At 40.6% G+C, this 72,089-nt stretch overlaps 2 long non-coding RNA genes and 8 other non-coding genes across 10 annotated transcripts; 1 reads left to right on the forward strand and 9 right to left on the reverse strand.

The window, feature by feature from the left end:
- Positions 1-1,979: 1,979 nt before the first annotated feature.
- On the reverse strand, positions 1,980-2,053 carry TRNAS-ACU (transfer RNA serine (anticodon ACU)). The gene has a single exon. It is a non-coding gene; the product is annotated as a tRNA-Ser (tRNA).
- A 5,761-nt stretch (positions 2,054-7,814) lies between these two features.
- On the reverse strand, positions 7,815-7,888 carry TRNAS-ACU (transfer RNA serine (anticodon ACU)). Its single transcript has one exon. It is a non-coding gene; the product is annotated as a tRNA-Ser (tRNA).
- A 5,737-nt stretch (positions 7,889-13,625) lies between these two features.
- TRNAS-ACU (transfer RNA serine (anticodon ACU)) lies at positions 13,626-13,699 on the reverse strand. Its single transcript has one exon. It is a non-coding gene; the product is annotated as a tRNA-Ser (tRNA).
- Positions 13,700-18,267: 4,568 nt separating this feature from the next.
- TRNAS-ACU (transfer RNA serine (anticodon ACU)) lies at positions 18,268-18,341 on the reverse strand. The gene has a single exon. It is a non-coding gene; the product is annotated as a tRNA-Ser (tRNA).
- A 2,265-nt stretch (positions 18,342-20,606) lies between these two features.
- On the reverse strand, positions 20,607-20,680 carry TRNAS-ACU (transfer RNA serine (anticodon ACU)). The gene has a single exon. It is a non-coding gene; the product is annotated as a tRNA-Ser (tRNA).
- Positions 20,681-27,726: 7,046 nt separating this feature from the next.
- On the reverse strand, positions 27,727-28,779 carry LOC135028490 (uncharacterized). The gene is made up of 3 exons (XR_010224792.1): positions 28,717-28,779; positions 28,429-28,641; positions 27,727-27,810 (listed from the first exon to the last, which is right to left on the reverse strand). It is a non-coding gene; the product is annotated as an uncharacterized LOC135028490 (long non-coding RNA).
- A 3,096-nt stretch (positions 28,780-31,875) lies between these two features.
- On the reverse strand, positions 31,876-31,949 carry TRNAS-ACU (transfer RNA serine (anticodon ACU)). The gene has a single exon. It is a non-coding gene; the product is annotated as a tRNA-Ser (tRNA).
- A 1,096-nt stretch (positions 31,950-33,045) lies between these two features.
- Positions 33,046-33,119, reverse strand: TRNAS-ACU (transfer RNA serine (anticodon ACU)). Its single transcript has one exon. It is a non-coding gene; the product is annotated as a tRNA-Ser (tRNA).
- Positions 33,120-40,165: 7,046 nt separating this feature from the next.
- LOC135028489 (uncharacterized) lies at positions 40,166-41,218 on the reverse strand. Its single transcript, XR_010224791.1, has 3 exons — positions 41,156-41,218; positions 40,868-41,080; positions 40,166-40,249 (listed from the first exon to the last, which is right to left on the reverse strand). It is a non-coding gene; the product is annotated as an uncharacterized LOC135028489 (long non-coding RNA).
- Positions 41,219-57,210: 15,992 nt separating this feature from the next.
- LOC135028502 (U1 spliceosomal RNA) lies at positions 57,211-57,377 on the forward strand. The gene has a single exon (XR_010224804.1). It is a non-coding gene; the product is annotated as a U1 spliceosomal RNA (small nuclear RNA).
- Positions 57,378-72,089: the final 14,712 nt, after the last annotated feature.

Raw genomic sequence — 72,089 nt, forward strand, 5'->3', positions numbered from 1 at the left:
TAATCAAAACTGGGATTGATATTTTTGCTCTTTTATTTTTACTTAAAGTACAATAACTTTTACCATTTTAATTTGTTTTAATAGTATATTGACAGTATAGTTTTCTTTAAAAAATCCACTTAATTTTCTTTACCCTATTATTAAAAGGGTAATTGACAAAAACAAACTACATTGTCACCAGAAGAGCAATACAAAATGTTCAAGTGATATATTAAAATCATCTTTCCAGCTTGAATTTCAATGATGCATTGGGGCAACGATTTTGTGAGAAACATCTTCACCCTTAAATAAAGATTTTCTTAATTCCTTACCTGTGTGCTAATTAGATATCACCTTGTTTTCACATTAAACAGACTTCTACATGAGAAAGCAGCAAGGATGCAGTGGCGTTAATGTTTCCTGGTGTCAACCTGTATTATTTCAGTAGACATTGAAATGAGGATGCATCTTGCTGCCTTTCCAATGAAGCAAGTTTAATTTAGTAATAGGTGAAAAACCATCCCTACAAAGGTGTTAATCAGAGACTTGGCTTTGTGGACACTTTTCAGAGAACAAATTTGTTAGCATAAAAATAAAGCCAGAAAATGAAGAGCTGTTTAATCACTCAATTGGATTTTTTTTGCCAGCATATTTCTTTTTCTCTACAACCCACTGCTAAATTGTGCTTCCTAGCTGTTTTTATAAAATCAATGAATCAAATCTAACTCTGATTACATCAGAGAAGGCCAGGTACCCTACACCATAACAGGGGGTTTGAAATTTTGACTTGTCTACTTAAAGATCACCAAAATCTGATAACAAGGTCAATTACGTCCCTGGGTTGGATTGAACCACCAACCTTTTGGTTAGTAGCCGGACACACTAACCGATTGCGCCACAGAGACACTTTGCAAAAGGTACTTACTGACAAAGGCTAATAAGCATACATCTAGAACGTTTCCTAGAAAAACTTTAAAAAGTCAATAATCTGGAGAGTTTTTGTAAGATGTTTCTTCCATCAACCAACGAAGAAACACATTGGTACTTTCCCATGATGACTGAGTGCTTCAGGATCTCTTGCACTTACATGTGCAGCAGAGTACTGCAATGGAAGCATGCTGGGCCCATAACCCAGAGGTAGGCACATTGAAACTATCCTTTGCTATATGCTTTTTTTTTTGTTAATTTAAGTAATCAAAACTGGGATTGATATTTTTGCTCTTTTATTTTTTCTTAAAGTACAATAACTTTTACCATTTTAATTTGTTTTAATAGTATATTGACAGTATAGTTTTCTTTAAAAAATCCACTTAATTTTCTTTACCCTATTATTAAAAGGGTAATTGACAAAAACAAACTACATTGTCACCAGAAGAGCAATACAAAATGTACAAGTGATATATTAAAATCATCTTTCCAGCTTGAATTTCAATGATGCATTGGGGCAACGATTTTGTGAGAAACATCTTCACCCTTAAATAAAGATTTTCTTAATTCCTTACCTGTGTGCTAATTAGATATCACCTTGTTTTCACATTAAACAGACTTCTACATGAGAAAGCAGCAAGGATGCAGTGGCGTTAATGTTTCCTGGTGTCAACCTGTATTATTTCAGTAGACATTGAAATGAGGATGCATCTTGCTGCCTTTCCAATGAAGCAAGTTTAATTTAGTAATAGGTGAAAAACCATCCCTACAAAGGTGTTAATCAGAGACTTGGCTTTGTGGACACTTTTCAGAGAACAAATTTGTTAGCATAAAAATAAAGCCAGAAATGAAGAGCTGTTTAATCACTCAATTGGATTTTTTTTGCCAGCATATTTCTTTTTCTCTGCAACCCACTGCTAAATTGTGCTTCCTAGCTGTTTTTATAAAATCAATGAATCAAATCTAACTCTGATTACATCAGAGAAGGCCAGGTACCCTACACCATAACAGGGGGTTTGAAATTTTGACTTGTCTACTTAAAGATCACCAAAATCTGATAACAAGGTCAGTTACGTCCCTGGGTGGGATTGAACCACCAACCTTTTGGTTAGTAGCCAGACACACTAACCGATTGCGCCACAGAGACACTTTGCAAAAACTACATTCTGACAAAGGCTAATAAGCATACATCTAGAACGTTTCCTAGAAAAACTTTAAAAAGTCAATAATCTGGAGAGTTTTTGTAAGATGTTTCTTCCATCAACCAACGAAGAAACACATTGGTACTTTCCCATGATGACTGAGTGCTTCAGGATCACTTGCACTTACATGTGCAGCAGAGTACTGCAATGGAAGCATGCTGGGCCCATAACCCAGAGGTAGGCAGATTGAAACTATCCTTTGCTATATGCATTTTTTTTTGTTAATTTAAGTAATCAAAACTGGGATTGATATTTTTGCTCTTTTATTTTTACTTGAAGTACAATAACTTTTACCATTTTAATTTGTTTGAATAGTATATTGACAGTATAGTTTTCTTTAAAAAATCCACTTAATTTTCTTTACCCTATTATTAAAAGGGTAATTGACAAAAACAAACTACATTGTCACCAGAAGAGCAATACAAAATGTACAAGTGATATATTAAAATCATCTTTCCAGCTTGAATTTCAATGATGCATTGGGGCAACGATTTTGTGAGAAACATCTTCACCCTTAAATAAAGATTTTCTTAATTCCTTACCTGTGTGCTAATTAGATATCACCTTGTTTTCACATTAAACAGACTTCTACATGAGAAAGCAGCAAGGATGCAGTGGCGTTAATGTTTCCTGGTGTCAACCTGTATTATTTCAGTAGACATTGAAATGAGGATGCATCTTGCTGCCTTTCCAATGAAGCAAGTTTAATTTAGTAATAGGTGAAAAACCATCCCTACAAAGGTGTTAATCAGAGACTTGGCTTTGTGGACACTTTTCAGAGAACAAATTTGTTAGCATAAAAATAAAGCCAGAAAATGAAGAGCTGTTTAATCACTCAATTGGATTTTTTTGCCAGCATATTTCTTTTTCTCTGCAACCCACTGCTAAATTGTGCTTTCTAGCTGTTTTTATAAAATCAATGAATCAAATCTAATTACATCAGAGAAGGCCAGGTACCCTACACCATAACAGGGGGTTTGAAATTTTGACTTGTCTACTTAAAGATCACCAAAACCTGATAACAAGGTCAATTACGTCCCTGGTTGGGATTGAACCACCAACCTTTTGGTTAGTAGCCGGACACACTAGCTGATTGCGCTACAGAGACACTTTGCAAAAAGTACATACTGACAAAGGCTAATAAGCATACATCTAGAACGTTTCCTAGAAAAACTTTAAAAAGTCAATAATCTGGAGAGTTTTTGTAAGATGTTTCTTCCATCAACCAACGAAGAAACACATTGGTACTTTCCCATGATGAGTGAGTGCTTCAGGATCTCTTGCACTTACATGTGCAGCAGAGTACTGCAATGGAAGCATGCTGGGCCCATAACCCAGAGGTAGGCAGATTGAAACTATCCTTTGCTATATGCATTTTTTTTTGTTAATTTAAGTAATCAAAACTGGGATTGATATTTTTGCTCTTTTATTTTTACTTAAAGTACAATAACTTTTACCATTTTAATTTGTTTTAATAGTATATTGACAGTATTGTTTTCTTTCAAAAATCCACTTAATTTTCTTTACCCTATTATTAAAATGGTAATTGACAAAAACAAACTACATTGCCACCAGAAGAGCAATACAAAATGTACAAGTGATATATTAAAATCATCTTTCCAGCTTGAATTTCAATGATGCATTGGGGCAACGATTTTGTGAGAAACATCTTCACCCTTAAATAAAGATTTTCTTAATTCCTTACCTGTGTGCTAATTAGATATCACCTTGTTTTCACATTAAACAGACTTCCACATGAGAAAGCAGCAAGGATACAGTGGCGTTAATGTTTCCTGGTGTCAACCTGTATTATTTCAGTAGACATTGAATTAAGGATGCATCTTGCTGCCTTTCCAATGAAGCAAGTTTAATTTAGTAATAGGTGAAAAACCATCCCTACAAAGGTGTTAATCAGAGACTTGGCTTTGTGGACACTTTTCAAAGAACAAATTTGTTAGCATAAAAATAAAGCCAGAAAATGAAGAGCTGTTTAATCACTCAATTGGATTTTTTTTGCCAGCATATTTCTTTTTCTCTGCAACCCACTGCTACATTGTGCTTCCTAGCTGTTTTTATAAAATCACTGAATCAAATCTAACTCTGATTACATCAGAGAAGGCCAGGTACCCTACACCATAACAGGGGGTTTGAAATTTTGACTTGTCTACTTAAAGATCACCAAAATCTGATAACAAGGTCAATTACGTCCCTGGGTGGGATTGAACCACCAACCTTTTGGTTAGTAGCCAGACACACTAACCGATTGCGCCACAGAGTCACTTTGTAAAAAGTACATACTGACAAAGGCTAATAAGCATACATCTAGAACGTTTCCTAGAAAAACTTTAAAAAGTCAATAATCTGGAGAGTTTTTGTAAGATGTTTCTTCCATCAACCAACGAAGAAACACATTGGTACTTTCCCATGATGACTGAGTGCTTCAGGATCTCTTGCACTTACATGTGCAGCAGAGTACTGCAATGGAAGCATGCTGGGCCCATAACCCAGAGGTAGGCAGATTGAAACTATCCTTTGCTATATGCATTTTTTTTTGTTAATTTAAGTAATCAAAACTGGGATTGATATTTTTGCTCTTTTATTTTTACTTGAAGTACAATAACTTTTACCATTTTAATTTGTTTGAATAGTATATTGACAGTATAGTTTTCTTTAAAAAATCCACTTAATTTTCTTTACCCTATTATTAAAAGGGTAATTGACAAAAACAAACTACATTGTCACCAGAAGAGCAATACAAAATGTACAAGTGATATATTAAAATCATCTTTCCAGCTTGAATTTCAATGATGCATTGGGGCAACGATTTTGTGAGAAACATCTTCACCCTTAAATAAAGATTTTCTTAATTCCTTACCTGTGTGCTAATTAGATATCACCTTGTTTTCACATTAAACAAACTTCCACATGAGAAAGCAGCAAGGATGCAGTGGCGTTAATGTTTCCTGGTGTCAACCTGTATTATTTCAGTAGAAATTGAAATGAGGATGCATCTTGCTGCCTTTCCAATGAAGCAAGTTTAATTTAGTAATAGGTGAAAAACCATCCCTACAAAGGTGTTAATCAGAGACTTGGCTTTGTGGACACTTTTCAGAGAACAAATTTGTTAGTATAAAAATAAAGCCAGAAAATGAAGAGCTGTTTAATCACTCAATTGGATTTTTTTTGCCAGCATATTTCTTTGTCTCTGCAACCCACTGCTAAATTGTGCTTCCTATCTGTTTTTATAAAATCACTGAATCAAATCTAACTCTGATTACATCAGAGAAGGCCAGGTACCCTACACCATAACAGGGGGTTTGAAATTTTGACTTGTCTACTTAAAGATCACCAAAATCTGATAACAAGGTCAATTACGTCCCTGGGTGGGATTGAACCACCAACCTTTTGTTAGTAGCCAGACACACTAACCGATTGCGCCACAGAGACACTTTGTTAAAAGTACTTACTGACAAAGGCTAATAAGCATACATCTAGAACGTTTCCTAGAAAAACTTTAAAAAGTCAATAATCTGGAGAGTTTTTGTAAGATGTTTCTTCCATCAACCAACGAAGAAACACATTGGTACTTTCCCATGATGACTGAGTGCTTCAGGATCTCTTGCACTTACATGTGCAGCAGAGTACTGCAATGGAAGCATGCTGGGCCCATAACCCCGAGGTAGGCAGATTGAAACTATCCTTTGCTATATGCATTTTTTTTGTTAATTTAAGTAATTAAAACTGGGATTGATATTTTTGCTCTTTTATTTTTACTTGAAGTACAATAACTTTTACCATTTTAATTTGTTTGAATAGTATATTGACAGTATAGTTTTCTTTAAAAAATCCACTTAATTTTCTTTACCCTATTATTAAAAGGGTAATTGACAAAAACAAACTACATTGTCACCAGAAGAGCAATACAAAATGTACAAGTGATATATTAAAATCATCTTTCCAGCTTGAATTTCAATGATGCATTGGGGCAACGATTTTGTGAGAAACATCTTTACCCTTAAATAAAGGTTTTCTTAATTCCTTACCTGTGTGCTAATTAGATATCACCTTGTTTTCACATTAAACAAACTTCCACATGTGAAAGCAGCAAGGATGCAGTGGCGTTAATGTTTCCTGGTGTCAACCTGTATTATTTCAGTAGAAATTGAAATGAGGATGCATCTTGCTGCCTTTCCAATGAAGCAAGTTTAATTTAGTAATAGGTGAAAAACCATCCCTACAAAGGTGTTAATCAGAGACTTGGCTTTGTGGACACTTTTCAGAGAACAAATTTGTTAGCATAAAAATAAAGCCAGAAAATGAAGAGCTGTTTAATCACTCAATTGGATTTTTTTTGCCAGCATATTTCTTTTTCTCTGCAACCCACTGCTAAATAGTGCTTCCTAGCTGTTTTTATAAAATCACTGAATCAAATCTAACTCTGATTACATCAGAGAAGGCCAGGTACCCTACACCATAACAGGGGGTTTGAAATTTTGACTTGTCTACTTAAAGATCACCAAAATCTGATAACAAGGTCAATTACATGCCTGGGTGGGATTGAACCACCAACCTTTTGGTTAATAGCCGTGCACACTAACTGATTGCGCCACAAAGACACTTTGCAAAAGTACATACTGACAAAGGCTAATAAGCATTCATCTAAAACGTTTCCTAGAAAAACTTTAAAAAGTCAATAATCTGGAGAGTTTTTGTAAAATGTTTCTTCCATCAACCAACGAAGAAACACATTGGTACTTTCCCATGATGAGTGAGTGCTTCAGGATCTCTTGCACTTACATGTGCAGCAGAGTACAGCAATGGAAGCATGCTGGGCCCAAAACCCAGCGGTAGGCAGATTGAAACTATCCTTTGCTATATGCATTTTTTTTTGTTCATTTAAGTAATCAAAACTGAGATTGATATTTTTGCTCTTTTATTTTTACTTAAAGTACAATAACTTTTACCATTTTAATTTGTTTTAATAGTATATTGACAGTATTGTTTTCTTTCAAAAATCCACTTCATTTTCTTTACCCTATTATTAAAATGGTAATTGACAAAAACAAACTACATTGTCACCAGAAGAGCAATACAAAATGTACAAGTGATATATTAAAATCATCTTTCCAGCTTGAATTTCAATGATGCATTGGGGCAACGATTTTGTGAGCAACATCTTCACCCTTAAATAAAGATTTTCTTAATTCCTTACCTGTGTGCTAATTAGATATCACCTTGTTTTCACATTAAACAGACTTCCACATGAGAAAGCAGCAAGGATACAGTGGCGTTAATGTTTCCTGGTGTCAACCTGTATTATTTCAGTAGACATTGAATTGAGGATGCATCTTGCTGCCTTTCCAATGAAGCAAGTTTAATTTAGTAATAGGTGAAAAACCATCCCTACAAAGGTGTTAATCAGAGACTTGGCTTTGTGGACACTTTTCAAAGAACAAATTTGTTAGCATAAAAATAAAGCCAGAAAATGAAGAGCTGTTTAATCACTCAATTGGATTTTTTTTTGCCAGCATATTTCTTTTTCTCTGCAACCCACTGCTAAATTGTGCTTCCTAGCTGTTTTTATAAAATCACTGAGTCAAATCTAACTACATCAGAGAAGGCCAGGTACCCTACACCATAACAGGGGGTTTGAAATTTTGACTTGTCTACTTAAAGATCACCAAAATCTGATAACAAGGTCAATTACGTCCCTGGGTGGGATTGAACCACCAACTTTTTGGTTAGTAGCCAAACACACTAACCTATTGCGCCACAGAGACACTTTGTAAAAAGTACATACTGACAAAGGCTAATAAGCATACATCTAGAACGTTTCCTAGAAAAACTTTAAAAAGTCAATAATCTGGAGAGTTTTTGTAAGATGTTTCTTCCATCAACCAACGAAGAAACACATTGGTACTTTCCCATGATGACTGAGTGCTTCAGGATCTCTTGCACTTACATGTGCAGCAGAGTACTGCAATGGAAGCATGCTGGGCCCATAACCCAGAGGTAGGCAGATTGAAACTATCCTTTGCTATATGCATTTTTTTTTGTTAATTTAAGTAATCAAAACTGGGATTGATATTTTTGCTCTTTTATTTTTACTTAAAGTACAATAACTTTTACCATTTTAATTTGTTTTAATAGTATATTGACAGTATAGTTTTCTTTAAAAAATCCACTTAATTTTCTTTACCCTATTATTAAAAGGGTAATTGACAAAAACAAACTACATTGTCACCAGAAGAGCAATACAAAATGTTCAAGTGATATATTAAAATCATCTTTCCAGCTTGAATTTCAATGATGCATTGGGGCAACGATTTTGTGAGAAACATCTTCACCCTTAAATAAAGATTTTCTTAATTCCTTACCTGTGTGCTAATTAGATATCACCTTGTTTTCACATTAAACAGACTTCTACATGAGAAAGCAGCAAGGATGCAGTGGCGTTAATGTTTCCTGGTGTCAACCTGTATTATTTCAGTAGACATTGAAATGAGGATGCATCTTGCTGCCTTTCCAATGAAGCAAGTTTAATTTAGTAATAGGTGAAAAACCATCCCTACAAAGGTGTTAATCAGAGACTTGGCTTTGTGGACACTTTTCAGAGAACAAATTTGTTAGCATAAAAATAAAGCCAGAAAATGAAGAGCTGTTTAATCACTCAATTGGATTTTTTTTGCCAGCATATTTCTTTTTCTCTACAACCCACTGCTAAATTGTGCTTCCTAGCTGTTTTTATAAAATCAATGAATCAAATCTAACTCTGATTACATCAGAGAAGGCCAGGTACCCTACACCATAACAGGGGGTTTGAAATTTTGACTTGTCTACTTAAAGATCACCAAAATCTGATAACAAGGTCAATTACGTCCCTGGGTTGGATTGAACCACCAACCTTTTGGTTAGTAGCCGGACACACTAACCGATTGCGCCACAGAGACACTTTGCAAAAGGTACTTACTGACAAAGGCTAATAAGCATACATCTAGAACGTTTCCTAGAAAAACTTTAAAAAGTCAATAATCTGGAGAGTTTTTGTAAGATGTTTCTTCCATCAACCAACGAAGAAACACATTGGTACTTTCCCATGATGACTGAGTGCTTCAGGATCTCTTGCACTTACATGTGCAGCAGAGTACTGCAATGGAAGCATGCTGGGCCCATAACCCAGAGGTAGGCAGATTGAAACTATCCTTTGCTATATGCATTTTTTTTTGTTAATTTAAGTAATCAAAACTGGGATTGATATTTTTGCTCTTTTATTTTTTCTTAAAGTACAATAACTTTTACCATTTTAATTTGTTTTAATAGTATATTGACAGTATAGTTTTCTTTAAAAAATCCACTTAATTTTCTTTACCCTATTATTAAAAGGGTAATTGACAAAAACAAACTACATTGTCACCAGAGGAGCAATACAAAATGTACAAATGATATATTAAAATCATCTTTCCAGCTTGAATTTCAATGATGCATTGGGGCAACGATTTTGTGAGAAACATCTTCACCCTTAAATAAAGATTTTCTTAATTCCTTACCTGTGTGCTAATTAGATATCACCTTGTTTTCACATTAAACAGACTTCTACATGAGAAAGCAGCAAGGATGCAGTGGCGTTAATGTTTCCTGGTGTCAACCTGTATTATTTCAGTAGACATTGAAATGAGGATGCATCTTGCTGCCTTTCCAATGAAGCAAGTTTAATTTAGTAATAGGTGAAAAACCATCCCTACAAAGGTGTTAATCAGAGACTTGGCTTTGTGGACACTTTTCAGAGAACAAATTTGTTAGCATAAAAATAAAGCCAGAAATGAAGAGCTGTTTAATCACTCAATTGGATTTTTTTTGCCAGCATATTTCTTTTTCTCTGCAACCCACTGCTAAATTGTGCTTCCTAGCTGTTTTTATAAAATCAATGAATCAAATCTAACTCTGATTACATCAGAGAAGGCCAGGTACCCTACACCATAACAGGGGGTTTGAAATTTTGACTTGTCTACTTAAAGATCACCAAAATCTGATAACAAGGTCAGTTACGTCCCTGGGTGGGATTGAACCACCAACCTTTTGGTTAGTAGCCGGACACACTAACCGATTGCGCCACAGAGACACTTTGCAAAAAGTACATTCTGACAAAGGCTAATAAGCATACATCTAGAACGTTTCCTAGAAAAACTTTAAAAAGTCAATAATCTGGAGAGTTTTTGTAAGATGTTTCTTCCATCAACCAACGAAGAAACACATTGGTACTTTCCCATGATGACTGAGTGCTTCAGGATCTCTTGCACTTACATGTGCAGCAGAGTACTGCAATGGAAGCATGCTGGGCCCATAACCCAGAGGTAGGCAGATTGAAACTATCCTTTGCTATATGCATTTTTTTTGTTAATTTAAGTAATCAAAACTGGGATTGATATTTTTGCTCTTTCATTTTTACTTAAAGTACAATAACTTTTACCATTTTAATTTGTTTTAATAGTATATTGACAGTATAGTTTTCTTTAACAAATCCACTTAATTTTCTTTACCCTATTATTAAAAGGGTAATTGACAAAAACAAACTACATTGTCACCAGAAGAGCAATACAAAATGTACAAGTGATATATTAAAATCATCTTTCCAGCTTGAATTTCAATGATGCATTGGGGCAACGATTTTGTGAGAAACATCTTCACCCTTAAATAAAGATTTTCTTAATTCCTTACCTGTGTGCTAATTAGATATCACCTTGTTTTCACATTAAACAGACTTCTACATGAGAAAGCAGCAAGGATGCAGTGGCGTTAATGTTTCCTGGTGTCAACCTGTATTATTTCAGTAGACATTGAAATGAGGATGCATCTTGCTGCCTTTCCAATGAAGCAAGTTTAATTTAGTAATAGGTGAAAAACCATCCCTACAAAGGTGTTAATCAGAGACTTGGCTTTGTGGACACTTTTCAGAGAACAAATTTGTTAGCATAAAAATAAAGCCAGAAAATGAAGAGCTGTTTAATCACTCAATTGGATTTTTTTTGCCAGCATATTTCTTTTTCTCTGCAACCCACTGCTAAATTGTGATTCCTAGCTGTTTTTATAAAATCAATGAATCAAATCTAACTCTGATTACATCAGAGAAGGCCAGGTACCCTACACCATAACAGGGGGTTTGAAATTTTGACTTGTCTACTTAAAGATCACCAAAATCTGATAACAAGGTCAATTACGTCCCTGGGTGGGATTGAACCACCAACCTTTTGGTTAGTAGCCGGACACACTAACCGATTGCGCCACAGAGACACTTTGCAAAAAGTACATACTGACAAAGGCTAATAAGCATACATCTAGAACGTTTCCTAGAAAAACTTTAAAAAGTCAATAATCTGGAGAGTTTTTGTAAGATGTTTCTTCCATCAACCAACGAAGAAACACATTGGTACTTTCCCATGATGAGTGAGTGCTTCAGGATCTCTTGCACTTACATGTGCAGCAGAGTACTGCAATGGAAGCATGCTGGGCCCATAACCCAGAGGTAGGCAGATTAAAACTATCCTCTGCTATATGCATTTTTTTTGTTAATTAAAGTAATCCAAAACTGGGATTGATATTTTTGCTCTTTTATTTTTCATTAAAGTACAATAACTTTTACCATTTTAATTTGTTTTAATAGTATATTGAAAGTATTTTTTTCTTTTAAAAATCCACTTAATTTTCTTTACCCTATTATTAAAATGGTAATTGACAAAAACAAACTACATTGTCACCAGAAGAGCAATACAAAATGTACAAGTGATATATTAAAATCATCTTTCCAGCTTGAATTTCAATGATGCATTGGGGCAACGATTTTGTGAGAAACATTTTCACCCTTAAATAAAGATTTTCTTAATTCCTTACCTGTGTGCTAATTAGATATCACCTTGTTTTCACATTAAACAGACTTCCACATGAGAAAGCAGCAAGGATGCAGTGGCGTTAATGTTTCCTGGTGTCAACCTGTATTATTTCAGTAGACATTGAAATGAGGATGCATCTTGCTGCCTTTCCAATGAAGCAAGTTTAATTTAGTAATAGGTGAAAAACCATCCTTACAAAGGTGTTCATCAGAGACTTGGCTTTGTGGACACTTTTCAGAGAACAAATTTGTTAGCATAAAAATAAAGCCAGAAAATGAAGAGCTGTTTAATCACTCAATTGGATTTTTTTGCCAGCATATTTCTTTTTCTCTGCAACCCACTGCTAAATTGTGCTTCCTAGCTGTTTTTATAAAATCACTGAATCAAATCTAACTCTGATTACATCAGAGAAGGCCAGGTACCCTACACCATAAGAGGGGGTTTGATATTTTGACTTGTCTACTTAAAGATCACCAAAATCTGATAACAAAGTCAATTACGTCCCTGGGTGGGATTGAACCACCAACCTTTTGGTTAATAGCCATACACACTAACTGATTGCGCCACAGAGACACTTTGCAAAAGTGCATACTGACAAAGGCTAATAAGCATTCATCTAAAACGTTTCCTAGAAAAACTTTAAAAAGTCAATAATCTGGAGAGTTTTTGTAAAATGTTTCTTCCATCAACCAACGAAGAAACACATTGGTACTTTCCCATGATGAGTGAGTGCTTCAGGATCTCTTGCACTTACATGTGCAGCAGAGTACTGCAATGGAAGCATGCTGGGCCCATAACCCAGAGGTAGGCAGATTGAAACTGTCCTTTGCTATATGCATTTTTTTTGTTAATTTAAGTAATCAAAACTGGGATTGATATTTTTGCTCTTTTATTTTTACTTGAAGTACAATAACTTTTACCATTTTAATTTGTTTAAATCCACTTAATTTTCTTTACCCTATTATTAAAAGGGTAATTGACAAAAACAAACTACATTGTCACCAGAAGAGCAATACAAAATGTACAAGTGATATATTAAAATCATCTTTCCAGCTTGAATTTCAATGATGCATTGGGGCAACGATTTTGTGAGAAACATCTTCACCCTTAAATAAAGATTTTCTTAATTCCTTACCTGTGTGCTAATTAGATATCACCTTGTTTTCACATTAAACAGACTTCCACATGAGAAAGCAGCAAGGATGCAGTGGCGTTAATGTTTCCTGGTGTCAACCCGTATTATTTCAGTAGACATTGAAATGAGGATGCATCTTGCTGCCTTTCCAATGAAGCAAATTTAATTTAGTAATAGGTGAAAAACCATCCCTACAAAGGTGTTAATCAGAGACTTGGCTTTGTGGACACTTTTCAGAGAACAAATTTGTTAGCATAAAAATAAAGCCAGAAAATGAAGAGCTGTTTAATCACTCAATTGGATTTTTTTGCCAGCATATTTCTTTTTCTCTGCAACCCACTGCTAAATTGTGCTTCCTAGCTGTTTTTATAAAATCACTGAATCAAATCTAACTCTGATTACATCAGAGAAGGCCAGGTACCCTACACCATAAGAGGGGGTTTGAAATTTTGACTTGTCTACTTAAAGATCACCAAAATCTGATAACAAGGTCAATTATGTCCCTGGGTGGGATTGAACCACCAACCTTTTGGTTAGTAGCCGGACACACTAACCGATTGCGCCACAGAGACACTTCACAAAAAGTACCTACTGACAAAGGCTAATAAGCATACATCTAGAACGTTCCCTAGAAAAACTTTAAAAAGTCAATAATCTGGAGAGTTTTTGTAAAATGTTTCTTCCATCAACCAACGAAGAAACACATTGGTACTTTCCCATGATGAGTGAGTGCTTCAGGATCTCTTGCACTTACATGTGCAGCAGAGTACTGCAATGGAAGCATGCTGGGCCCATAACCCAGAGGTAGGCAGATTGAAACTGTCCTTTGCTATATGCATTTTTTTTGTTAATTTAAGTAATCAAAACTGGGATTGATATTTTTGCTCTTTTATTTTTACTTGAAGTACAATAACTTTTACCATTTTAATTTGTTTAAATCCACTTAATTTTCTTTACCCTATTATTAAAAGGGTAATTGACAAAAACAAACTACATTGTCACCAGAAGAGCAATACAAAATGTACAAGTGATATATTAAAATCATCTTTCCAGCTTGAATTTCAATGATGCATTGGGGCAACGATTTTGTGAGAAACATCTTCACCCTTAAATAAAGATTTTCTTAAATCCTTACCTGTGTGCTAATTAGATATCACCTTGTTTTCACATTAAACAGACTTCCACATGAGAAAGCAGCAAGGATGCAGTGGCGTTAATGTTTCCTGGTGTCAACCCGTATTATTTCAGTAGACATTGAAATGAGGATGCATCTTGCTGCCTTTCCAATTAAGCAAATTTAATTTAGTAATAGGTGAAAAACCATCCCTACAAAGGTGTTAATCAGAGACTTGGCTTTGTGGACACTTTTCAGAGAACAAATTTGTTAGCATAAAAATAAAGCCAGAAAATGAAGAGCTGTTTAATCACTCAATTGGATTTTTTTGCCAGCATATTTCTTTTTCTCTGCAACCCACTGCTAAATTGTGCTTCCTAGCTGTTTTTATAAAATCACTGAATCAAATCTAACTCTTATTACATCAGAGAAGGCCAGGTACCCTACACCATAAGAGGGAGTTTGAAATTTTGACTTGTCTACTTAAAGATCACCAAAATCTGATAACAAGGTCAATTACGTCTCTGGGTGGGATTGAACCACCAACCTTTTGGTTAATAGCCATACACACTAACTGATTGCGCCACAGAGACACTTTGCAAAAGTACATACTGACAAAGGCTAATAAGCATTCATCTAAAACGTTTCCTAGAAAAACTTTAAAAATTCAATAATCTGGAGAGTTTATGTAAGATGTTTCTTCCATCAACCAACGAAGAAACACATTGGTACTTTCCCATGATGAGTGAGTGCTTCAGGATCTACTGCACTTACATGTGCAGCAGAGTACAGCAATGGAAGCATGCTGGGCACATAACCCAGAGGTAGGCAGATTGAAACTATCCTCTGCTATATGCATTTTTTTTTTGTTAATTAAAGTAATCCAAAACTGGGATTGATATTTTGGCTCTTTTATTTTTACTTACAGTACAATAACTTTTACCATTTTAATTTGTTTTAATAGTATATTGACAGTATTGTTTTCTTTCAAAAATCCACTTAATTTTCTTTACCCTATTATTAAAATGGTAATTGACAAAAACAAACTACATTGTCACCAGAAGAGCAATACAAAATGTACAAGTGATATATTAAAATCATCTTTCCAGCTTGAATTTCAATGATGCATTGGGGCAACGATTTTGTGAGAAACATTTTCACCCTTAAATAAAGATTTTCTTAATTCCTTACCTGTGTGCTAATTAGATATCACCTTGTTTTCACATTAAACAGACTTCCACATGAGAAAGCAGCAAGGATGCAGTGGCGTTAATGTTTCCTGGTGTCAACCTGTATTATTTCAGTAGACATTGAAATGAGGATGCATCTTGCTGCCTTTCCAATGAAGCAAGTTTAATTTAGTAATAGGTGAAAAACCATCCTTACAAAGGTGTTAATCAGAGACTTGGCTTTGTGGACACTATTCAGAGAACAAATTTGTTAGCATAAAAATAAAGCCAGAAAATGAAGAGCTGTTTAATCACTCAATTGGATTTTTTTGCCAGCATATTTCTTTTTCTCTGCAACCCACTGCTAAATTGTGCTTCCTAGCTGTTTTTATAAAATCACTGAATCAAATCTAACTCTGATTACATCAGAGAAGGCCAGGTACCCTACACCATAAGAGGGGGTTTGAAATTTTGACTTGTCTACTTAAAGATCACCAAAATCTGATAACAAGGTCAATTACGTCTCTGGGTGGGATTGAACCACCAACCTTTTGGTTAATAGCCATACACACTAACTGATTGCGCCACAGAGACACTTTGCAAAAGTACATACTGACAAAGGCTAATAAGCATTCATCTAAAACGTTTCCTAGAAAAACTTTAAAAATTCAATAATCTGGAGAGTTTATGTAAGATGTTTCTTCCATCAACCAACGAAGAAACACATTGGTACTTTCCCATGATGAGTGAGTGCTTCAGGATCTACTGCACTTACATGTGCAGCAGAGTACAGCAATGGAAGCATGCTGGGCACATAACCCAGAGGTAGGCAGATTGAAACTATCCTCTGCTATATGCATTTTTTTTGTTAATTAAAGTAATCCAAAACTGGGATTGATATGTTGGCTCTTTTATTTTTACTTACAGTACAATAACTTTTACCATTTTAATTTGTTTTAATAGTATATTGACAGTATTGTTTTCTTTCAAAAATCCACTTAATTTTCTTTACCCTATTATTAAAATGGTAATTGACAAAAACAAACTACATTGTCACCAGAAGAGCAATACAAAATGTACAAGTGATATATTAAAATCATCTTTCCAGCTTGAATTTCAATGATGCATTGGGGCAACGATTTTGTGAGAAACATTTTCACCCTTAAATAAAGAGTTTCTTAATTCCTTACCTGTGTGCTAATTAGATATCACCTTGTTTTCACATTAAACAGACTTCCACATGAGAAAGCAGCAAGGATGCAGTGGCGTTAATGTTTCCTGGTGTCAACCTGTATTATTTCAGTAGACATTGAAATGAGGATGCATCTTGCTGCCTTTCCAATGAAGCAAGTTTAATTTAGTAATAGGTTAAAAACCATCCTTACAAAGGTGTTAATCAGAGACTTGGCTTTGTGGACACTTTTCAGAGAACAAATTTGTTAGCATAAAAATAAAGCTAGAAAATTAAGAGCTGTTTAATCACTCAATTGGATTTTTTTTGCCAGCATATTTCTTTTTCTCTGCAACCCACTGCTAAATTGTGCTTCCTAGCTGTTTTTATAAAATCACTGAATCAAATCTAACTCTGATTACATCAGAGAAGGCCAGGTACCCTACACCAGAACAGGGGGTTTGAAATTTTGACTTGTCTACTTAAAGATCACCAAAATCTGATAACAAGGTCAATTACGTCCCTGGGTGTGATTGAACCACCAACCTTTTGGTTAATAGCCATGCACACTAACTGATTGCGCCACAGAGACACTTTGCGAAAGTCCATACTGACAAAGGCTAATAAGCATTCATCTAAAACGTTTCCTAGAAAAACTTTAAAAAGTCAATAATCTGGAGAGTTTTTGTAAGATGTTTCTTCCATCAACCAACGAAGAAACACATTGGTACTTTCCCATGATGAGTGAGTGCTTCAGGATCTCTTGCACTTACATGTGCAGCAGAGTACTGCAATGGAAGCATGCTGGGCCCATTACCCAGAGGTAGGCAGATTGAAACTATCCTCTGCTATATGCATTTTTTTTGTTAATTAAAGTAATCCAAAACTGGGATTGATATGTTAGCTATTTTATGTTTACTTAAAGTACAATAACTTTTACCATTTTAATTTGTTTTAATAGTATATTGACAGTATTGTTTTCTTTCAAAAATCCACTTAATTTTCTTTACCCTATTATTAAAATGGTAATTGACAAAAACAAACTACATTGTCACCAGAAGAGCAATACAAAATGTACAAGTGATATATTAAAATCATCTTTCCAGCTTGAATTTCAATGATGCATTGGGGCAACGATTTTGTGAGAAACATCTTCACCCTTAAATAAAGATTTTCTTAATTCCTTACCTGTGTGCTAATTAGATATCACCTTGTTTTCACATTAAACAGACTTCCACATGAGAAAGCAGCAAGGATGCAGTGGCGTTAATGTTTCCTGGTGTCAACCTGTATTATTTCAGTAGAAATTGAAATGAGGATGCATCTTGCTGCCTTTCCAATGAAGCAAGTTTAATTTAGTAATAGGTGAAAAACCATACCTACAAAGGTGTTAATCAGAGACTTGGCTTTGTGGACACTTTTCAGAGAACAAATTTGTTAGCATAAAAATAAAGCCAGAAAATGAAGAGCTGTTTAATCACTCAATTGGATTTTTTTTCCAGCATATTTCTTTTTCTCTGCAACCCACTGCTAAATTGTGCTTCCTAGCTGTTTTTATAAAATCACTGAATCAAATCTAACTCTGATTACATCAGAGAAGGCCAGGTACCCTACACCATAACAGGGGGTTTGAAATTTTGACTTGTCTACTTAAAGATCACCAAAATCTGATAACAAGGTCAATTACGTCCCTGGGTGGGATTGAACCACCAACCTTTTGGTTAGTAGCCAGACACACTAACCGATTGCGCCACAGAGACACTTTGTAAAAAGTAAGTACTGACAAAGGCTAATAAGCATACATCTAGAACGTTTCCTAGAAAAACTTTAAAAAGTCAATAATCTGGAGAGTTTTTGTAAGATGTTTCTTCCATCAACCAACGAAGAAACACATTGGTACTTTCCCATGATGAGTGAGTGCTTCAGGATCTCTTGCACTTACATGTGCAGCAGAGTACTGCAATGGAAGCATGCTGGGCCCATAACCCAGAGGTAGGCATATTGAAACTATCCTTTGCTATATGCATTTTTTTTTGTTAATTTAAGTAATCAAAACTGGGATTGATATTTTTGCTCTTTTATTTTTACTTAAAGTACAATAACTTTTACCATTTTAATTTGTTTTAATAGTATATTGACAGTATAATTATTTTTTAAAAAATCCACTTAATTTTCTTTACCCTATTATTAAAAGGGTAATTGACAAAAACAAACTACATTGTCACCAGAAGAGCAATACAAAATGTACAAGTGATATATTAAAATCATCTTTCCAGCTTGAATTTCAATGATGCATTGGGGCAACGATTTTGTGAGAAACATCTTCACCCTTAAATAAAGATTTTCTTAATTCCTTACCTGTGTGCTAATTAGATATCACCTTGTTTTCACATTAAACAGACTTCTACATGAGAAAGCAGCAAGGATGCAGTGGCGTTAATGTTTCCTGGTGTCAACCTGTATTATTTCAGTAGACATTGAAATGAGGATGCATCTTACTGCCTTTCCAATGAAGCAAGTTTAATTTAGTAATAGGTGAAAAACCATCCCTACAAAGGTGTTAATCAGAGACTTGGCTTTGTGGACACTTTTCAGAGAACAAATTTGTTAGCATAAAAATAAAGCCAGAAAATGAAGAGCTGTTTAATCACTCAATTGGATTTTTTTTGCCAGCATATTTCTTTTTCTCTGCAACCCACTGCTAAATTGTGCTTCCTAGCTGTTTTTATAAAATCACTGAATCAAATCTAACTCTGATTACATCAGAGAAGGCCAGGTACCCTACACCATAAGAGGGGGTTTGAAATTTTGACTTGTCTACTTAAAGATCACCAAAATCTGATAACAAGTTCAATTACTTCCCTGGGTGGGATTGAACCACCAACCTTTTGGTTAGTAGCCAGACACACTACCCGATTGCGCCACAAAGACACTTTGCAAAAAGTATATACTGACAAAGGCTAATAAGCATACATCTAGAACGTTTCCTAGAAAAACTTTAAAAAGTTAATAAGCTGGAGAGTTTTTGTAAGATGTTTCTTCCATCAACCAACGAAGAAACACATTGGTACTTTCCCATGATGAGTGAGTGCTTCAGGATCTCTTGCACTTACATGTGCAGCAGAGTACTGCAATGGAAGCATGCTGGGCCCATAACCCAGAGGTAGGCAGATTGAAACTATCCTTTGCTATATGCATTTTTTTTGTTAATTTAAGTAATCAAAACTGGGATTGATATTTTTGCTCTTTTATTTTTACTTAAAGTACAATAACTTTTACCATTTTAATTTGTTTTAATAGTATATTGACAGTATAGTTTTCTTTAAAAAATCCACTTAATTTTCTTTACCCTATTATTAAAAGGGTAATTGACAAAAACAAACTACATTGTCACCAGAAGAGCAATACAAAATGTACAAGTGATATATTAAAATCATCTTTCCAGCTTGAATTTCAATGATGCATTGGGGCAACGATTTTGTGAGAAACATCTTCACCCTTAAATAAAGATTTTCTTAATTCCTTACCTGTGTGCTAATTAGATATCACCTTGTTTTCACATTAAACAGACTTCTACATGAGAAAGCAGCAAGGATGCAGTGGCGTTAATGTTTCCTGGTGTCAACCTGTATTATTTCAGTAGACATTGAAATGAGGATGCATCTTGCTGCCTTTCCAATGAAGCAAGTTTAATTTAGTTATAGGTGAAAAACCATCCCTACAAAGGTGTTAATCAGAGACTTGGCTTTGTGGATACTTTTTAGAGAACAAATTTGTTAGCATAAAAATAAAGGCAGAAAATGAAGAGCTGTTTAATCACTCAATTGGATTTTTCTGCCAGCATATTTTTTTTCTCTGCAACCCATTGCTAAATTGTGCTTCCTAGCTGTTTTTTATAAAATCACTGAATCAAATCTAACTCTGATTACATCAGAGAAGGCCAGGTACCCTACACCATAAGAGGGGGTTTGAAATTTTGACTTGTCTACTTAAATATCACCAAAACCTGATCACAAGGTCAATTATGTCCCTGGGTGGGATTGAACCACCAACCTTTTGGTTAGTAGCCAGACACACTAACCGATTGCGCCACAGAGACACTTTGCAAAAAGTACATACTGACAAAGGCTAATAAGCATTCATCTAGAACGTTTCCTAGAAAAACTTTAAAAAGTCAATAATCTGGAGAGTTTTTGTAAGAATTTTCTTAACTCAACCAACGAAGAAACACATTGGTACTTTCCCATTATGAGATGAGTGCTTCAGGATCTCTTGCACTTACATGTGCAGCAGAGTACTGCAATGGAAGCATGCTGGGCTCATTACCCAGAGGTAGGCAGATTGAAACTATCCTCTGCTATATGCATTTTTTTTGTTAATTAAAGTAATCCAAAACTGGGATTGATATGTTAGCTATTTTATGTTTACTTAAAGTACAATAACTTTTACCATTTTAATTTGTTTTAATAGTATATTGACAGTATTGTTTTCTTTCAAAAATCCACTTAATTTTCTTTACCCTATTATTAAAATGGTAATTGACAAAAACAAACTACATTGTCACCAGAAGAGCAATACAAAATGTACAAGTGATATATTAAAATCATCTTTCCAGCTTGAATTTCAATGATGCATTGGGGCAACGATTTTGTGAGAAACATCTTCACCCTTAAATAAAGATTTTCTTAATTCCTTACCTGTGTGCTAATTAGATATCACCTTGTTTTCACATTAAACAGACTTCCACATGAGAAAGCAGCAAGGATGCATTGGCGTTAATGTTTCCTGGTGTCAACCTGTATTATTTCAGTAGACATTGAAATGAGGATGCATCTTGCTGCCTTTCCAATGAAGCAAGTTTAATTTAGTAATAGGTGAAAAACCATCCTTACAAAGGTGTTCATCAGAGACTTGGCTTTGTGGACACTTTTCAGAGAACAAATTTGTTAGCATAAAAATAAAGCCAGAAAATGAAGAGCTGTTTAATCACTCAATTGGATTTTTTTGCCAGCATATTTCTTTTTCTCTGCAACCCACTGCTAAATTGTGCTTCCTAGCTGTTTTTATAAAATCACTGAATCAAATCTAACTCTGATTACATCAGAGAAGGCCAGGTACCCTACACCATAAGAGGGGATTTGAAATTTTGACTTGTCTACTTAAATATCACCAAAATCTGATCACAAGGTCAATTACATCCCTGGGTGGGATTGAACCACCAACCTTCTGGTTTATAGCCGTACACACTAACTGATTGCACCACAGAGACACTCTGCGAAAGTACATACTGACAAAGGCTAATAAGCATTCATCTAAAACATTTCCTAGAAAAACTTTAAAAAGTCAATAATCTGGAGAGTTTTTGTAAGATGTTTCTTCCATCCACCAACGAAGAAACACATTGGTACTTTCCCATGATGAGTGAGTGCTTCAGGATCTCTTGCACTTACATGTGCAGCAGAGTACTGCAATGGAAGCATGCTGGGCCAATAACCCAGAGGTAGGCAGATTAAAACTATCCTCTGCTATATGCATTTTTTTTTGTTAATTAAAGTAATCCAAAACTGGGATTGATATTTTTGCTCTTTTATTTTTCATTAAAGTACAATAACTTTTACCATTTTAATTTGTTTTAATAGTATATTGAAAGTATTGTTTTCTTTTAAAAATCCACTTAATTTTCTTTACCCTATTATTAAAATGGTAATTGACAAAAACAAACTACATTGTCACCAGAAGAGCAATACAAAATGTACAAGTGATATATTAAAATCATCTTTCCAGCTTGAATTTCAATGATGCATTGGGGCAACGATTTTGTGAGAAACATTTTCACCCTTAAATAAAGATTTTCTTAATTCCTTACCTGTGTGCTAATTAGATATCACCTTGTTTTCACATTAAACAGACTTCCACATGAGAAAGCAGCAAGGATGCAGTGGCGTTAATGTTTCCTGGTGTCAACCTGTATTATTTCAGTAGACATTGAAATGAGGATGCATCTTGCTGCCTTTCCAATGAAGCAAGTTTAATTTAGTAATAGGTGAAAAACCATCCTTACAAAGGTGTTAATCAGAGACTTGGCTTTGTGGACACTTTTCAGAGAACAAATTTGTTAGCATAAAAATAAAGCCAGAAAATGAAGAGCTGTTTAATCACTCAATTGGATTTTTTTGCCAGCATATTTCTTTTTCTCTGCAACCCACTGCTAAATTGTGCTTCCTAGCTGTTTTTATAAAATCACTGAATTAAATCTAACTCTGATTACATCAGAGAAGGCCAGGTACCCTACACCATAAGAGGGGGTTTGATATTTTGACTTGTCTACTTAAAGATCACCAAAATCTGATAACAAGGTCAATTACGTCCCTGGGTGGGATCGAACCACCAACCTTTTGGTTAATAGCCATACACACTAACTGATTGCGCCACAGAGACACTTTGCAAAAGTCCATACTGACAAAGGCTAATAAGCATTCATCTAAAACGTTTCCTAGAAAAACTTTAAAAAGTCAATAATCTGGAGAGTTTTTGTAAGATGTTTCTTCCATCAACCAAAGAAGAAACACATTGGTACTTTCCCATGATGAGTGAGTGCTTCAGGATCTCTTGCACTTACATGTGCAGCAGAGTACTGCAATGGAAGCATACTGGGCCCATAACCCAGAGGTAGGCAGATTGAAACTATCCTTTGCTATAAGCATTTTTTTTTTGTTAATTTAAGTAATCAAAACTGGGATTGATATTTTTGCTCTTTTATTTTTACTTAAAGTACAATAACTTTTACCATTTTAATTTGTTTTAATAGTATATTGACAGTATAGTTTTCTTTAAAAAATCCACTTAATTTTCTTTACCCTATTATTAAAAGGGTAATTGACAAAAACAAACTACATTGTCACCAGAAGAGCAATACAAAATGTACAAGTGATATATTAAAATCATCTTTCCAGCTTGAATTTCAATGATGCATTGGGTCAACGATTTTGTGAGAAACATCTTCACCCTTAAATAAAGATTTTCTTAATTCCTTACCTGTGTGCTAATTAGATATCACCTTGTTTTCACATTAAACAGACTTCTACATGAGAAAGCAGCAAGGATGCAGTGGCGTTAATGTTTCCTGGTGTCAACCTGTATTATTTCAGTAGACATTGAAATGAGGATGCATCTTGCTGCCTTTCCAATGAAGCAAGTTTAATTTAGTAATAGGTGAAAAACCATCCCTACAAAGGTGTTAATCAGAGACTTGGCTTTGTGGACACTTTTCAGAGAACAAATTTGTTAGCATAAAAATAAAGCCAGAAAATGAAGAGCTGTTTAATCACTCAATTGGATTTTTTTTGCCAGCATATTTCTTTTTCTCTGCAACCCACTGCTAAATTGTGCTTCCTAGCTGTTTTTATTAAATCACTGAATCAAATCTAACTCTGATTACATCAGAAAAGGCCAAGTACCCTACACCATAACAGGGGGTTTGAAATTTTGACTTGTCTACTTAAAGATCACCAAAATCTGATCACAAAGTCAATTACGTCCCTGGGTGGGATTGAACCACCAACCTTTTGGTTAGTAGCCAGACACACTAACCCATTGCGCCACAGAGATACTTCACGAAAAGTCCCTACTGACAAAGGCTAATAAGCATACATCTAGAACGTTTCCTAGAAAAACTTTAAAAAGTCAATAATCTGGAGAGTTTTTGTAAAATGTTTCTTCCATCAACCAACGAAGAAACACATTGGTACTTTCCCATGATGAGTGAGTGCTTCAGGATCTCTTGCACTTACATGTGCAGCAGAGTACTGCAATGGAAGCATGCTGGGCCCATAACCCAGAGGTAGGCAGATTGAAACTATCCTTTGCTATATGCATTTTTTTTGTTAATTTAAGTAATCAAAACTGGGATTGATATTTTTGCTCTTTTATTTTTACTTGAAGTACAATAACTTTTACCATTTTAATTTGTTTAAATCCACTTAATTTTCTTTACCCTATTATTAAAAGGGTAATTGACAAAAACAAACTACATTGTCACCAGAAGAGCAATACAAAATGTACAAGTGATATATTAAAATCATCTTTCCAGCTTGAATTTCAATGATGCATTGGGGCAACGATTTTGTGAGAAACATCTTCACCCTTAAATAAAGATTTTCTTAATTCCTTACCTGTGTGCTAATTAGATATCACCTTGTTTTCACATTAAACAGACTTCCACATGAGAAAGCAGCAAGGATGCAGTGGCGTTAATGTTTCCTGGTGTCAACCCGTATTATTTCAGTAGACATTGAAATGAGGATGCATCTTGCTGCCTTTCCAATGAAGCAAATTTAATTTAGTAATAGGTGAAAAACCATCCCTACAAAGGTGTTAATCAGAGACTTGGCTTTGTGGACACTTTTCAGAGAACAAATTTGTTAGCATAAAAATAAAGCCAGAAAATGAAGAGCTGTTTAATCACTCAATTGGATTTTTTTGCCAGCATATTTCTTTTTCTCTGCAACCCACTGCTAAATTGTGCTTCCTAGCTGTTTTTATAAAATCACTGGGGTATATTTACTAAGCTCCCGATTTTGACCGAGATGGCGTTTTTTCTTCAAAGTGTCATCTCGGTCATTTACTAAACACTAATCACGGCAGTGATGAGGTCATTCGTATTTTTTTGCTAGTCCAAGTTCAAAATTACGAATGAATACACCATCGGTCAAATTACGCCTGTTTAGATATGAATCTCGGTCATTTATTAACCATTCGTAATTGCATTTGCTGCCGCGAAAATGATTTCGCGGCCGCGAAAAATTACGATTCGCATTTTTTTCCTAAAAAAAAACGCGCCAGCCTTTGAAAACCGCGTTTACATGTGAACTTAATTATCCATTACTCACACCTGTTTTTTTGGGCCTATAAAAGTGTTTCAGGCACATTCTGAACTACTCTCACTCTGAAATGGCGGCTGTAGTGTGTGGCAATGGTTTTTTGTTGGCTGTGGGATACGTTAGACTGCTCCATGAGGCTTCCAGGAATCAGGACCAGGTAAGTGAACATGGCCAACAGGTTGTCCAGGTACCGCGGAGGCTGCGCCAGCCTCGTTTTTTTAGAGGGCGTTTAAACTTAAATGCATTGTCCGATGATAGGGTCATACAGATGTTCCGCCTAAATAGAAACAACATTTTCCACCTGTATGACCTTGTCAAACTGGGCATAGACCCTGAGACAGCACGCTCTCGCTCTGTCTCAGGCCTACACAAACTCCTGGCTGTGTTACACTTTATGGCTACTGGGAGCTTCCAGGCTGTGGCAGGCGACGTCATTGGGATCTCACAGCCCACCTTTTCAAGATTTTTGATGCAGGTGAGTCTAAAAATACATATGCGGTTATGGCTAAGTGTTGCTTGTGTAAGTTGAAACACCACAGTATTGTAGAGAATACCTAACATGACACTCACCTTAGCTTATTTAATGTCCACTCAGGTTTTGGATGTGTTGGAGCCACACATTAAAGCCTCAATCTGCTTCCCTACTGAGGAGTCGGAGTGGAGTGCTGTCAGGGTAGCTTTCTATGAGCTTGCAGGCATGCCCAATGTGCTGGGGGCCATAGATTGCACACACGTTCAGCTGAGATCACCTAAGGGCCGCCAGTATATATATACTAATAGGCATATGGATCAATCAACTAATGTCCAGGTGGTCTGTGATGCAAATTTAAAAATTATGAGTGTTGTTGCAGGTTACCCTGGTGCCTGCCATGACTCCTTCATCCTCAGTCAGTCATCGCTCTTCGATAAATTTGAGGAGGGACAAATGCCTGATGGCTGGCTGTTGGGTATGTTGAAAATGTTATGTGTGTATGTCTTTTAACCACAGCCTAGATTTTGGAGGAGGTGATAGAATAATCTAACATATGTCCTAATGTTGACTATATATGTTTTTCAGGTGATGGGGGTTACGGCTGCTACTCTTGGCTCCTTACTCCATTGTCCCAACCTGATTCTCCTGCTGAACACAGTTATAATCATGCACATAAGGCTACGCGGAATGTGATAGAAAGATGTTTTGGGGTGCTGAAGTCACGTTTTCGGTGTCTGGATAAATCTGGTGGCCTTTTGTTGTATAGTCCCTCAAAGGTGACTCGGATTGTGTTCTGCTGCTGTTTTCTCCATAATCTGTGTTTAAGTCAACATCTGGCACATGGTGAGGGAGAAAGCAGTCAGCAAGCAGAGGAGTTAGATACATCTGGTGACAGTGTGAGTACAATTGTAGGGAGGCAGGTACGTCAAGAAGTGATCCTGCGATATTTTACAGGTAAGTTTTATTATGCTGTAATTATCCTTCACTAAACACTTTGCTCTACTTTCTATTGTGTGTTCTGTTACTTACTGTTTGTTGTTTATAGTGGTGTGTCCATTGTGCTTAGTTGATGCTAACAAAACATTTACAGTCATTACCCTTGAAAAACATAACTACATACATACAGACCAGCTTAAAAAATTTTGGAGACGGACACAGGAATGTTTTTTTTTAACAAATTTTTGTATTTATTTGCACAAAAAGATTGGTGTTATTTTTTTCGCTTGTGTGTGCTGGGTGCTGGCTCACTGGCACGTGCTCTTGAGGAACGCCGGACAGGGGAGGTTACTGGCGTTTGAACAGGGGTCGTGGTCCCCGAGCTGGAGGTAACTTGCTGAGCTCCCATCATAGCAATATTGCTGCTCAAATTATTTAAACTGGCAATCAGCTGAGTGTTTGTAGCAGTGTGGCTGGCTACAATCCTGGATAAGGCCTCATTCACCACTTGATTGTGTTGAATGATCTGAACGAGTGCCTGCTGATGTCGCTGTTGCTCATCTATAATGCGGGATAAATGTGCATTCATTTGGCTGTTTTCAGCCCTAATTTGCTCCATTGAGGTAGCCATTCTCCCTACTTGTACTATCAGTCTGCCCGAGTTGCGACTAATACGCGGTAGATGATGGGGCAGACTGGCAAGGTGTTGTGTATGTTGGGTCAGGGTGGCATTGCTTTGGGCCTGTTGGCTTGTCCAACTGGCCCAAAAATCGCCAGGAATTTGGCTTGGGGGCGGAGCTTGTGCCAGTTGGGGACTGATGGATGGTTGGGGTATATCCTGCAACTGTATTGGCATGCTTGGATCAACAGCTGTAAGTTGCAGTGTGAAGGATGGCTCTTGTTCTGGTCCCTGCTGGTCCTCGGCGGACATCAAGTTGTGCTCTGTATGGGGTAGGCAACATGCAATGTTGTAATTTTTTTTAATTTGGCCTGGCTAATGCAACACATTAATACATTCCTAATACTACATTTTTGCATTATTAGCACTTGTTTTTCTCAACGTTAACAATTTATAATTTTTATATTTTAAAAAACCAACACAGGCGCAAACATTGCCAAATTTGCATATTCCTCACTTAACTAACTTCCCTCCACACCATTACACTGTTAGATTCCCTCCCCTCACCACGATATAGACTACTTACCTGTATAGTCCAGAGGAGCGGAGCAAGTAAGCCATCTACATACTGGACAGGGGCGATGTGTGAACACTCTAATGGTTTTTTTATTTCGGTCCAACATTTAATTTTATTCATATTTTTTTAAAAATGTGAACGTGTGTGTGCTTAATGTATCCTCAAATCTGTTGTTTTCATACAAATAGGTTGTCTAGACCATCCACTAAGACCTTATCTAATTTTATTAAAGCACCTTGAGCAATTGAAGACGTTACATCACATTGATTGTTGAGGAAAACATGTAAACTCCAAACCAACTAACAACATCTTAAGTGTACTGTGTATATTATTGCTTATGTGTTTAATTTATGTTTTTACTCACCAGATAACTGAGGTGATCTGGCCTCATCACTCTGCGAACTCGACAATAGTGCCAGTGGTGGCTGGGGTGACACTGCCGAAAGTCTTCGCCTGGGTGGGGATGATGGAGGTGCGGAATCAGAGCCAAGACGCCGTGTCTTAGTTGGCCTCCTGGGTAAGTGGCCCAAGCCCTGTGATGGGCGGCTTACAGGAGGTCGGCTTCCAGAAGCAGAACCTAGGTGCAAAATTTAAACTTAATATTTTGTACTTCTATGTGTTTTCAGAATATGTGACTACAGTGAAGACTTACCTGCAATACCGGCATCATCCTGACTTGTGTGAGGCCTGTCTGGGCGGCTGGTCTGTGTGACTGTGGAAAAAGTGACCCCAACATTATTACCATGTTTTTGGAAAAATGACCCACTGAAAACCATTAATGTACTGTAAGCATCTATATGGTTTTGTTTAAAACAAATTTTTAAGCTTAAGAGCTTCTACATTCATGATTTTGAGTTGAATATCAAAATGTACTTGATGTGGCACACAATAAATTTATTTAAAATAAGTTTTTGGTCTCAGATATTGCAGAGATTGAGTACTTGCAAATATTTTTAAAATGTAATGTTTTAAAAATTTCCCCGCTTTTCTGTTTGTTAAAAAAACAAAAACCTTTTGTGGATTTTAAACAAACACACATGTTCAAGCATTATCGCCAAAAATTGCAACAAAAAAAGAAAAAAAAACATTCAAAACACAAACACACCTTAAGGGAGCATAGGCATGCAATCTGTTTTGTGAGAAAAAAATCATCCTTTAAACTTTAAAAATGAAATTAACTAAATTTTACAGACATTTTAAGAACAATATTACAAAACAAACTTACCATCCTGCGTGGGTCGGTCCGAATCCCGGACATGAGTAGCAGACACCACTTCGCCAGGAATCAATGCCCGCACAGGCTCCTCCCAGTCCCGATAGCTTACACGTAAAGGTGGCCCACCTCCGGTTCTCCGTGCAGATTTGGACTCTTTGGCCATCTTGGCCTTGACACGCCGCTTAATATCATAGAAACGCTTGCGGCACGTGTCCTCTGTCCGCCTCACCACACCCTCACTATTCACAGCAAGTATGACTTGCCCCCACAGGGCAGACTTCCTGCGGGAGGACACCCTGGCAGCATCCTGACCAAACAATTGGCGATGGTGCTTCATCAGCTCACGCACCAACGCCATGTTTTCAGCATAGCTGAACTTTATATTCCTGCCAGTCTTGGTAGTGGTGCGTGGCTGCGGTGCCACAACACCATCACTATCACTGGAAAATCCAGCAACAGGCACCCCCTCCTCCTCCTCCTCACTAACCTCCTCCCTCTCACTACCCCCCTCCACCTCACTACCAGCCTCCACCTCACTACCAGCCTCCACCTCACTACCAGCCTCCACCTCACTAACCTCCGCCACCACACTGACCTCTGAGTCGGACATGACAAACAACATAAAACACACAAAAATGAAAACACAAAACACACTCCTCCACTACTCCTACTACACACCACACAGCCAACACACACGCTCACTCACTCACAAACAATGACAAAAGACTGAAAAAAAAAAACAAGGACAAAAAAGTTTACAAACTGGGAAAAAACAATACTACAAAGATCACAAGACTACTAACACACACAGTACAGCACTCAACAATCACCAAACTCCTCTCCAAATCCACCAAAAACTCCACCAAACTCACCAACTCCAAATACACCTTCCTCTCTCCTCTCCACTAGCTAAACCCACGAGGTGCGGAGTGTTTGGGGCGTTTTTATAGTAACATGCACAGACACTCCTCCTTCACGAATACAACCAATCACGGCCGCGTGACGTAAACGAAACTTAGGAGTAAAAACGCGGCCGCAAATTCAAAATCACTGCCGTAACAGACTTGTGACGCAGTTGTAAAAAAAACGCAACAACGCGGCCGCAAAATAGCAAACGCGGCCGCATTCAGCAGCAAAAAAACACGAATGACATCGACATCGGAAGATACGGAAAATACGAATACGACTGCTTAGTAAATGAGTCGTAATCAATTCAAAAAGTTGCAGATTTACACTGTCGATGTCAGTCGTGATTGAACTTGAACATGATTCTGAAAAATACGAATCTTAGTAAATATACCCCACTGAATCAAATCTAACTCTGATTACATCAGAGAAGGCCAGGTACCCTACACCATAAGAGGGGGTTTGAAATTTTGACTTGTCTACTTAAAGATCACCAAAATCTGATAACAAGGTCAATTACGTCCCTGGGTGGGATTGAACCACCAACCTTTTGGTTTATAGCCGTACACACTAACTGATTGCACCACAGAGACACTTTGCAAAAGCACATACTGACAAAGGCTAATAAGCATTCATCTAAAACGTTTCCTAGAAAAACTTTAAAAAGTCAATAATCTGGAGAGTTTTTGTAAGATGTTTCTTCCATCCACCAAAGAAGAAACACATTGGTACTTTCCCATGATGAGTGAGTGCTTCAGGATCTATTGCACTTACATGTGCAGCAGAGTACAGCAATGGAAGCATGCTGGGCACATAACCCAGAGGTAGGCAGATTGAAACTATCCTCTGCTATATGCATTTTTTTTTGTTAATTAAAGTAATCCAAAACTGGGATTGATATGTTGGCTCTTTTATTTTTACTTACAGTACAATAACTTTTACCATTTTAATTTGTTTTAATAGTATATTGACAGTATTGTTTTCTTTCAAAAATCCACTTAATTTTCTTTACCCTATTATTAAAATGGTAATTGACAAAAACAAACTACATTGTCACCAGAAGAGCAATACAAAATGTACAAGTGATATATTAAAATCATCTTTCCAGCTTGAATTTCAATGATGCATTGGGGCAACGATTTTGTGAGAAACATTTTCACCCTTAAATAAAGATTTTCTTAATTCCTTACCTGTGTGCTAATTAGATATCACCTTGTTTTCACATTAAACAGACTTCCACATGAGAAAGCAGCAAGGATGCAGTGGCGTTAATGTTTCCTGGTGTCAACCTGTATTATTTCAGTAGACATTGAAATGAGGATGCATCTTACTGCCTTTCCAATGAAGCAAGTTTAATTTAGTAATAGGTGAAAAACCATCCCTACAAAGGTGTTAATCAGAGACTTGGCTTTGTGGACACTTTTCAGAGAACAAATTTGTTAGCATAAAAATAAAGCCAGAAAATGAAGAGCTGTTTAATCACTCAATTGGATTTTTTTTGCCAGCATATTTCTTTTTCTCTGCAACCCACTGCTAAATTGTGCTTCCTAGCTGTTTTTATAAAATCACTGAATCAAATCTAACTCTGATTACATCAGAGAAGGCCAGGTACCCTACACCATAACAGGGGGTTTGAAATTTTGACTTGTCTACTTAAAGATCACCAAAATCTGATAACAAGGTCAATTACGTCCCTGGGTGGGATTGAACCACCAACCTTTTGGTTAGTAGCCAGACACACTAACCGATTGCGCCACAGAGACACTTTGTAAAAAGTAAGTACTGACAAAGGCTAATAAGCATACATCTAGAACGTTTCCTAGAAAAACTTTAAAAAGTCAATAATCTGGAGAGTTTTTGTAAGATGTTTCTTCCATCAACCAACGAAGAAACACATTGGTACTTTCCCATGATGAGTGAGTGCTTCAGGATCTCTTGCACTTACATGTGCAGCAGAGTACTGCAATGGAAGCATGCTGGGCCCATAACCCAGAGGTAGGCATATTGAAACTATCCTTTGCTATATGCATTTTTTTTTGTTAATTTAAGTAATCAAAACTGGGATTGATATTTTTGCTCTTTTATTTTTACTTAAAGTACAATAACTTTTACCATTTTAATTTGTTTTAATAGTATATTGACAGTATAATTATTTTTTAAAAAATCCACTTAATTTTCTTTACCCTATTATTAAAAGGGTAATTGACAAAAACAAACTACATTGTCACCAGAAGAGCAATACAAAATGTACAAGTGATATATTAAAATCATCTTTCCAGCTTGAATTTCAATGATGCATTGGGGCAACGATTTTGTGAGAAACATCTTCACCCTTAAATAAAGATTTTCTTAATTCCTTACCTGTGTGCTAATTAGATATCACCTTGTTTTCACATTAAACAGACTTCTACATGAGAAAGCAGCAAGGATGCAGTGGCGTTAATGTTTCCTGGTGTCAACCTGTATTATTTCAGTAGACATTGAAATGAGGATGCATCTTACTGCCTTTCCAATGAAGCAAGTTTAATTTAGTAATAGGTGAAAAACCATCCCTACAAAGGTGTTAATCAGAGACTTGGCTTTGTGGATACTTTTTAGAGAACAAATTTGTTAGCATAAAAATAAAGGCAGAAAATGAAGAGCTGTTTAATCACTCAATTGGATTTTTCTGCCAGCATATTTTTTTTCTCTGCAACCCATTGCTAAATTGTGCTTCCTAGCTGTTTTTTATAAAATCACTGAATCAAATCTAACTCTGATTACATCAGAGAAGGCCAGGTACCCTACACCATAAGAGGGGGTTTGAAATTTTGACTTGTCTACTTAAATATCACCAAAACCTGATCACAAGGTCAATTATGTCCCTGGGTGGGATTGAACCACCAACCTTTTGGTTAGTAGCCAGAAACACTAACCGATTGCGCCACAGAGACACTTTGCAAAAAGTACATACTGACAAAGGCTAATAAGCATTCATCTAGAACGTTTCCTAGAAAAACTTTAAAAAGTCAATAATCTGGAGAGTTTTTGTAAGAATTTTCTTAACTCAACCAACGAAGAAACACATTGGTACTTTCCCATTATGAGATGAGTGCTTCAGGATCTCTTGCACTTACATGTGCAGCAGAGTACTGCAATGGAAGCATGCTGGGCCCATTACCCAGAGGTAGGCAGATTGAAACTATCCTCTGCTATATGCATTTTTTTTGTTAATTAAAGTAATCCAAAACTGGGATTGATATGTTAGCTATTTTATGTTTACTTAAAGTACAATAACTTTTACCATTTTAATTTGTTTTAATAGTATATTGACAGTATTGTTTTCTTTCAAAAATCCACTTAATTTTCTTTACCCTATTATTAAAATGGTAATTGACAAAAACAAACTACATTGTCACCAGAAGAGCAATACAAAATGTACAAGTGATATATTAAAATCATCTTTCCAGCTTGAATTTCAATGATGCATTGGGGCAACGATTTTGTGAGAAACATCTTCACCCTTAAATAAAGATTTTCTTAATTCCTTACCTGTGTGCTAATTAGATATCACCTTGTTTTCACATTAAACAGACTTCCACATGAGAAAGCAGCAAGGATGCATTGGCGTTAATGTTTCCTGGTGTCAACCTGTATTATTTCAGTAGACATTGAAATGAGGATGCATCTTGCTGCCTTTCCAATGAAGCAAGTTTAATTTAGTAATAGGTGAAAAACCATCCTTACAAAGGTGTTCATCAGAGACTTGGCTTTGTGGACACTTTTCAGAGAACAAATTTGTTAGCATAAAAATAAAGCCAGAAAATGAAGAGCTGTTTAATCACTCAATTGGATTTTTTTGCCAGCATATTTCTTTTTCTCTGCAACCCACTGCTAAATTGTGCTTCCTAGCTGTTTTTCTAAAATCACTGAATCAAATCTAACTCTGATTACATCAGAGAAGGCCAGGTACCCTACACCATAAGAGGGGATTTGAAATTTTGACTTGTCTACTTAAATATCACCAAAATCTGATCACAAGGTCAATTACATCCCTGGGTGGGATTGAACCACCAACCTTCTGGTTTATAGCCGTACACACTAACTGATTGCACCACAGAGACACTCTGCGAAAGTACATACTGACAAAGGCTAATAAGCATTCATCTAAAACATTTCCTAGAAAAACTTTAAAAAGTCAATAATCTGGAGAGTTTTTGTAAGATGTTTCTTCCATCCACCAACGAAGAAACACATTGGTACTTTCCCATGATGAGTGAGTGCTTCAGGATCTCTTGCACTTACATGTGCAGCAGAGTACTGCAATGGAAGCATGCTGGGCCAATAACCCAGAGGTAGGCAGATTAAAACTATCCTCTGCTATATGCATTTTTTTTTGTTAATTAAAGTAATCCAAAACTGGGATTGATATTTTTGCTCTTTTATTTTTCATTAAAGTACAATAACTTTTACCATTTTAATTTGTTTTAATAGTATATTGAAAGTATTGTTTTCTTTTAAAAATCCACTTAATTTTCTTTACCCTATTATTAAAATGGTAATTGACAAAAACAAACTACATTGTCACCAGAAGAGCAATACAAAATGTACAAGTGATATATTAAAATCATCTTTCCAGCTTGAATTTCAATGATGCATTGGGGCAACGATTTTGTGAGAAACATTTTCACCCTTAAATAAAGATTTTCTTAATTCCTTACCTGTGTGCTAATTAGATATCACCTTGTTTTCACATTAAACAGACTTCCACATGAGAAAGCAGCAAGGATGCAGTGGCGTTAATGTTTCCTGGTGTCAACCTGTATTATTTCAGTAGACATTGAAATGAGGATGCATCTTGCTGCCTTTCCAATGAAGCAAGTTTAATTTAGTAATAGGTGAAAAACCATCCTTACAAAGGTGTTAATCAGAGACTTGGCTTTGTGGACACTTTTCAGAGAACAAATTTGTTAGCATAAAAATAAAGCCAGAAAATGAAGAGCTGTTTAATCACTCAATTGGATTTTTTTGCCAGCATATTTCTTTTTCTCTGCAACCCACTGCTAAATTGTGCTTCCTAGCTGTTTTTATAAAATCACTGAATTAAATCTAACTCTGATTACATCAGAGAAGGCCAGGTACCCTACACCATAAGAGGGGGTTTGATATTTTGACTTGTCTACTTAAAGATCACCAAAATCTGATAACAAGGTCAATTACGTCCCTGGGTGGGATCGAACCACCAACCTTTTGGTTAATAGCCATACACACTAACTGATTGCGCCACAGAGACACTTTGCAAAAGTCCATACTGACAAAGGCTAATAAGCATTCATCTAAAACGTTTCCTAGAAAAACTTTAAAAAGTCAATAATCTGGAGAGTTTTTGTAAGATGTTTCTTCCATCAACCAAAGAAGAAACACATTGGTACTTTCCCATGATGAGTGAGTGCTTCAGGATCTCTTGCACTTACATGTGCAGCAGAGTACTGCAATGGAAGCATACTGGGCCCATAACCCAGAGGTAGGCAGATTGAAACTATCCTTTGCTATAAGCATTTTTTTTTTGTTAATTTAAGTAATCAAAACTGGGATTGATATTTTTGCTCTTTTATTTTTACTTAAAGTACAATAACTTTTACCATTTTAATTTGTTTTAATAGTATATTGACAGTATAGTTTTCTTTAAAAAATCCACTTAATTTTCTTTACCCTATTATTAAAAGGGTAATTGACAAAAACAAACTACATTGTCACCAGAAGAGCAATACAAAATGTACAAGTGATATATTAAAATCATCTTTCCAGCTTGAATTTCAATGATGCATTGGGTCAACGATTTTGTGAGAAACATCTTCACCCTTAAATAAAGATTTTCTTAATTCCTTACCTGTATGCTAATTAGATATCACCTTGTTTTCACATTAAACAGACTTCTACATGAGAAAGCAGCAAGGATGCAGTGGCGTTAATGTTTCCTGGTGTCAACCTGTATTATTTCAGTAGACATTGAAATGAGGATGCATCTTGCTGCCTTTCCAATGAAGCAAGTTTAATTTAGTAATAGGTGAAAAACCATCCCTACAAAGGTGTTAATCAGAGACTTGGCTTTGTGGACACTTTTCAGAGAACAAATTTGTTAGCATAAAAATAAAGCCAGAAAATGAAGAGCTGTTTAATCACTCAATTGGATTTTTTTTGCCAGCATATTTCTTTTTCTCTGCAACCCACTGCTAAATTGTGCTTCCTAGCTGTTTTTATTAAATCACTGAATCAAATCTAACTCTGATTACATCAGAAAAGGCCAAGTACCCTACACCATAACAGGGGGTTTGAAATTTTGACTTGTCTACTTAAAGATCACCAAAATCTGATCACAAAGTCAATTACGTCCCTGGGTGGGATTGAACCACCAACCTTTTGGTTAGTAGCCAGACACACTAACCCATTGCGCCACAGAGATACTTCACGAAAAGTCCCTACTGACAAAGGCTAATAAGCATACATCTAGAACGTTTCCTAGAAAAACTTTAAAAAGTCAATAATCTGGAGAGTTTTTGTAAAATGTTTCTTCCATCAACCAACGAAGAAACACATTGGTACTTTCCCATGATGAGTGAGTGCTTCAGGATCTCTTGCACTTACATGTGCAGCAGAGTACTGCAATGGAAGCATGCTGGGCCCATAACCCAGAGGTAGGCAGATTGAAACTATCCTTTGCTATATGCATTTTTTTTGTTAATTTAAGTAATCAAAACTGGGATTGATATTTTTGCTCTTTTATTTTTACTTGAAGTACAATAACTTTTACCATTTTAATTTGTTTAAATCCACTTAATTTTCTTTACCCTATTATTAAAAGGGTAATTGACAAAAACAAACTACATTGTCACCAGAAGAGCAATACAAAATGTACAAGTGATATATTAAAATCATCTTTCCAGCTTGAATTTCAATGATGCATTGGGGCAACGATTTTGTGAGAAACATCTTCACCCTTAAATAAAGATTTTCTTAATTCCTTACCTGTGTGCTAATTAGATATCACCTTGTTTTCACATTAAACAGACTTCCACATGAGAAAGCAGCAAGGATGCAGTGGCGTTAATGTTTCCTGGTGTCAACCCGTATTATTTCAGTAGACATTGAAATGAGGATGCATCTTGCTGCCTTTCCAATGAAGCAAATTTAATTTAGTAATAGGTGAAAAACCATCCCTACAAAGGTGTTAATCAGAGACTTGGCTTTGTGGACACTTTTCAGAGAACAAATTTGTTAGCATAAAAATAAAGCCAGAAAATGAAGAGCTGTTTAATCACTCAATTGGATTTTTTTGCCAGCATATTTCTTTTTCTCTGCAACCCACTGCTAAATTGTGCTTCCTAGCTGTTTTTATAAAATCACTGGGGTATATTTACTAAGCTCCCGATTTTGACCGAGATGGCGTTTTTTCTTCAAAGTGTCATCTCGGTCATTTACTAAACACTAATCACGGCAGTGATGAGGTCATTCGTATTTTTTTGCTAGTCCAAGTTCAAAATTACGAATGAATACACCATCGGTCAAATTACGCCTGTTTAGATATGAATCTCGGTCATTTATTAACCATTCGTAATTGCATTTGCTGCCGCGAAAATGATTTCGCGGCCGCGAAAAATTACGATTCGCATTTTTTTCCTAAAAAAAAACGCGCCAGCCTTTGAAAACCGCGTTTACATGTGAACTTAATTATCCATTACTCACACCTGTTTTTTTGGGCCTATAAAAGTGTTTCAGGCACATTCTGAACTACTCTCACTCTGAAATGGCGGCTGTAGTGTGTGGCAATGGTTTTTTGTTGGCTGTGGGATACGTTAGACTGCTCCATGAGGCTTCCAGGAATCAGGACCAGGTAAGTGAACATGGCCAACAGGTTGTCCAGGTACCGCGGAGGCTGCGCCAGCCTCGTTTTTTTAGAGGGCGTTTAAACTTAAATGCATTGTCCGATGATAGGGTCATACAGATGTTCCGCCTAAATAGAAACAACATTTTCCACCTGTATGACCTTGTCAAACTGGGCATAGACCCTGAGACAGCACGCTCTCGCTCTGTCTCAGGCCTACACAAACTCCTGGCTGTGTTACACTTTATGGCTACTGGGAGCTTCCAGGCTGTGGCAGGCGACGTCATTGGGATCTCACAGCCCACCTTTTCAAGATTTTTGATGCAGGTGAGTCTAAAAATACATATGCGGTTATGGCTAAGTGTTGCTTGTGTAAGTTGAAACACCACAGTATTGTAGAGAATACCTAACATGACACTCACCTTAGCTTATTTAATGTCCACTCAGGTTTTGGATGTGTTGGAGCCACACATTAAAGCCTCAATCTGCTTCCCTACTGAGGAGTCGGAGTGGAGTGCTGTCAGGGTAGCTTTCTATGAGCTTGCAGGCATGCCCAATGTGCTGGGGGCCATAGATTGCACACACGTTCAGCTGAGATCACCTAAGGGCCGCCAGTATATATATACTAATAGGCATATGGATCAATCAACTAATGTCCAGGTGGTCTGTGATGCAAATTTAAAAATTATGAGTGTTGTTGCAGGTTACCCTGGTGCCTGCCATGACTCCTTCATCCTCAGTCAGTCATCGCTCTTCGATAAATTTGAGGAGGGACAAATGCCTGATGGCTGGCTGTTGGGTATGTTGAAAATGTTATGTGTGTATGTCTTTTAACCACAGCCTAGATTTTGGAGGAGGTGATAGAATAATCTAACATATGTCCTAATGTTGACTATATATGTTTTTCAGGTGATGGGGGTTACGGCTGCTACTCTTGGCTCCTTACTCCATTGTCCCAACCTGATTCTCCTGCTGAACACAGTTATAATCATGCACATAAGGCTACGCGGAATGTGATAGAAAGATGTTTTGGGGTGCTGAAGTCACGTTTTCGGTGTCTGGATAAATCTGGTGGCCTTTTGTTGTATAGTCCCTCAAAGGTGACTCGGATTGTGTTCTGCTGCTGTTTTCTCCATAATCTGTGTTTAAGTCAACATCTGGCACATGGTGAGGGAGAAAGCAGTCAGCAAGCAGAGGAGTTAGATACATCTGGTGACAGTGTGAGTACAATTGTAGGGAGGCAGGTACGTCAAGAAGTGATCCTGCGATATTTTACAGGTAAGTTTTATTATGCTGTAATTATCCTTCACTAAACACTTTGCTCTACTTTCTATTGTGTGTTCTGTTACTTACTGTTTGTTGTTTATAGTGGTGTGTCCATTGTGCTTAGTTGATGCTAACAAAACATTTACAGTCATTACCCTTGAAAAACATAACTACATACATACAGACCAGCTTAAAAAATTTTGGAGACGGACACAGGAATGTTTTTTTTTAACAAATTTTTGTATTTATTTGCACAAAAAGATTGGTGTTATTTTTTTCGCTTGTGTGTGCTGGGTGCTGGCTCACTGGCACGTGCTCTTGAGGAACGCCGGACAGGGGAGGTTACTGGCGTTTGAACAGGGGTCGTGGTCCCCGAGCTGGAGGTAACTTGCTGAGCTCCCATCATAGCAATATTGCTGCTCAAATTATTTAAACTGGCAATCAGCTGAGTGTTTGTAGCAGTGTGGCTGGCTACAATCCTGGATAAGGCCTCATTCACCACTTGATTGTGTTGAATGATCTGAACGAGTGCCTGCTGATGTCGCTGTTGCTCATCTATAATGCGGGATAAATGTGCATTCATTTGGCTGTTTTCAGCCCTAATTTGCTCCATTGAGGTAGCCATTCTCCCTACTTGTACTATCAGTCTGCCCGAGTTGCGACTAATACGCGGTAGATGATGGGGCAGACTGGCAAGGTGTTGTGTATGTTGGGTCAGGGTGGCATTGCTTTGGGCCTGTTGGCTTGTCCAACTGGCCCAAAAATCGCCAGGAATTTGGCTTGGGGGCGGAGCTTGTGCCAGTTGGGGACTGATGGATGGTTGGGGTATATCCTGCAACTGTATTGGCATGCTTGGATCAACAGCTGTAAGTTGCAGTGTGAAGGATGGCTCTTGTTCTGGTCCCTGCTGGTCCTCGGCGGACATCAAGTTGTGCTCTGTATGGGGTAGGCAACATGCAATGTTGTAATTTTTTTTAATTTGGCCTGGCTAATGCAACACATTAATACATTCCTAATACTACATTTTTGCATTATTAGCACTTGTTTTTCTCAACGTTAACAATTTATAATTTTTATATTTTAAAAAACCAACACAGGCGCAAACATTGCCAAATTTGCATATTCCTCACTTAACTAACTTCCCTCCACACCATTACACTGTTAGATTCCCTCCCCTCACCACGATATAGACTACTTACCTGTATAGTCCAGAGGAGCGGAGCAAGTAAGCCATCTACATACTGGACAGGGGCGATGTGTGAACACTCTAATGGTTTTTTTATTTCGGTCCAACATTTAATTTTATTCATATTTTTTTAAAAATGTGAACGTGTGTGTGCTTAATGTATCCTCAAATCTGTTGTTTTCATACAAATAGGTTGTCTAGACCATCCACTAAGACCTTATCTAATTTTATTAAAGCACCTTGAGCAATTGAAGACGTTACATCACATTGATTGTTGAGGAAAACATGTAAACTCCAAACCAACTAACAACATCTTAAGTGTACTGTGTATATTATTGCTTATGTGTTTAATTTATGTTTTTACTCACCAGATAACTGAGGTGATCTGGCCTCATCACTCTGCGAACTCGACAATAGTGCCAGTGGTGGCTGGGGTGACACTGCCGAAAGTCTTCGCCTGGGTGGGGATGATGGAGGTGCGGAATCAGAGCCAAGACGCCGTGTCTTAGTTGGCCTCCTGGGTAAGTGGCCCAAGCCCTGTGATGGGCGGCTTACAGGAGGTCGGCTTCCAGAAGCAGAACCTAGGTGCAAAATTTAAACTTAATATTTTGTACTTCTATGTGTTTTCAGAATATGTGACTACAGTGAAGACTTACCTGCAATACCGGCATCATCCTGACTTGTGTGAGGCCTGTCTGGGCGGCTGGTCTGTGTGACTGTGGAAAAAGTGACCCCAACATTATTACCATGTTTTTGGAAAAATGACCCACTGAAAACCATTAATGTACTGTAAGCATCTATATGGTTTTGTTTAAAACAAATTTTTAAGCTTAAGAGCTTCTACATTCATGATTTTGAGTTGAATATCAAAATGTACTTGATGTGGCACACAATAAATTTATTTAAAATAAGTTTTTGGTCTCAGATATTGCAGAGATTGAGTACTTGCAAATATTTTTAAAATGTAATGTTTTAAAAATTTCCCCGCTTTTCTGTTTGTTAAAAAAACAAAAACCTTTTGTGGATTTTAAACAAACACACATGTTCAAGCATTATCGCCAAAAATTGCAACAAAAAAAGAAAAAAAAACATTCAAAACACAAACACACCTTAAGGGAGCATAGGCATGCAATCTGTTTTGTGAGAAAAAAATCATCCTTTAAACTTTAAAAATGAAATTAACTAAATTTTACAGACATTTTAAGAACAATATTACAAAACAAACTTACCATCCTGCGTGGGTCGGTCCGAATCCCGGACATGAGTAGCAGACACCACTTCGCCAGGAATCAATGCCCGCACAGGCTCCTCCCAGTCCCGATAGCTTACACGTAAAGGTGGCCCACCTCCGGTTCTCCGTGCAGATTTGGACTCTTTGGCCATCTTGGCCTTGACACGCCGCTTAATATCATAGAAACGCTTGCGGCACGTGTCCTCTGTCCGCCTCACCACACCCTCACTATTCACAGCAAGTATGACTTGCCCCCACAGGGCAGACTTCCTGCGGGAGGACACCCTGGCAGCATCCTGACCAAACAATTGGCGATGGTGCTTCATCAGCTCACGCACCAACGCCATGTTTTCAGCATAGCTGAACTTTATATTCCTGCCAGTCTTGGTAGTGGTGCGTGGCTGCGGTGCCACAACACCATCACTATCACTGGAAAATCCAGCAACAGGCACCCCCTCCTCCTCCTCCTCACTAACCTCCTCCCTCTCACTACCCCCCTCCACCTCACTACCAGCCTCCACCTCACTACCAGCCTCCACCTCACTACCAGCCTCCACCTCACTAACCTCCGCCACCACACTGACCTCTGAGTCGGACATGACAAACAACATAAAACACACAAAAATGAAAACACAAAACACACTCCTCCACTACTCCTACTACACACCACACAGCCAACACACACGCTCACTCACTCACAAACAATGACAAAAGACTGAAAAAAAAAAACAAGGACAAAAAAGTTTACAAACTGGGAAAAAACAATACTACAAAGATCACAAGACTACTAACACACACAGTACAGCACTCAACAATCACCAAACTCCTCTCCAAATCCACCAAAAACTCCACCAAACTCACCAACTCCAAATACACCTTCCTCTCTCCTCTCCACTAGCTAAACCCACGAGGTGCGGAGTGTTTGGGGCGTTTTTATAGTAACATGCACAGACACTCCTCCTTCACGAATACAACCAATCACGGCCGCGTGACGTAAACGAAACTTAGGAGTAAAAACGCGGCCGCAAATTCAAAATCACTGCCGTAACAGACTTGTGACGCAGTTGTAAAAAAAACGCAACAACGCGGCCGCAAAATAGCAAACGCGGCCGCATTCAGCAGCAAAAAAACACGAATGACATCGACATCGGAAGATACGGAAAATACGAATACGACTGCTTAGTAAATGAGTCGTAATCAATTCAAAAAGTTGCAGATTTACACTGTCGATGTCAGTCGTGATTGAACTTGAACATGATTCTGAAAAATACGAATCTTAGTAAATATACCCCACTGAATCAAATCTAACTCTGATTACATCAGAGAAGGCCAGGTACCCTACACCATAAGAGGGGGTTTGAAATTTTGACTTGTCTACTTAAAGATCACCAAAATCTGATAACAAGGTCAATTACGTCCCTGGGTGGGATTGAACCACCAACCTTTTGGTTTATAGCCGTACACACTAACTGATTGCACCACAGAGACACTTTGCAAAAGCACGTACTGACAAAGGCTAATAAGCATTCATCTAAAACGTTTCCTAGAAAAACTTTAAAAAGTCAATAATCTGGAGAGTTTTTGTAAGATGTTTCTTCCATCCACCAACGAAGAAACACATTGGTACTTTCCCATGATGAGTGAGTGCTTCAGGATCTATTGCACTTACATGTGCAGCAGAGTACAGCAATGGAAGCATGCTGGGCACATAACCCAGAGGTAGGCAGATTGAAACTATCCTCTGCTATATGCATTTTTTTTTGTTAATTAAAGTAATCCAAAACTGGGATTGATATGTTGGCTCTTTTATTTTTACTTACAGTACAATAACTTTTACCATTTTAATTTGTTTTAATAGTATATTGACAGTATTGTTTTCTTTCAAAAATCCACTTAATTTTCTTTACCCTATTATTAAAATGGTAATTGACAAAAACAAACTACATTGTCACCAGAAGAGCAATACAAAATGTACAAGTGATATATTAAAATCATCTTTCCAGCTTGAATTTCAATGATGCATTGGGGCAACGATTTTGTGAGAAACATTTTCACCCTTAAATAAAGATTTTCTTAATTCCTTACCTGTGTGCTAATTAGATATCACCTTGTTTTCACATTAAACAGACTTCCACATGAGAAAGCAGCAAGGATGCAGTGGCGTTAATGTTTCCTGGTGTCAACCTGTATTATTTCAGTAGACATTGAAATGAGGATGCATCTTGCTGCCTTTCCAATGAAGCAAGTTTAATTTAGTAATAGGTTAAAAACCATCCCTACAAAGGTGTTAATCAGAGACTTGGCTTTGTGGACACTTTTCAGAGAACAAATTTGTTAGCATAAAAATAAAGCTAGAAAATTAAGAGCTGTTTAATCACTCAATTGGATTTTTTTTGCCAGCATATTTCTTTTTCTCTGCAACCCACTGCTAAATTGTGCTTCCTAGCTGTTTTTATAAAATCACTGAATCAAATCTAACTCTGATTACATCAGAGAAGGCCAGGTACCCTACACCAGAACAGGGGGTTTGAAATTTTGACTTGTCTACTTAAAGATCACCAAAATCTGTAAACAAGGTCAATTACGTCCCTGGTTGGGATTGAACCACTAACCTTTTGGTTAGTAGCCGGACATACTAACCGATTGCGCCAAAGAGACACTTTGCAAAAATTATATACTGACAAAGTCTAATAAGCATACATCTAGAACGTTTCCTAGAAAAACTTTAAAAAGTCAATAATCTGGAGAGTTTTTGTAAGATGTTTCTTCCATCAACCAATGAAGAAACACATTGGTACTTTCCCATGATGAGTGAGTGCTTCAGGATCTCTTGCACTTACATGTGCAGCAGAGTACTGCAATGGAAGCATGCTGGGCCCATAACCCAGAGGTAGGCAGATTGAAACTATCCTTTGCTATATGCATTTTTTTTTGTTAATTTAAGTAATCAAAACTGGGATTGATATTTTTGCTCTTTTATTTTTACTTAAAGTACAATAACTTTTACCATTTTAATTTGTTTTAATAGTATATTGACAGTATAGTTTTCTTTAAAAAATCCACTTCATTTTCTTTACCCTATTATTAAAAGGGTAATTGACAAAAACAAACTACATTGTCACCAGAAGAGCAATACAAAATGTACAAGTGATATATTAAAATCATCTTTCCAGCTTGAATTTCAATGATGCATTGGGGCAACGATTTTGTGAGAAACATCTTCACCCTTAAATAAAGATTTTCTTAATTCCTTACCTGTGTGCTAATTAGATATCACCTTGTTTTCACATTAAACAGACTTCTACATGAGAAAGCAGCAAGGATGCAGTGGCGTTAATGTTTCCTGGTGTCAACCTGTATTATTTCAGTAGACATTGAAATGAGGATGCATCTTGCTGCCTTTCCAATGAAGCAAGTTTAATTTAGTAATAGGTGAAAAACCATCCCTACAAAGGTGTTAATCAGAGACTTGGCTTTGTGGACACTTTTCAGAGAACAAATTTGTTAGCATAAAAATAAAGCCAGAAAATGAAGAGCTGTTTAATCACTCAATTGGATTTTTTTTGCCAGCATATTTCTTTTTCTCTGCAACCCACTGCTAAATTGTGCTTCCTAGCTGTTTTTATTAAATCACTGAATCAAATCTAACTCTGATTACATCAGAAAAGGCCAGGTACCCTACACCATAACAGGGGGTTTGAAATTTTGACTTGTCTACTTAAAGATCACCAAAATCTGATAACAAGGTCAATTACGTCCCTGGGTGGGATTGAACCACCAACCTTTTGGTTAGTAGCCGGACACACTAACCGATTGCGCCACAGAGACACTTCGCAAAAAGCGTCTACTGACAAAGGCTAATAAGCATACATCTAAAACTTTTCCTAGAAAAACTTTAAAAAGTCAAAAATCTGGAGAGTTTTTTTAAGATGTTTCTTCCATCAACCAACGAAGAAACACATTGGTACTTTCCCATGATGAGTGAGTGCTTTAGGATCTCTTGCACTTACATGTGCAGCAGAGTACTGCAATGGAAGCATGCTGGGCCCATTACCCAGAGGTAGGCAGATTGAAACTATCCTCTGCTATATGCATTTTTTTTGTTAATTAAAGTAATCCAAAACTGGGATTGATATGTTAGCTCTTTTATGTTTTCTTAAAGTACAATAACTTTTACCATTTTAATTTGTTTTAATAGTATATTGACAGTATTGTTTTCTTTCAAAAATCTACTTAATTTTTTTTACCCTATTATTAAAATGGTAATTGACAAAAACAAACTACATTTGTTTGGGAGAAAAATGCAAAGGTACAAGACAGCTTTTCCTTGCCAATATCTCTCTTTTGCAAAGAGCTACGCATTGGAAAATTCAGGGCTATACCGTGTAGATGAAGCACTAACAGGAGGCTTTAAAATTTTCTTTCTAGTGTCCTTCGTTTGGGAGAAAAATCCAATGGTACAAGACAGCTTTTCCTTGCCAATATCTCTCTTTTGCAAAGAGCTGCGCATTGAAAAATTCAGGGCTATGCCGTGTAGATGATGGCCTAACAGGAGGCTTTAAAATTTTCTTTCTAGTGTCCTTCGTTTGGGAGAAAAATGCAAAGGTACAAGACAGCTTTTCCTTGCTAATATCTCTCTTTTGCAAAGAGCTGCGCATTGGAAAATTCAGGGCTATTCCGTGTAGATGATGGCCTAACAGGAGGCTTTAAAATTTTCTTTCTAGTGTCCTTCGTTTGGGAGAAAAATGCAAAGGTACAAGACAGCTTTTCCTTGCCAATATCTCTCTTTTGCAAAGAGCTGCGCATTGGAAAATTCAGGGCTATGCCGTGTAGATGATGGCCTAACAGGAGGCTTTAAAATTCCAAACGAAGGACACTAGAAAGAAAATTTTAAAGCCTCCTGTTAGGCCATCATCTACACGGCATAGCCCTGAATTTTCCAATGCGCAGCTCTTTGCGATTACAATCCAACCTGAATCAGGCTCTATTACCTATCACAATGCAGTGCAGGTAGTACAAAATGGGGTTAATATAGGAGAAAAACCCCCAGAGCTGTGCTCCTTAACTGTCCCTGGTGGCTAGTGGAGCGGCTGCCCAGTAATCAGTGTCCACGCCAGTGCGCACACGGCCCGCCCCCTACAGCCACGCTGGATCTCGGTATAGTGTGGGCACAGAAGCCCCTTACCTCCCTTTCATCAGCGGCCTCGTGATCCCGGAGGGCGGTGTGTGTGTGACTGACCTTAGGAAGAAACCGGAGCCTCCGCTGCAGTGACCCAGCAACCAGGGCACGGGAGTATACTGCGCCGCTGGGAGTGATGGAGCTGCAGTAAAGATGTCTATTAGACCTAGCCTGCTGCAGCCCTTGGAGATTCTTATAAAAAAAGTTCTTCTTTTCTTGTCAAAATTAATAGCTAAGAATAGGCTGCCTGAGGCAGCCCCCTGTTAAGTGGCCTGCTACTGAAGGCACCAACTACAAACTGAGCTCCCTGTTCATGGAAGCGAGGTTATAGAGCAGGGGGCGCTGAGCATCTTGGGAACAGTCAAAAGCTTTGAGCCTGTTGGTGCCTCAGATCAAGATCCTACTCTACACCCCAATGTGAATCCTTGTGGAGTCCAGTGTACCCCACAGAAGAAATGAATGTGTCACACCCATTGGCAGCAACATTAGAATAGCTGCTGATGGGCACAATTGAGAAAGGAAGGGGGGAAAACATTTGAATCCAGCACATATATGTAATTTGAATATGTAATTTGTACCTTCCTACTTTAAAATGTAATGGATGAACCTCACCCTGTGAGAACTATCTTTATGATCAAGAGATCTCATATGCAAGATAAGTATGTGTTGGCAGAGGCGCTCACTGGGCAGAGATGCTGATCGCATCTCTGGCATGTGCCGGTGCACTGCGGCACCAGCACACACACACACTTCAGACCTGATCTCCTGTTGTGTGAATATGCACAGCAGAGATCAGGTCTGAATTAGGCCCTATATACAGCTGTCAGTAAGGCAGGGATCTGCTGCTGCCAGTGAGGCAGGGATCTGCTGCTGCCAGTGAGGCAGGGATCTGCTGCTGCCAGTGAGGCAGGGATGTGCTGCTGTCAGTGAAGCAGTGATCTGCTGCTGTCAGTGAGGCAGTGATCTGCTGCTGTCAGTAAGGCAGGGATGTGCTGCTATAAGTGAGGCAGGGATGTGCTGTTGTCAGTGAAGCAGGGATGTGCTGCTGTCAGCAAGGCAGTGATCTGCTGCCCACTATCTCCCTATCACCCCTGCCTGAGTCACACACTTTCCCTGTCACCCCTGCCCCAGTTACCCACTATCTCCCAGTCACCGCTGCCTCAGTTAACCACTATACCTGCGACCCCTGCCTCAGTCACCCACTATACCAGTCACCCCTGCTTTAGTCACCCACTATCTCTGTCACCCCGGCCTCAGTCACCCACTATCTCCCACTCATACATGCTTCAGTCACCCACTATCTCCCAGTCATCCCTGCCTCAGTCACCTACTGACACCAGTGCAGACATTTCTGCTGCAGCCTCTCCACTCTCCAGCGTGAACGTCCTGACGACTGAGGAAATCCGCTTCCCAGTTGAGGACTCCGGGAATGAACACTGCCGATATTGCTGGCAGATGACGTTCTACCCAACTGAGGATTTTTGATACTTCCAGCTTTGCTATGCAATTTCGAGTGCCGCCTTGATGATTTGTGTACACTACCGTGGTGGCGTTGTCCGATTGTACTTGAACAGGCCTGTTCTGTACTAGAGGCAGGGCCAGTGTCAATGAATTGAACACTGCCTGCAATTCCAGAATGTTTATCGGGAGGAGAGATTCCTCCCTGGTCCACCGATGGTGAAGGGTCGTCATCACGGCCATGACCTTGGTGAATTTCCGAGGTGCCGTGGCCAAACCAGAAGGCAGGACCTGAAATCCAAAAACTAACCAGGCACAACACTGCTTAGCTTCCAACATCAGATGAGATTGGACATATCCAGTGTGATGCGGCTGTAGATGATTTTTGCTGTTTCTAACTTCTACTTCTAACTACTGGTACATCAATGAATAAGTTTCAAAATAGAATGCATCAAGAGAACGGTGTTGGTAGTATAAAACTACCTACAGCACCTGGTATTCCCAGGTGGTCTCACATCCAAGAACAAACCAGGCCTAAAATCAGGTGATATTGGGCATATACAGTGTGGTGTGGCTGTAGATGAGCTTAGTGGTTTCTGTTAGAGTTCTTCTACTTCTAACTACTCGTACATAAATGAGTAAGCGGACGATTTATTAAACCTGGTGAAATGATAATTTGCATGGTGATAAAGTACCAGCCAATCAGCTCCTAATTGCCATGTCACAGGCTGGGTTTGAAAAATGACAGTTAGGAGCTGACTGGCTGGTACTTTATCACCTTGCACTTTATCAGTTCACCAGGCTTAATAGATCTGCCCCAATGTTTCAAAATGGAATGCATCAAGAGAACGGTGTTAGTATTGTAAAAATACACACAGCTCCTGGTATTTCCTGGTGGTCTCCCATCCAAGTACTAAAACCAGGACCAACACTGCTCAGCTTCCATGATCAGGAGAAATTGGGCAAATCCAGTGTGCTGTGGCTGTAGATGAGCTGGTGGTTTTTATTACAGCTCTTCTACTTCTAACTTCTGGTACATAAAAGAATACATGTAAAAATTGAATGTACCAAGAAAATGGTGTTGGTAGTTTAAAAACACCTAAAGAATCTGATACTACCAAGCAGTCTCCCATCCATGTATTAACAAAGTCCAATACTGCTTTGCTTCAAAAATCAAATGAGATTGGGCATATCCAGTGTGGTGTGGCTTTAGATAAGCTTTGTGGTTTCTGTTAGAGCTCTTCTACTTCTAACTACTGGTACATTAATGAATATGTATAAGGTTGTAGTTTATCCAATATGCCTTTACTACCTTACCTTTCAACCCCCCCTCCCCTCTTCTCCTTATAGCTTCCTTAGTTCTCTCCTCCTCATGTGTGCGTTATTTGTTTTCTCATACGTCCTAGATGATGCTGGGGTCACATTAAGAACCTTGGGGTATAGACTGGATCCACAGGAGACATGGGCACTTTAAGACTTTCAAAGGGTGTGAACTGTCTCCTCCCTCTATACCCCTCCACCAGACTCCAGTTTTAGTATTGTGCGCAGTGATACTGGATGCACTACAGGGGAGCTCTACTGAGTTTCTCTGAAAAGACTTGTTAGTTTTTTTTATTTTCAGGGAGGCTGCTGGCAACAGTCTCCCTGCTTCGTGGGACTTAGGGGAGAGAAGTATGACCAACTTCTAGTGAGTTCAATAGCTCTGCTTCAGGCTGACAGGACACCATTAGCTCCTGAGGGTGATGATCGCTGGGTACGCCTAGATGCACACTCCCGCAGCCTGCCGTCACCCCCTTACAGAGCCAGAAGACAGGTGAGTAGCAGAAGAACAGAAGACTTCTTCTCCAGTGATGGCATTCTGAGGTACCGAGCAGCGAGCGGAACGCTGCGCGCCATGCTCCCACACAAACACAGGCACTGCAGGGTGCAGGGCACGGGGGGGGGGCACCCTGGGCAGCATAAATTCCTCACAAAAGGCTGGAAAAATGGACATTAGTGCCTGGGCACTGTCCTTACCCCGCTAGCATAATTAATTATTTCTGAGCAGGACAGATACGCGCCATTACAGTAGCGGGGCTTCTTCCTCACCTCACCAGAACATCTTTAGAGCATTACAAGTCTATCACTATAGAGTTTATTATTTCCCAGACTGTGTACTTTTGGCGCTGGATTGTGAGCTGAAAAATCCTCTGTGTCCCTCTGACAGATTTACTGACGGTCTGTCCCCCATAAGCCGATGTGTCTGTGGGTACTTGGTACATGTGTGTCAACATGTCGATGGCTGAATGTTTTTCCCAAGAGGAAACTATATCAGGAATGCAGACATATGATGGTGGCCCTGTTGGCACCACCAATAACTGACTGGGTAAAAGTTTCAGTAATATCAGAGTAAGGTTGGATAAATCTGTGTCCCAGACACAGACGTAGAGAATAGATGTGATGTTCATGGCTATGTTTCTTTTCCCTCAGGCCCCGCGGGGTCGCAAAAATGTTATTTTGCCCAGTTACTACACACTGATACTGACACGGATACTGATTCCTATGTCGACCATAATGTTTCCTGATTAGATCCAATATTGGCAAGGAGCATTCAGTACATGATTGTGGATATTAAGGACATATTAAAATCACTGAAGACCCTGCTGTTCCTGACAAAGGGGTCTATATGTATGTATATATAGATATATAATGAAAGCTGATGTAACGTTCCTCCATCTCTGTTTGAGAAAGTCTGGGCCAGCTCGACAAGATGGTTTCAAATCCCCAAAAGGATTCTGGTTGTTTATTCATTTCCCGCCGCGGACAGAAAAAAGTGGGAGTCACCCCCTGTTCTGCACGGGGCCCTGTCACAAATCCAGCGGATCGTATGCAGGAAGCTACATTATTTCTAGTTATGTAACCAAGGGTACATTACTTAGACCTGCCATTACATGTGCATGGGTGAGTAGTAGTATTCAAGAATTGGTCGAATACCTTGTCATCCGATATAGATACCTTGGAGAGATGGGATACTCCTTACATTGTATCATATCAAGGACACTGCAGCATACTTACGTGAGACTGCAAGGGATATAGGACTCTTGAGTTCACGGGCCAATTTCATGGCAGTCTCGGATAGGAGGGCATTGTGGATTCACCAAGAGAATGCTGATGCTGACTCCAAGAAGAAAGGGAGTCCCTTCCCTATGAAGGTGAAGCGTTGTTTGGTGACTGCCTAGTTAATTTGATCTCGGCAGCTCCCGCAGGTAAGTCAACCTTCTTGCCCTATGTTCCCTCCCAACGGATGAAGACGCATCATTATCTGATGCAGTCATTTCGGCCCAATAGATATGCAAGAAGTTAAGATTCCCCTTTCTTTGCAGGTAGAGGAAGGAGAAGAGGGAAGAGGTCTGCATCCTCTTCAAGATCGCAGGAGCAGAGATCATCCTCTGCTTCTGCCAAATCCACCGCATGACGCTGGGGCTCTCTTGCAGGAGCCCGCACCAGTGGGGGCACGTCTAAAACTCTTCAGTCAGTTCTGGATTCATTCGGACATGGACTCGTGTGTTTTACAAATAGTGTCCCAAGGGTACAAACTGGGGTTTCAAGACGTTCCCCCTCACCGATTGTTCAAATCGGCTTTAGTCAGCAGGGAGCAGGTTTTTATTCAAGCCTCTTCGTGGTCCCTAAGCCGGACAGCTCAGTCAGACCAATCTGAAATCTGAAATCCCTCAATTTCTACCTAAGGAAATTAAATTTCAAGATGGAATCTCTCAGTGCAGTGATCTCCAGTCCGGAGGAAGGAGATTTCATGGTTTTGGTAGACATAAAGGATGCCTACTTACATGTTCCCATTTAGCCTCTGCATCAAGCTACCTGAGGTTTGCAATTCAGTATTGTCATTACCAATTTCAGACATTGCCGTTTGGTCTGTCCACGGCTCTGAGGATTTTCACCAGGGTGATCGCAAGCAAGGAGTAACAATTATCCCGTACTTGGATGATCTTTTGATAAAGGCGAAATCCAGGGACCAGTTAGTGCAAAACATTGCACTCTCCCTGACAGTTCTTCAACAACATAGTTGGCTCCTAAACTTGCCAAAATCGCAGTTGGTCCCAATGACGCGGTTGTTGTTTTTGGGAGTGATACTGGACACAGAAGAGGTTTTCTTCCAGTGGAAAGGCTCTGGAGATCCAGAGTCTGGTCAAACAAATTCTGAAACCAGCAAGAGTGTTAATCCATCAATGCATTTGGTTGCTGGGTAAGATGGTTGCGGCCTACGAGCCCATTCAGTTTGGCTGGTTCCATGCCAGAGTGTTCCAGTGGGACCTGTTGGACAAGTGGTCCGGATCCCACCTACACACGCACCGGAGGATAATCCTGTCTTCCAAGACCAGAATCTCACTCCATTGGTGGCTGCACAGTTCTCACCTCCTAGAGGGGCGAAGGTTCGGGATCCAGGACTGGATCCTAGGGACCATGGATGCAACCCTCCGAGGCTGGGGAGCAGTCACACAGGGGGAAAACGTCCAAGGAAGATGGTCAAGTCGGGAAAGTTGTCTCCACATAAATGTTCTGGAGTTAAGGGCCATTTAATAACTGCAGACACAGTACGCACTGGGACGGGTGCCCAGCATCCTCTACGGAATAAGAGAAAAGGATTTACCTGTAGGTATTAAAATCCTATTTTCTCTAACGTCCTAGAGGATGCTGGGGACTCCGTAAGGAACATGGGGATAGACGGCTCCGCAGGAGACATGGGCACTTTAAGAAAGACTTTAGTTCTGGGTGTGCACTGGCTCCTCCCTCTATGCCCCTCCTCCATACCTCAGTTTGATACTGTGCCCAGTGGAGACTGGGTGCTTTTCAGGAGCTCTCCTGAGCTTTCTGACAGAAAGTATTTTGTTAGGTTTTTAATTTTCAGGGAGCACTGCTGGCAACAGACTCCCTGCATCGAGGGACTGAGGGGAGAGAAGCAGCCCTACTCTCCGAGTTGCAAGGTCCTGCTTCTTAAACTACTGGACACCATTAGCTCCAAAGGGATTAGCTCCAAAGGGATTGGTACGCAGGATCTCACCCTCGCCGTCCGTCCCAGAGCCGCGCCGCCGTCCCGCTCGCAGAGCCGGAAGATAGAAGCCGGGTGAGTATGAGAAGAAAAGAAGACTTCAGAGGCGGCAGAGGACTTCATGATCTTCATTGAGGTAACGCACAGCACTGCAGCTGTGCGCCATTGCTCCCATACACCTCACATACTCCGGTCACTGTAAGGGTGCAGGGCGCAGGGGGGGCGCCCTGGGCTGCAATATAAACCTCTTTTTGGCAGAAATATAACATATATACAGCTGGGCACTGTATATATGTATGAGCCCCCGCCAATTGTACAGTTTAAGCAGGACAGAAGCCCGCCGCCGAGGGGGCGGGGCTTCTCCCTCAGCACTCACCAGCGCCATTTTTTCTCCACAGCACCGCTGAGAGGAAGCTCCCCGGACTCTCCCCTGCTTATACCACGGTAGACAAGAGGGTTGAAAAGAGAGGGGGGGGGGCACATAATTTGGCGCAAATTACTTACAGCAGCGCTACTGTGCAAACATTAAGTTACTGTGCTATTCCTGGGTTATATAGCGCTGGGGTATGTGCTGGCATACTCTCTCTCTGTCTCTCCAAAGGGCAGAGCCGGCCATAGGCATAGGCAAACTAGGCAATTGCCTAGGGCATTTGATATGCCATGGGGCATCAGCAACTTCTGCTGATTAAAATGATATGCGGCATGCCTATATTCTGTGTGTAGCATTTCATATGCAGATACAGCCACAGTCTCACACAGTATATAGGCGTGCTGCATATCATTTTAATCGGCAGAAGCTGCGTGTGCATCCTAACAACATAGCAATGCAAATAAGATGCATTTTAATAAAAAAAGGTGCCCCAACGTTAGCATTGAGGCAAGATTTATGAGGACACATCTGTATCCAAGCAGAGGCAGAGGTCACAGTGTTAGTGGCAGTGTGAGTGCTGTGTGCATGTGAGTGGGTTGATTGTGCAGTAGTGTTCGGAATATGAGTAAGGAGCATTATGTGTGTCATGTAAAAATGCATTAATAATGTGCAACATATGTGTAAGGGGCACTATGTGTGTCATTATGTGTATAAGGGCATTAATAATGTGCGGCATATGTGTAAGGGACATTGGTGGTCATTCCGAGTTGTTCGCTCGGTAATTTTCTTCGCATCGCAGCGATTTTCCGCTAATTGCGCATGCGCAAGGGTGGTCATTCCGAGTTGTTCGCTCAGTAATTTTCTTCGCATCGCAGCGATTTTCCGCTAATTGCGCATGCGCAATGTTCGCTCTGCGACTGCGCAAAGTAAATTTGCTATGCAGTTAGGTATTTTACTCACGGCATTACGAGGTTTTTTCTTTGTTCTGCTGATCGTAGTGTGATTGACAGGAAGTGGGAGTTTCTGGGCGGAAACTGGCCGTTTTATGGGTGTGTGTGAAAAAACGCTGCCGTTTCTGGGTAAAACGCGGGAGTGTCTGAAGAAACGGGGGAGTGTCTGGGCGAACACTGGGTGTGTTTGTGACGTCAAACCAGGAACGAAACTGACTGAACTGATCACAGTTGTCGAGTAAGTCTGGAGCTACTCAGAAACTGCTAAGAAGTGTCTATTCGCAATTCTGCTAATCTTTCGTTCGCAATTTTGATAAGCTAAGATTCACTCCCAGTAGGCGGCGGCTTAACGTGTGCAATGCTGCTAAAAGCAGCTTGCGAGCTAACAACTCGGAATGAGGGCCATTATGTGTAAAAGGGCATTAATAAAGGTTGTCATAATGTGTAAGACGCATTATGTTTATAAGGACATTAGTGATGTGTCTCATATGTGTAAGGGGCATTACTGTGTGGAATTATGTGTATAAATGCATTACTAATGTGTGGCATTATGTGTATAAGGTGCTCTAATATGTAGCGTTGCGTATAGAAAGGGCATTTACTGTGTCGTCTAATGTGAATAAAGAGCAATAGGGTGTGGTGTAATGTAAATAAGGAGCAATTCAGTGTGATGTAATGTGAATACGGAGCACTACTGTGAGAAGTAACGTTTATAAGGTAAAGTAATACTACTGTGGGATGTAATGTGAATTATGGACACTATCGCGTGATCAAATGTGAATAAAATTGCAGTACTGTGTTGCGGAATTTTAATTGGGGGTACTATTGTGTGGACATGCCCATTGCCAGCAAAAACACACCCCTTTTTGGACTGTGCGCCAAATGTGCGAACTGTTCCTGTTTAAAATATAGGGGGTACAAACACCAAAATAAGTACTGTTATGGGTGAGGGTTGATGGTGCTGGGAAAGAGGTGCAAGGTCAGAGGCGGAACCAGCGGTGGTGCTAGGGGGCACCAGGCAAAATCTTGCCTAGGGCATCATATTGGTTAGGGCCAGCTTTGGCAAAGGGCCTTGTGGGGGAAATGTCTTCAGTAAAAGCATTCCCTGTGTGTGTGGTGTGTCGGTACGCGTGTGTCGACATGTCTGAGGAAGAAGGCTATATTAGAGAGGAGCGGGAGCAAATGAATGTGGTGTCTCCGCCGACACCTGATTGGATGGATATGTGGAATGTTTTAAATGCTAGTGTAAACTCATTGCACAAAAGATTAGACAAGGCTGAAGCTTTGGGACAGTCAGGGTCTCAACCCATGCCTGATCCTATGTCGCAGGGACTGTCAGGGTCTCATAAGTGCCCACTATCCAGATTGTTGACACAGATACTGACACGGATTCTGACTCCAGTGTCGATTACGATGATGCAAAGTTACAGCCAAAATTGGCAAAATACATTTGATATATGATTATGGCAATAAAAGATGTTTTGCACATCACAGAGGAGCCCCCTATCCCTGACAAGAGGGTACATATGTACAAGGGAAAGAAGCCTGAGGTAACCTTTTCCCCTCACACGAGCTGAACGAGTTATGTGAAAAAGCTTGGGAATCTCCTGCAGATTTCCAAAAGGATTCTTATGGCGTATCCTTTCCCATCAACGGATAGGTTACGATGGGAATCCTCCCCTTGGGTGGACAAAGCATTAACACGCTTATCCAAGAAGTTAGCCCTCCCGTCCCAGGATACGGCTACCCTCAAAGAGTCTGCTGACCGCAAACAGGAGATTACCCTGAAGTCCATTTACACACATTCAGGTACCTTACTCAGACCGGCAATTGCGTCGGCCTGGGTGTGTATGTGTAGTGCTGTAGCGGCATGGACGGATACTCTAGATAAGGATACTATTTTATTGCCCCTGGGGCATATAAGAGATGCTGTCCTATATATGTGTGTATGCAAACTACAGGTGGTGCTGCATGGCTCACACCCTTTTACTTGTCTTGTAGAGCAACTCTGGAGCTGTTACTGGGTCCAGCTGCTGCAAGAAATCAGCTTGAATGCTTCAGGGGCTGGGGCATGGCCAACATGAGCCCCACACTGATGGGGGTGTATAAAGCGATCTAGGGGTCATCCAAGCGCAACCCCACAAAGGCCGCCATGCCCTGCGTGACCATTTTCTCTTTTCATATGCAGACGAGGGTTGCAGCCAACTATACCCATTGCTTGGATGACATCACCATATGCGAATCCATCTGCTGCAGGCCTTCCCCCAGGAATGCTTGCACTAGTTGTTGCATTTGGTTTGTTGTTTGGGGGGTGCTTCAGTATTAGGCAGCCTTCTTCCCTCACACATTCGTCTGAAAAGGTGTTCTCCCTGCAGTTGTTGTCCCCAGATGAGAGTTCCCTTGTGCTGCCTCAGTTGAATCTCCTTTACTTGACGGAGGTGTGCCTGAGCAGCGGCCCTCCCCAGCCCTATCTCAAATCATACTTATTTTGCTTAGGTGATTCCATGGTCATGAAGATTGTTTTCCCAGGGTGAGGTTCATTCATTGCATTCTGGGTATGCTGACCTCTGTGATTTCCCCAAATGTGGGAATCTCGACTGCATAATTTGTGGTAGGGGGGGGGGACTGCATTTGTGCTTTCCCCTGGTTGGCTCTGGTATAATTTAGATCTCATTGTCTCAGGTCTCTCTCCCGCCTAGTTTGCTGTCTGTTTCCACTTCTCTTTTCTTGAGCCCCTCCCTTCTATGCCCTTGCGCACTATCCTGACTTCTCCCGTCTGCTTACTTTGTGCCTTCCAACGCACAATGCGAACTACAGGTGGTGTTGCAGGGCCCACACCCTTTTATTTGCCTTACAGAGCAGCTCTGGAGCTGTTACAGTGCCCAGCTGCTGCAAGAAATCAGCTTGAATGCTTCAGGGGCTGGGGCATGGCCAACATGAGCCCCACACCAAAGGAGGGTGGGGGGTGTTCAATGCGAACTAGGGGTCATCCAAGCGCCCCTTTTCTCTTTTCATATGCAGATGAGGGTTCCAGCCAACTTTGGCCCACTGCTTGGATGACATCACCGTATGCAAATCCGTCTGCTGCAGACCTTTCCCCAGGAATGCTTGTACTAGTTGTTGCATATGGTTTGATGTTTGAGGGTGCTTCAGTATTAGGCAGCCTTCCGCCCTCTCATTTTCATCTGAAAAGATGTGGTCTCCCTGCAGTTGTTGTCCCCAGACAAGAGTTCCCTTGTGCTTCCTCAGTTGAATCTCCTTAACTTGACGGGGGTGTGCTCGAGCAGCCGCCCTCCACAGCCCTATCCCAACACATGCTTTTCTTGCGTATGAGATCTCTTGATCATGAAGATAGTTCTCACAGGGTGAGGTTCATCCATTACATTTTAAAGTAGGAAGGTACAAATTACATATTCAAATTACATATATGTGCTGGATTCAAATGTTTTCCCCCCTTCCTTTCTCAATTGTGCCCATCAGCAGCTATTCTAATGTTGCTGCCAATGGGTGTGACACATTCATTTCTTCTGTGGGGTACACTGGACTCCACAAGGATTCACATTGGGGTGTAGAGTAGGATCTTGATCTGAGGCACCAACAGGCTCAAAGCTTTTGACTGTTCCCAAGATGCTCAGCGCCCCCTGCTCTATAACCTCGCTTCCATGAACAGGGAGCTCAGTTTGTAGTTGGTGCCTTCAGTAGCAGGCCACTTAACAGGGGGCTGCCTCAGGCAGCCTATTCTTAGCTATTAATTTTGACAAGAAAAGAAGAACTTTTTTTTATAAGAATCTACAAGGGCTGCAGCAGGTTAGGTCTAATAGACATCTTTACTACAGCTCCATCACTCCCAGCGGCGCAGTATACTCCCGTGCCCTGGTTGCTGGGTCACTGCAGCGGAGGCTCCGGTTTCTTCCTAAGGTCAGTCACACACACACCGCCCTCCGGGATCACGAGGCCGCTGATGAAAGGGAGGTAAGGGACTTCTGTGCCCACACTATACCGTGATCCAGCGTGGCTGTAGGGGGTGGGCCATGTGCGCACTGGCGTGGACACTGATTACTGGGCAGCCGCTCCACTAGCCACCAGGGACAGTTAAGGAGCACAGCTCTGGGGGGGTTTTCTCTTATATTAACCCCATTTTGTACTACCCGCAGTGCATTGTGATAGGTAATAGAGCCTGATTCAGGTTGGATTGCAATCGCAATAAGCAATCCAACTGCAAAAATTGCTAAGAGCATACGCATGCGCCTGCATTTTCGGCGCACAGCACTGCAGCTGTGCGCCATTGCTCCCATACACCTCACATACTCTGGTCACTGTAAGGGTGCAGGGCGCCCTGGGCAGCAGTATAAACCTCTTTTTGCCAAAAATATAACATATATACAGCTGAGCACTGTATATATGTATGAGCCCCCGCCAATTTTACAGTTTAAGCGGGACAGAAGCCCGCCGCCGAGGGGGCGGGGCTTCTCCCTCAGCACTCACCAGCGCCATTTTTTCTCCACAGCACCGCTGAGGCAGCTCCCCAGACTCTCGCCTGCTGAACCCACGGTAGACAAGAGGGTTGAAAAGAGGGGGGGGGGCACATAATTCGGCGCAAATTACATACAGCAGCACTACTGGGCAAACATTAAGTTACTGTGTTATTCCTGGGTTATATAGCGCTGGGGTGTGTGCTGGCATACTCTCTCTCTCTGTCTCTCCAAAGGGCCTTGTGGGGAAACTGTTTTCAGAAAAAGCATTCCCTGTGTGTGTGGTGTGTCGGTACATGTGTGTCGACATGTCTGAGGAAGAAGGCTATATTAGAGAGGAGCGGGAGCAAATTAATGTGGTGTCTCTGCGACAGCTGATTGGATGGATATGTGGAATGTTTTAAATGCTAGTGTAAACTCAGTGCACAAAAGATTAGACAAGGCTGAAGCTTCGGGACAGTCAGGGTCTCAACCCATGCCTGATCCTATGTCGCAGGGACTGTCAGGGTCTCATAAGCGCCCACTATCCCAGATTGTTGACACAGATACTGACACGGATTCTGACTCCAGTGTCGATTACGATGATGCAAAGTTACAGCCAAAATTGGCAAAATCCATTCGATATAGGATTATGGCAATAAAAGATGTTTTGCACATCACAGAGGAACCCCCTGTCCCTGACAAGAGGGTACATAAGTACAAGGGAAAGAAGCCTGAGGTAACCTTTCCCCCCTCACACGAGCTGAACGAGTTATGTGAAAAAGCCTGGGAATCTCCAGATAAAAGACTGCAGATTTCCAAAAGGATTCTTATGGCGTATCCTTTCCCATCAATGGATAGGTTAAGATGGGAATCCTCCCCTAGGGTGGACAAAGCATTAACACGCTTATCCAAGAAGGTAGCCCTCCCGTCCCAGGATACGGCTACCCTCAAAGAGTCTGCTGACCGCAAACAGGAGATAACCCTGAAGTCCATTTATACACATTCGGGTACCTTACTCAGACCGGCAATTGCGTCGGCCTGGGTGTGTAGTGCTGTAGCAGCATGGACGGATACCTTATCTGAGGGGATGGATACCCTAGATAAGGATACTATTTTATTGACCCTGGGGCATATAAGAGATGCTGTCCTATATGTGTGTATGCAAAGTACAGGTGGTGCTGCAGGGCTCACACCCTTTTACTTGTCTTGTAGAGCAACTCTGGAGCTGTTATTGGATCCATCTGCTGCAGGCCTTCCCCCAGGAATGCTTGCACTAGTTGTTGCATTTGGTTTGTTGTTTGGGGGTGCTTCAGTATTAGGCAGCCTTCTACCCTCCCACATTCATCTGAAAATGTGTTCTCCCTGCAGTTGTTGTCCCCAGATGAGAGTTCCCTTGTGCTTCCTCAGTTGAATCTCCTTAACTTGACGGGGGTGTGCCCGAGCAGCCGCCCTCCACAGCCCTATCCCAACACATACTTATCTTGCATATGAGATCTCTTGATCATGAAGATAGTTCTCACAGGGTGAGGTTCATCCATTACATTTTAAAGTAGGAAGGTACAAATTACATATTCAAATTACATATATGTGCTGGATTCAAATGTTTTCCCCCCTTCCTTTCTCAATTGTGCCCATCAGCAGCTATTCTTATGTTGCTGCCAATGGTTGTGACACATTTTTTTCTTCTGTGGGGTACACTGGACTCCACAAGGATTCATATTGGGGTGTAGAGTAGGATCTTGATCTGAGGCACCAACAAGCTCAAAGCTTTTGACTGTTCACAAGATACTCAGCGCCCCCTCCTCTATAACCTCGCTTCCATGAACAGGGAGCTCAGTTTGTAGTTGGTGCCTTCAGTAGCAGGCCACTTAACAGGGGGCTGCCTCAGGCAGCCTATTCTTAGCTATTAATTTTGACAAGAAAAGAAGAACTTTTTTAATAAGAATCTACAAGGGCTGCAGCAGGCTAGGTCTAATAGACATATTTACTGCAGCTCCATCACTCCCAGCGGCACAGTATACTCCAGTGCCCCGGTTGCTGGGTCACTGCAGCGGAGGCTCCGGTTTCTTCCTAAGGTCAGTCACACACACACCGCCCTCCGGGATCACGAGGCCGCTGATGAAAGGGTGGTAAGGGGCTTCTGTGCCGACTTTATACCGTGATCCAGCGTGGCTGTAGGGGGCGGGCCGTGTGCGCACTGGCGTGGACACTGATTACTGGGCAGCTGCTCCACTAGCCACCAGGGACAGTTAAGGAGCACAGCTCTGGGGGTTTTTCTCCTATATTAACCCCATTTTGTACTACCCGCAGTGCATTGTGATAGGTAATAGGGCCTGATTCAGGTTGGATTGCAATCGCAATAAGCAATCCAACTGCAAAAATTGCTAAGAGCATACGCATCCGCCTGCAGATAATGCGATCGCCTCTGCCTGTCAATCGGTGCAGGGGGGGGGAGGGGGGTCAACAACACTCCATTTCCAAGTCGGAGATGGAGCGGTGCGGGGGCAGGGTTTTCAATATTGGGTCGGCAACGGAGAAACAGGAGGCGTGGTCAGAGCGGCTGCATGACATCACATGGGCCGGACTCCGCCAGTGGAGCCCCAGCGTCATGCAGTAGATTTTGTAGAGGCCGGGGAGGACTTCTGTTCCTGGGAGCTAGCTGTGTTGTGCATCTTTTTTCCTCTGCCCCTACCTCTGGCAAGAAAGGACGCACCTCGCACTTTCTTGTTTCTTTGTGACCGAAAGGACTGCATTTGATAATGCAGAGCTTTCTTATGCTGTGAGGGAACATAAGGTAAAAAATTTGATTTTCCAGCTGTAGCTGTGCGTGTTAATGCTTTGTCCATCCTAGGGGAGGATTCCCATCGTAACCTATCCGTTGATGGGAAAGGATACGCCATAAGAATCCTTTTGGAAATCTGCAGTCTTTTATCTGGAGATTCCCAAGCTTTTTCACATAACTCGTTCAGCTCGTGTGAGGGGGGAAAGGTTACCTCAGGCTTCTTTCCCTTGTACATATGTACCCTCTTGTCAGGGACAGGGGGTTCCTCTGTGATGTGCAAAACATCTTTTATTGCCATAATCCTATATCGAATGGATTTTGCCAATTTTGGCTGTAACTTTGCATCAACGTAATCGACACTGGAGTCAGAATCCGTGTCGGTATCTGTGTCAACAATCTGGGATAGTGGGCACTTATGAGACCCTGACAGTCCCTGCGACATAGGATCAGGGATGGGTTGAGACCCTGACTGTCCCAAAGCTTCAGCCTTGTCTAATCTTTTGTGCAATGAGTTTACACTAGCATTTAAAACATTCCACATATCCATCCAATCAGGTGTCGGCGGAGACACCACATTCATTTGCTCCCGCTCCTCTCTAATATAGCCTTCTTCCTCAGACATGTCGACACACGTGTACCGACACACCACACACACACAGGGAATGCTTTTTCTGAAGACAGTTTCCCCACAAGGCCCATTGGAGAGACAGAGAGAGAGAGTATGCCAGCACACACCCCAGCGCTATATAACCCAGGAATAACACAGTAACATAATGTTTGTCCAGTAGCGCTGCTGTATGTCATTTGCGCCGAATTATGTGCCCCCCCTCTCTTTTCAACCCTCTTGTCTACCATGGTATAAGCAGGGGAGAGTCCGGGCAGCTTCCTCTCAGCGGTGCTGTGGAGAAAAAATGGCGCTGGTGAGTGCTGAGGGAGAAGCCCCGCCCCCTCGGCGGCGGGCTTCTGTCCCGCTTAAACTGTAAAATTGGCAGGGGCTCATACATATACAGTGCCCAGCTGTATATATGTTATATTTTTGCCAAAAAGAGGTTTATATTGCTGCCCAGGGCGCCCCCCCTGCGCCCTGCACCCTTACAGTGACCGGAGTATGTGAGGTGTATGGGAGCAATGGTGCACAGCTGCAGTGCTGTGCGTTAACTCAGTGAAGATTATGAACTCTTCTGCCGCCTCTGAAGTCTTCTTTTCTTCTCATACTCACCCTGCTTCTATCTTCTGAATCTGCAAGGGGGACGGCGGCGCGGCTCTGGGACGGACGGCGAGGGTGAGATCCTGCGTACCAATCCCTCTGGAGCTAATGGTGTCCAGTAGCCTAAGAAGCAGGACCTTGCAACTCAGAGAGTAGGGCTGCTTCTCTCCCCTCAGTCCCTCGATGCAGGGAGTCTGTTGCCAGCAGTGCTCCCTGAAAATTAAAAACCTAACAAAATACTTTCTGTCAGAAAGCTCAGGAGAGCTCCTGAAAAGCACCCAGTCTCAACTGGGCACAGTATCAAACTGAGGTATGGAGGAGGGGCATAGAGGGAGGAGCCAGTGCACACCCAGAACTAAAGTCTTTCTTAAAGTGCCCATGTCTCCTGCGGAGCCCGTCTATCCCCATAGTCCTTACGGAGTCCCCAGCATACTCTAGGACATTAGAGAAACTAGAATTTTAATACCTACCGGTAAATCCTTTTCTCTTAGTCCGTAGAGGATGCTGGGCACCCGTCCCAGTGTGTACTGTGTCTGCTGTTATTAAATGGCCCTTAACTCCAGAACATTTATGTGGAGACAACTTTCCTGACTTGACCATCTTCCTTGGACGTTTTCCCCCTGTGTGACTGCTCCCCACCTCGAAAGGGTTGCATCCGTGGTCCCTAGGATCCAGTCCTGGATCCCGAACCATCGCCCCTCTAGGAGGTGAGAACTGTGCAGCCACCAATGGAGTGAGATTCTGGTCTTGGAAGACAGGATTATCCTCCGGTGCATGTGTAAGTGGGATCCGGACCACTTGTCCAACAGGTCCCACTGGAACACTCTGGCATGGAACCTGCCAAACTGAATGGCCTCGTAGGCCAAAACCATTTTCCCCAGCAACCGAATGCATTGATGGATTAACACTCTTGCTGGTTTCAGAATTTGTTTGACCAGACTCTGGATCTCCATAGCCTTTCCACTGGAGGAAAACCTCTTCTGTGTCCAGTATCACTCCCAAAAACAACAACCGCGTCATTGGGACCAACTGCGATTTTGGCAAGTTTAGGAGCCAACCATGTTGTTGAAGAACTGTCAGGGAGAGTGCAATGTTTTGCACCAACTGGTCCCTGGATCTCGCCTTTATCAGGAGAACATCCAAGTACGGGATAATTGTGACTCCTTGCTTGCAAAGGAGAACCATCATTTCCGCCATCACCCTGGTGAAAATCCTCGGAGCCGCGGACAGACCAAATGGCAACGTCTGAAATTAGTAATGACAATCCTGAATTGCAAACCTCAGGTAGCTTGATGCAGTGGCTAAATGGGAACATGTAAGTAGGCATCCTTTAATTTTACCAAAACCATGAAATCTCCTTCCTCCAGACTGGAGATCACTACCGTGAGAGATTCCATCTTGAAATTGAATTTCTTTAGGTAGAAATTGAGGGATTTCAGATTTCAGATTGGTCTGACTGAGCCGTCCGGCTTCGGGACCACGAAGCGGCTTGAATAAAAACCTTCTCCCTGCTGACTAAGGCTGATTTGAACAATCGGTGAGGGGGAACGTCTTGAAACCCCAGTTTGTACCCTTGGGACACTATTTATAAAACCCACGAGTCCAGGTCCGAATGAATCCAGAACTGACTGAAGAGTTTTAGACGTGCCCCCACTGGTGCGGGCTCCTGCAAGAAAGCCCTAGCGTCATGCAGTGGATTTGGCAGAAGCAGAGGACAATCTCTGCTCCTGCAATCTTGAAGAGGCTACAGACCTCTTCCCTCTTCTCCTTCCTCTACCTGCAAAGAAAGGGGAATCTTAACTTCTTGCATATCTATTGGGCCGAAATGACTGCATCAGATAATGATGCGTCTTTATCCGTTGAGAGGGAACATAGTGCAAGAAGGTTGACTTACCTGCGGGAGCTGCCGAGATCAAATTAACTAGGCCGTCGCCAAACAAGGCTTCACCTTCATAGGGAAGAGACTCCCTTTCTTCTTGGAGTCAGTATCAGCATTTCCTTGGTGAATCCAGATATACAGGGAATGGGGGGAAGGGGATGTGTTTTGCACCAGCTATTAAATTCTAAATATTTGTATGAAGAGGCCCCAATAAATGTCCATCAGTTATATTAAATATTAATTGTAGGACGTTCGGGGGTGCTACCAGAGACAAGTAATGTTATGCAGGAAAGGAGAAGAGAAAAGAATGTCTCTTTTGCTGGCGCACAAATGATGATTTAAAAATTAACTTTTAATAAATTTGTTAAAATTGTCTAAACACGAAATAAAGTACAATAAGTTTGTATAATGTAATTACCATATATAATAAATGGAAATACATTTATTAATATCAAGGTTCGCTACCTGTGTTGTGTCTTTATTATTGATCCAAATTGACTATATCAATTAGTCTGATACTGAATTACTGGACACTATGTAATATTAGTTGAATGTATATTAGTAATTCACTTGACAAATGTCAGAACCTGGCAATAGTTCTACATATCATACACTTACAGCACTCTTTCCACAATATTTTCCCTTTATTCCAGATCAAATGGTATAATCCCCCACAGTAATTATTCCTGTTGTAGTATAGTACAGTATGGTTGCTGGGGACGTCTACAATGAAAAGAGAGGGAACATCTAATGTGTCTCCTTATGGGTAAAATACTTGCAAGCTAAGTGCTATGAATAGCATCAGCATGTAGATAAATGCTGAGTGTTAGGTGAGTAATGCAGATAAATAGGGATATCTAATAATTCTATAGAATAGTGGGTGAATTATTAGATATCCCTATTTATCTGCACCTCTAAGCACACTATTTGACTGTCCACACCCTGCTGTGCCTATTACCCATCTCCTCCACCACCCTCAACACTGACCCACACATCATTCACCCACAAAGATACAATAAAGGTAGTTTGGATAAATTAGCTAAATGAAATGGATTTAACCAATTTATCTAAATGACCATTTTTGGATGTTTTCCAGTGTTTGGGAGCAAATGGTCAATTGTCATTTGCTGCCACATATTAGCATAATTTTGTTTCAACTAGAAAAAAAAATTGGACAGATAATCTAAGTGTGGATCCAGTTTAATGCTGATTTCAGAGCCAACTATAGACTTGATTGAGGTACTGTGTCCCCGGTACCAAATACCAATTAAAATAATATTGTGAGGTGTGAGGTGTTCAAAAAAGACTGAAAATGAGTGGAAATTATGGTTATTGAGGTTAATAATACTATGGGATCAAAATGACCCCCAAATTCTATGATTTAAGCTGTTTTTTAGGGTTTTTTGAAAAAAACACCCGAATCCAAAACACACCCGAATCCGACAAAAAAATTTCGGTGAGGTTTTGCCAAAACGCGTCCGAACCCAAAACACGGCCGCGGAACCGAACCCAAAACCAAAACCCGAAAAATTTCCGGTGCACATCACTACTTAATTAGAACTTCGGTCAATGTGAATTAATTATTGGACTCAACCATGGTTATCCTTAAAACCCAGGGGTCTATTTAAGATCGATCTTAATCGATGTTGGGCTTCCAGGTTGAAAAAAACACACATTTACTAACATTTTAAAATTTATATAAAAAATCATCTGTTCGTAAATGCAGTGCACATGGTTTTGCCCAACTGCTAACAAAATTCCTGCTGCGATCAACTTGGAATTACCCCCATCGATTGATGTTTTCACACTGCTCGTTCCAACCCCAAAAACTATGAAGAGGATAGGGGCATATACGCAGGGTCCATCCTGTGCATGTGCCTACATTTTCTCCGGGTGCCCCGCAGAAAATGCGAATGCCTCTGCCTGTCAATCAATAGAGGGCGTACCTTCGCAGGTATATCGCGATCATGAGCCATGTCTCCCATTTTTCTCATTATAGGTGCTCTGTGAGCTGCTGACCATGCCCCAGCCCCTCTGTCTCCCGTGAATAGACATTGGGGCTTATTCAGACCAGATCGCTTCAATTTATTTTCACCCAGCGGGCAATCAGGTCTGCACTGCACATGCGTATGCGCCACAATGCGTAGGTGCACAAGAAGATTGACAAGAAGAGGGTGTTTGTGTGGGTGGCAACTGAATGTTTCTAGGGAGTGTCCGGAAAAACACTGGAGGGACCCGGCGTTTTGTGGGAGGATTTGTGACGTCACCTCAATGGCTGAGTAAGTGCTGAGCTGTGCAGCTCTTGTGCACATGTGATCACACACCTGCACAGCAAATTTTCCCTTCCGCTGTAGGCGGCAACCACCTGATCACAGGGATGCAAAAAACACACCCTAGCGATCAGGTCTGAATTACCCACAATGTGCATATTTGCAGAGCAACAAGCTACAGGGAGCCTTCCACCCCCCCCCTTCCCCATGACTATGGGACACTGGGGGGGGGGGTTATTTGGGTTAGCTGGACATTCCCAAAAAAAGTGACTGTCCTGCAAAAATTGGGTTAGTTGGGAGGTATGTGCAAATACATTTATTGTTTTGCATGCAAGGTAAATACTGGCTTCTTTGACATTTAGCCACAAATGCTGCACAGTTGAATTACAGTATTACACTGCAATTAACAGTTATGCTAGGACATTCCTTCTCCCAAAATCTACCTCTCTCTGCATGTTACATCTGTCCCACAGTGGCGTGCGGTGAGGTCAGTGGCTAGTGAGGCACTACAGCCATAATGTCCGCCGAATCCTGCCGATGACCCTTAGCCAATGCCCGCTACTGCCTCTGAGCCGATACCCACTGCCACCGCCAATGGCTTACAAACTCTCCCACAATCAACTGACCCAGCCCTCCACCACTAATTTCTATCTCAGTCCGATGCCGCCAATGCCCGCTGCCTGCCTGCTCATTGTTCTTGTGATATATTATAAATTTTTAAAGAAAAAAAATGAGTGTTTGGGACTGGGAAGGGTGAGGGAGGAGGACATGAATGCAATTTTGTTGTCCAGGGCTTCCATTAACTTAAAGGAGAAGGGTCTGAATGGGTTAAAAAAAATGTGTGAGGTCCCCCCTCCTTAGTATAACCAGCCTCTTTGAGCCGGTCCTGGTTATTTAAATACTGGGGGAAAAATTGGACAGAGGTTCCCCGTATTTAGACAACCAGCACCGGGCTCTTAGACGGGTCCTGGTTCCAAAAATACGTGGGACAAAATATGTAGGGGTCCCCCATATTTTTAAAACCAGCACCGGGCTCCACTAGCCAGAGAGATAATGCCACAGCCAGGGGACACTTTTATGTAGGTCCCTGCGGCCCTGGCATTACCCCTCCAACTAGTCACCCCTGGCCGGGGTTCCCTGGAGGAGTGGGGATCCCTTAAATCAAGAGGTTCCTCCCCTCGAGGCACCCAAGGGCCAGGGGTGAAGCCCGAGGCTGTCCCCAGCACCCCTGGGTGGTGGGTGCCGGGCTGATAGCCATATGTGTAAAAAAAGAATATTGTTTTTTTGTTGTGGAACTACAAGGCCCAGCAAGCCTCCCCCACTTGCTGGTACTTGGAGAACCTCAAGTACCAGCAGGCGGGGAAATAACGGGCTCGCTGGTACCTGTAGTTCTACAACAACAAAAAATACCCAAATAAAAACACAAACACACACACTGTGACAGTAAAATTATTGAGACAGGCTGTAGCATGTGGATGCATGTAACCCTATAAAAGTGATGGATTGGGTGACTATTACAATACCCACTGTTGCTGTCTGAAAAATGATGGATATATAGATTGCTCTGCCGAGATATGTTTTATTTCTAAAATGCACCACAGGTATGGATGGATAGTATACTTGACGACACAGAGGTAGGTAGAGCAGTGGCCTACTGTACCGTACTGCTATATATTATATTATTTATTATTATTATACTTTATTTATATGGCGCCACAAGGGTTCCGCAGCACCAAATTACAGAGTACATAAACAAATAATCAAACAGGAAAACAGCAACTTACAGTTGATGACAATATAGGACAAGTACAGGGTAAATAAACATAGCTACATCAGCAGATGACACTGGAATAAGTATCAGGTGGCAGAAGACTGCTGGATTTGGTGCAGCTGAAGATTATTAAAGTAAGAAAAGAGTAAGCACATGAGGGAAGAGGGCCCTGCTCATGAGAGCTTACATTCTAAAGGGGAGGGGTAGACAGACAGGGGTGAGACAGATGGGGTACATAGAGAGCGTGGAACAGAGGTTTAGGATGAGATTTGGCTGGGTTTGGTGAAGAAGTGGGTCTTGAGAGCCCATTTGAAGTTTTGTAGAGAGGTGGAGAGTCTGAGGGGGAGAGGTAGGGAATTCCAGAGAAGTGGTGCAGCACGTGAAAAATCTTGGAGGTAGGAGTGGGAGGAAGTAATCCGTAGGCAGGAGAGTCGGCGTGCATTAGCAGAGCGAAGAGGACCGGTGGGAGTGTAAAGCGAGATAAGATCAGAGATGTAGATGGGAGAGGAGTGGGTGAGGGTTTTGTAAGCAAGTGTGAGAAGCTTGAAATGTATTCTGAAAGGGAAGGGGAGCCAGTGAAGGACTAGTAAGAGAGGAGAGGTGGACGTAGTGCATTTGGTGAGGAAAATGAGCCGGGCAGCAGCATTGAGGATAGATTGGAGTGGAGAGAGGTATTTGTCAGGAATGCCAGTCAGGAGGAGATTACAGTAGTCCAGTCTGGAGATGACCAGTGAGTGGATAAGAGTCTTAGTAGCATCCTGGGTCAGAAAGGGTCTGATCCTGGAAATATTTTTTAGATGAAAACGGCAGGTTTGTGAGAGGTGCTGAATGTGTGGTTTGAAGGAGAGGGAGGAGTCAAGGATTACTCCAAGACAGCGCACTTGGGGGGTAGAGGAGATAGTAGTGCCATCAATAGATAATGAGATTGTAGGAGGTGAGGTTATGCGGGAGGGAGGGAAGATGATCAGCTCGGTCTTAGACATGTTAAGTTTAAGAAAGCGCTGGGACATCCAGGAAGAGATAGCAGAGAGACAGTTGGAGATACGAGTGAGGAGAGTAGGGGAGAGGTCTGGAGAGGAAAGATAGATTTGAGTGTCATCAGCATAGAGATGATATTGGAAACCAAAAGAACTAATGAGCTTACCTAGTGAGGACGTATAGAGAGAGAAGAGGACCAAGGACAGAACCTTGGGGTACCCCTACAGTTAGTGGAAGTGAGGGGGAGGTGGAGTCATGAGAGGAGACAGAGAATGAACGGTCAGAAAGGTAGGACGACAACCAAGAGAGGGCAGTGTTACGCAGACCAATGGAGTGAAGGATTTGCAGTAGGAGAGGATGGTCCACAGTGTCAAAAGCAGCAGAGAGATCAAGTAGAATAAGTAGAGAGTAGTGTCCCTTAGATTTAGCAGCATGGAGGTCATTGCATACTTTTGTAAGGGCAGTTTCAGTGGAGTGGAGAGGACGGAAGCCAGACTGGAATGGGTCAAGCAGTGAGTGTGAGGAAAGAAAGGAAGTAAGGCGGTTGTAGACAATACGCTCAAGGAGTTTGGAGGCAAAAGGGAGAAGAGAGATGGGTCGGTAATTGGAGAGAGTGTTTGGATCAAGGGTAGGTTTTTTTAAGAATAGGAGAGATGAGAGCGTGCTTGAAGGCAGAGGGGACAGTGCCTGATGAGAGGGAGAGATTGAGAAGGTGGGAAAGATGGGAATAAGCAGAAGAAGAGATGTGGCAGAGGAGGCGGGAGGGGATAGGGTCAAGTGGGGAGGTGGTGAGGGGACAGGAACGAATGAGGGCCATGACTTCCTCTCCAGATGCATGGGAGAAAGATGACAGAGTTGGTGCGAGGGATGGGGAGGGTTGGTAAGGGATGGGAGAAGGCTGGTTACTGATAGTCTGGTGTGATGTGATGTCCTGACGTATGGAGTCAATTTTGGATGTGAAGTAAGTGGCAAAGTCAAGAGCAGAGAGTGAGGAAGGGAGACGAGGTGGAGGTGGGCAGATGAGTGAGTTGAGAGTGGCAAAGAGGCGCCGGGGGTTGGAAGACTGGGAGGAGATGAGGTTCTTGAAGTATGACTGTTTAGCAAGAGAAAGGGCAGCACTGAAGGATGAGAGCATAAGTTTGAAATGGAGGAAGTCTGCCTTAGAGCGTGATTTCCTCCAGTGTCGCTCAGCAGTACGTGAGCATTTTTGCAGATATCTGGTGCATTTGGTGTGCCAGGGTTGAGGTGTTAATTTGCGAGGGTGAACAGTGGTTGGTGGAGCAACAGAGTCAAGAGCAGAAGTAAGGGAAGCATTGTATGTGGAAGTGGCTTGTTCAGGGCATGAGAGAGAGAGAGAATAGGAGAGAGAAGTGAGTCAAACAGGGAGGAAAGGAATGTGGTGTCAATAGCTTCAATGTTACGCTTAGTGATGGTAGCCTTAGGAGGTTGAGATGGTGGTGGAGCAACAGAGTCAAGAGCAGAAGTAAGGGAAGCATTGTATGTGGAAGTGGCTTGTTCAGGGCATGAGAGAGAGAGAGAATAGGAGAGAGAAGTGAGTCAAACAGGGAGGAAAGGAATGTGGTGTCAATAGCTTCAATGTTACGCTTAGTGATGGTAGCCTTAGGAGGTTGAGATGGGGAAGTCGAGAGAGATAGGTTGAAGGAGAGCAGGTGGTGGTCAGAGAGGGGAAATGGGGAGTTTGAAAAATCAGAAATATCACAGCGGTGAGTGAAGACCAGATCCAGTGAGCTCCCATTCACATGGGAGGGTGAGGAGGTCCACTGGGAGAGACCAAGTGAAGAGGTGAGGTTAAGGAGTTTAGAGGCAGGGGATTGTGTGGGGATGTCAATAGGGATGTTGAAATCGCCTAGGATAATGGTGGGAATGTCAGAAGAGAGGAAGTGAGGAAGCCAGGAAGCAAAGTTGTCGATGAATTTGGAAGCAGTGCCAGGGGGGCGGTAAATGACAGCTACTCTAAGATGGACTGGTTGGAAGAGACATATGGAGTGGACCTCAA

This window comes from Pseudophryne corroboree, unplaced genomic scaffold (genome assembly GCF_028390025.1).
Source record: "Pseudophryne corroboree isolate aPseCor3 unplaced genomic scaffold, aPseCor3.hap2 scaffold_478, whole genome shotgun sequence".
In the NCBI taxonomy this organism is placed as follows: domain Eukaryota; kingdom Metazoa; phylum Chordata; class Amphibia; order Anura; family Myobatrachidae; genus Pseudophryne; species Pseudophryne corroboree.